At 41.5% G+C, this 72,089-nt stretch overlaps 2 protein-coding genes across 2 annotated transcripts in view; one reads left to right on the plus strand and one right to left on the minus strand.

Annotated features, from left to right (window-relative positions):
- The first annotated feature begins 5,127 nt into the window (after nucleotides 1-5,127).
- On the plus strand, nucleotides 5,128-39,155 carry LOC147145107 (rho guanine nucleotide exchange factor 26-like). Its single transcript, XM_086035331.1, has 15 exons — nucleotides 5,128-5,315; nucleotides 5,930-7,322; nucleotides 7,643-7,694; nucleotides 7,803-7,945; nucleotides 11,371-11,427; nucleotides 12,172-12,332; nucleotides 16,468-16,620; nucleotides 16,751-16,880; nucleotides 17,345-17,419; nucleotides 17,980-18,069; nucleotides 18,182-18,336; nucleotides 24,386-24,595; nucleotides 35,678-35,748; nucleotides 35,836-35,940; nucleotides 36,169-39,155. Exons 2-15 carry the CDS (start codon nucleotides 6,018-6,020, stop codon nucleotides 36,309-36,311), a joined length of 2,850 nt encoding a protein of 949 aa, XP_085891457.1. The 5' UTR covers nucleotides 5,128-5,315; nucleotides 5,930-6,017; the 3' UTR covers nucleotides 36,312-39,155.
- A 1,187-nt stretch (nucleotides 39,156-40,342) lies between these two features.
- Nucleotides 40,343-72,089, minus strand: part of dhx36 (DEAH (Asp-Glu-Ala-His) box polypeptide 36) — a 33,160-nt gene continuing 1,413 nt past the window's right edge. Inside the window, exons 3-26 of the mRNA XM_086035330.1 lie at nucleotides 71,013-71,102; nucleotides 69,168-69,450; nucleotides 69,052-69,090; nucleotides 67,626-67,796; nucleotides 67,468-67,547; nucleotides 64,108-64,182; nucleotides 63,033-63,199; nucleotides 62,864-62,945; nucleotides 62,641-62,781; nucleotides 60,534-60,639; nucleotides 57,971-58,058; nucleotides 56,333-56,388; nucleotides 56,157-56,221; nucleotides 55,662-55,805; nucleotides 55,242-55,359; nucleotides 53,578-53,676; nucleotides 48,528-48,701; nucleotides 48,343-48,429; nucleotides 48,176-48,259; nucleotides 47,947-48,046; nucleotides 47,747-47,837; nucleotides 44,585-44,705; nucleotides 41,066-41,218; nucleotides 40,343-40,847 (exon numbers count right to left, since the gene is read on the minus strand). Coding sequence (XP_085891456.1) covers nucleotides 40,602-40,847; nucleotides 41,066-41,218; nucleotides 44,585-44,705; nucleotides 47,747-47,837; nucleotides 47,947-48,046; nucleotides 48,176-48,259; nucleotides 48,343-48,429; nucleotides 48,528-48,701; nucleotides 53,578-53,676; nucleotides 55,242-55,359; nucleotides 55,662-55,805; nucleotides 56,157-56,221; nucleotides 56,333-56,388; nucleotides 57,971-58,058; nucleotides 60,534-60,639; nucleotides 62,641-62,781; nucleotides 62,864-62,945; nucleotides 63,033-63,199; nucleotides 64,108-64,182; nucleotides 67,468-67,547; nucleotides 67,626-67,796; nucleotides 69,052-69,090; nucleotides 69,168-69,450; nucleotides 71,013-71,102 — 2,860 coding nt within the window. The 3' untranslated portion in view covers nucleotides 40,343-40,601. The remainder of the gene's footprint in view (nucleotides 40,848-41,065; nucleotides 41,219-44,584; nucleotides 44,706-47,746; nucleotides 47,838-47,946; nucleotides 48,047-48,175; nucleotides 48,260-48,342; nucleotides 48,430-48,527; nucleotides 48,702-53,577; nucleotides 53,677-55,241; nucleotides 55,360-55,661; nucleotides 55,806-56,156; nucleotides 56,222-56,332; nucleotides 56,389-57,970; nucleotides 58,059-60,533; nucleotides 60,640-62,640; nucleotides 62,782-62,863; nucleotides 62,946-63,032; nucleotides 63,200-64,107; nucleotides 64,183-67,467; nucleotides 67,548-67,625; nucleotides 67,797-69,051; nucleotides 69,091-69,167; nucleotides 69,451-71,012; nucleotides 71,103-72,089) is intronic.

A 72,089-nucleotide genomic window follows, 5' to 3' on the forward strand; every position in this document is an offset into this window, starting at 1 on the left:
ACAGATGTAATCTTTGCACCAAATGAGCATCCGCCTCTTTCATTCCATCTCATCATAGCCTCATTGGACACTTAATTAGTTCGCTAATGAGATCCAGGAAAATATACGGACAAAATGTTTAAGACACTGGAAACTAAAACAATAATTAAAAAAAGTCAAAACCCAGCATTGTCTTTGTGAAGGCAGAATGTTTTATACAGGCCGCAGTCAAAAATATCACTAAAGTGCCTTGGTGTCCTCATCAAAATCACATGAAAATCATAAAAATGTAGCAGAATAATAAAACTCTAAGGACAAACATTTAATGGGTAGTAGTACCATAATTCTTTTCGTTTCCTTTCCTTTCTTGCTTTTCTACAATGGAAGCTGAAGGAGTGGATAGTTGCAGAGTTAATATTTACACATATGTTTAGTAATTGGAATCATATTGTATGTTGCCCAGTTTAACACATTGATGTAAAATTGAAATAAAAACTTTTCACATTTAAAAAAAACATATATTTCTTAAACAGAAACACGATCAGCGTACTTACTGAATAATGCTGCTAAGTGGAGTTCAACAGTGGTTACGTTTACATGGACAACATTTCTTAAATCTGATCAGAGTTTTCTATGGACACTAAAAATATTGATCCGAATAAGATTTGCCTGTTGATGCATCACACTTTCGATCGGTACAAATTATTTTAACATGCGCAAATTGATCAAATATACCGAAAGTAGTAGTAGTAGAAGAAGAAGCCGTAGCGACTTCCGTGACCCAAAAATATTTCTTCGTCCATTTCTACTTGAAAAGTTAGTGTTATTCCGCGTATTTTGCCGTTTGCACGGCTACATCGAGTTAACACTCCCTAATGGAGTTGCAAATGTACCAGTTCAATATTGCGCCCGCCACGTCTTTCACTCGCTCTGCTTCTACTAGCTTCCGGGAATAACAGAAACGCGTATACTGATGTCACAGACGTGAGGTAAACACGGTTTGTTTCGAAATTTCGGAATAAGTGTTTTCATGCGCGCTGATCGGATTAACAATCGACGTAAACCACCTCTCTCGTTCGGAATAAAATCTTGATCGTAAGGACTTGATCGGGTCAGACTATTCCGAATGGGGTGTGTACATGAAGCATTTTCATTCCGATCAGGCATTTAATCCGAACAAATGTGTCCATGTAACATAGCCAGTGTGTTCATAAAGCACTACCCAAAAATATCCCTCCTGTGTGGTGGGAGCCTGACCAATATACATTTCAATATTGGAAAATAATTTCAGGTAAATTAATTGAAAATCTTTTGTGGGGGTCAGTGGTGAAATTCACAAAAGCACCTTGCGGTGATATTGACACACAGCTCATTAGATGGTGCAGGTGTCCCTATTAAAGTGACCTGAAAGTGTATACTGTCTTTTGTGCTGTTCTGTAAATCAGACTTTCCACCTCCAGGTGACTCATGCACCGCAGGCTAAGGTTGCTGTGTGTGCGTGTGTGTCTTTTTCACAGAAGTTGACCTGGAGACTCATGTCTTAGCCTAAGAACATCCCAAAGGTAGGTCATTACTACTAATGACATCCAGCATGTCGCAAATGAGCCTGTTAAAACAGCTACTGTAGCATCACCGTGGGATAGACCTCTGCCAGTGGGGGTGGGTCTTTCATTTATCACACTGAGATGATCAATTATGCAATTCTAATGAAGATAATAACACTCATGTTATCTTTGTGTGTGCGTGTGTGTGTGAAAAGTCAGTGCAGAAACCTGAAAGGAAGTGATGACTTTCCTGTTATTTTGTGTGTGTACTTGCATGTGCTCATCTCAGTCATTTTTTTAAATCAGAGAGACAGAAAACATGTCTTACTTATAACACTTGCTTGTCGACTTCCAGTATTTTTTGTATTGTATCCAAATTCGCTGTCACAAAAACTGTACCGTAGTAACATTTTCATTCTCTTAACTGGCATACATTTGTAAAATTAAATAAAACAAAATTTGACAAGCAACATAACAGAAATGTTTGGGGAATGTTTTTAAATTTGAAAAAAAATAATGAAAAATATATTTAAGTAAAATAAGAAAAGAACAAAAATTAGGCCAGCTAAAAAAGTTCCAGCCATTTTTTCTTTCGGTTTTAACTTCCTTTAACAGGCCAATTTCACTTACAAAAGAGCTGGTGTCAGGGAATGTTTGCAAATTCAAAAACACATTTAAAAAGCTATAATAAACGGAAGGAAAAAAAATAAGGCTGGTAGAAGAGTTTTCAAAAACAGATGTTTTTTTTCAACTTTAAAAAGTGTCAATTTGACTTGCAGCATAATAGGGATAGTTAGGGGAATGTTTACAAATAATAATGGAAAAATAAAATAAAAATAAGAACATAGATAAAATGAGGCCAGCAGAAATAATTTCATCCCAATGTTACTTAAATATTTTCTAGATGTTTTTTTTTTACTTTAAAACAAGTCAATTTGTCATTGTAGGAGTTTTAAACTAATACTGTGCTATACGTTGTGCTTGTCATGATGTGGCCCTCTAGTGGCATGTTGATGAAGCTCTACAATCCCCACACAAACCTATTTCAGTAACGGAATTTCGACATCCATCTCACATTCAGATGTCTGGTTCATCGCTCCGTTCGCGCCCACCAGTGCTGCAAGGCGCCGCATACGATGACATCATTGTCCTGCATGGGTCAGAGCGCACTGAGGACACAAAGGAGGGTGCATGGTGGAGTCAATCACAAATCATCTAATCAGTAACAGCGAGATGCCCCGTAACCATGGCGACGAGCCCGAGTGCCAACAGTGTGTGCGACGGACGCCTCCGCTTCCCGCCTCCATCGTGTTGGTTCCATATGAACTTGTGTACATCGAGAGGAAGAGTGGGTTCATCAGTGCTCATACCGCCGGCACATTTGCAGTCATTAGCCGTTGTTGAGCAACATATGGCTCTTGCATGCGTAATGAGACACGGGCGGGCCTTCGTCGGCTCTCCGCTGACAGGGGACCGGGAGACACGTGGGTGGCAACGCAGGAGAGACGAGACGAGGACTCCCGACGAGTGGCAATGAGTCAAAGAAGGTCAACTTTGCCACAAATGACTGCCACAAGATGAGGAAAGCAAAGTTGAATTGTGTTCATGATGGAAATGTCCATTTTTACTTGAAAACGTTAGCGTTATTTTAACGCTTAATTTATAACGCTCTAAGATGCCACATAATGGTGCCTCTTGTCATAAATGAATGTGAATGTGTGTGGCTTTCTAAGGTTGAGCTTGGCCTGGTGAATGATATGTGCGTCAATGAATAAGAGTATAGTTAATTAGCTCACCATTCGGGTGATATTCTAAGCAATTTTACCAGAAAAAAAATACACTAACAATAAAGATCTCTTGATTTTGTTAATCATATAGACACTGAAATCTTTAAACACTCAGCAGTAACAGCCTACGGCACATCTAAGTATTCATTACAGTACATATATACACTTTTTGTGATGAAAAAATACATACAATAACAGTTACAATTATTGCTAACTATATTAAAACTATTTTTGTCATGAATAAAATACAGTAACTTTAAAAAGTCTTTATGAACTTGTATACACTTTTTAGGCATTGAAATTTTGAAAGTTCAACAGCATATTGTAACAAATTTTGTTAAATGTGTTGTGGTCAGATTTGTGTGTTGCTGAGTTGTGATGTTTCCGAGGTTCATGAATGCATCGTACGACAAGCGAGTGGAGCAGCGGAGAAAGAAGTGTGCGAGTAGTTGTACTTGGATTAATAAGAATGTGATAACTAAACTACGTCTGACGGCGTGTTCCTGAAAGACGCTACAATATGATAAATCTCGCTATTTAAGTTTGATGTTTTTGCTCCCTCGTCTAAGAAACATTCACAGTCGGATGATGCCGTGCATGTTAGACATGCTACCTGCCGCCCATATCATGTAGCAATGTCGGCACACAACTTTCGGACTCAACCACGTACCAATCCCCATCTGCGATTTTATCAGGTGACAGCAGTGTACGGGGGGGATCTTCGAGCTCTGGCTCTTTTCGGACTCTCACTGTTGTGCCGCCACTCTCCTCTCCCGCATGCAACAGTCAGTAGCGCCCAAGTGTACGATCGCGCTAATAAGTGGACCGAACCAAACATGCCATACGGAAACGTATTAATACATAAACACACACAAACACAACCCCACACACACAAGTGCACCGTTTTAAGTGTTGTCTTCGGGCAGTAGGCGGGGGACACCCTGAATTGGTTGCCAGCCAATCGCAGGGCACACAGAGACAAACAAACATCCGCACTCACAATCACACAAATGGGCAATTTAGAGTGTCCAATCAACTTACCATGCATGTTTTTGGAATGTGGGAGGAAACCGGAGTTCCCGGAGAAAACCCACGCAGGCACGGGGAGAACATGCAAACTCCACACAGGGAGGCCGGAGCCGGGATCGAACCCACGACCTCTGAACTGTGAGGCGGACGTGCTAACCAGTATGTATGTGTATATACACACAAACACCGCCACACACGCAAGTGCACCGTTTTAACTGTCAGTGCATGGATCCATCCATATATATGGACGGATGATCCATCCATGAATGGATCATCCATCCATATATATCATCCAATGGATGGGTTGTTGCAACAGCGCCAATAGTCACACGGTGGCGCACTATTGCCACAAGTCTGAGCACCAGCGCTCGTTATTGTACATTTAGAGCAGGTTCAAGTTCAGTTAAGTAACATATTTAATGGTAAGTCTTACACATTTAAATACCGCGGTTGTGTAATCACATTATACATTATTATTATTATAATTATGAGTTAATTGAATGATTAAAAATCGTTTTGCATTGTTTTCCTTTGCAGCAAAACAAATAAACAAATAAATAAATATGTAAATGAATAAATACATATTTTAGTTTTCAAAGTAAAAGCACTAAATGTGTAATCGTCAGATTGTTCTTTTAGAACTCGTTAGACGGTCGATACTGCCCACTTGGGGGTCTCTACATGAGAACCGGACGAGCGGTGTCTCCTTTCTACTCCTATCCCCGCCCCCTGGCCCAGAGAGACTTTACCCCTCTGGCCGGTCCAACCCGCCCCGCCTCAGATACGCTCTTTGCCGCGCACTGCACTGTACTCCTCTGTGTTCACTTCACATTGTTTTGCCTCCAAATCAGCTTTCACGCGCTTTTTGTGTGCGTGGGTTCCCATGCGATGTTGGATTAAGTCCTCGGAATTTAGGAGTTTTAGGAGAACATGGTCGACCTGCGGCAAGTTAACTGACTGCACGTTTCTGCTTCAGGTGAAAATGAAACTTTCAAAGAAATGACTGCATAGTATTCTGTTGCGTTTTCAATTTTCCAGGATTTACTTCTGAGGTGTTAAAAGACTGGTATTGTTCTCATTTGGTTTGGTACAAATGTGAGAAATAGGGTTTGAATATAAGTGACAGTGATCAAATGTACGCTAATGTACCTTATACTGCTAATTATAAACTTCATGTACCTGTTTCAATAAGGTTACACTCTGTTGACCTACGTATGCACATTCCTCCCTCAGTCAAAACTACACAATGTACTATTTGGCCTTGTTTTGTTGGTTGGTACACAATTGTTCTCAGTAAAGAACACAATTCTGATGCTTAAAGTCATGCAATAAGAACACAAAACCACCCAGCCGAGACTGTACCCTAAAAATGACAATGATGTACTCGTGTGTATTGAGTGACAACTGTTTACCGTTGGTATTGAGGACATTTCGCTTGACCGAAGACAGCGACAAAAGTTTCCTAACTACATGTTGCTGTCCCCTTCTAGGTGTTACTGGTTTGAGTGACAAGTTTTATCTGTTAATGAGTAAACTGTGGGAATCTGGACATGGCTGATTGAACTGCTATTCTTCTTTGTTTGGCCCAAGGGTTGAGATCGGCTCTCGGCAGGGCGGCGGTGTTTGCACTGCGGCCTTCCGGCTGTGACGCAGATAGGGGAGCGGACAAGTGTGGACCATGGATATCGGCAACGACGTGGACCTGTCCAACAACAATATCATGCCCCTGTGGAAGCGCCGTACTGACAACCACAGAAGCACGCCGGATTTGAGGAAGCCGCGGCCGCGTAGTTACCACACCAACGGCGTCATAATGACCGACTTCGCAGAGGAGGATAAGTGCGCTTTCACCTTGAGCCAGCCGGCTGAGAAACTGGTGGTTACATCTCAGGGTGGAGGCAAGAATGCAACGGTGCTGAAACACGTTTTACACAAACCTTCCAAAAAGTCCAGAGTGGTTCGAAGTATTAGTATTGGGCACATCTCCAATGGACGCTTCTCCTTGTCAAAGTTCAAGTCAGATGGCAGCAGATCGGCCTCACTGGACAACAAAGTGAGTAATGGAGAGTACAACACAGTAAATCATAGCAATGGAAGAACGGCTTGGCCTGACAAGTGTGTCCGCTCTCCTCAAGCACTCATTTCCAGTGTGTTTAGCCTGAATTTGCCAAAGGAAAAGACTCCATCATATCATAACCTACCCTCACATGAAACTGTTCAACATACCCTGAACAATAACCACCTTGAACTGTCCTTCTCATCTCCGTCAAGCCCGTATCCTCCTGCAAGAAGGACTCCTTCCCACAGCTCCACCTCGAGCATCCCCTCCCTGTCTTCCCTCACCTCCTCGGACCCCCCAACACCGCGCTCGTCCTCGCCAACCGACAGCCGGCCTCCCCTTCTCAGACAGCCGTCGCCTTCGCCCGCCATCTCCCAAGATGCAAGGCATGCTCCTTCTTCTTCCCCCTCCCCTTCCCTGTCCCCGTGTATCTCACCCGCTCCCTCTATCGTACTCAGCACCCACAGCCCCGCTGCTCTGAAGATGGGAACCCAGCAGATCATCCCTAAGGGCTTAGCCTCAGGTAGTCGACAGAGCAAGACGACTGCATCCGGGCCACAAGGCCAAGGGTTGGCAGGGCTTCTGGGTTTAGATGCTCCCAAGCGGACTTTAAAAACACTCAGCATGGTGGAAACAGGGGCCTACTTTTCTACGGGAGGGGTGCACGGGGAAGGGACTGATGGGGAAAACGAAAGCCCGGGGACTCTAAGGAGGGGGCTGAGGAGTACATCCTACCGGAGGGCTGTTGTCACCGGAGTCGATCTGGAGGCCCAGGCACTTTCCCAGGCCGCCATGAAGGGATTAGATAACGATAATAAAACTCCTCCAGCCAAACCAGGCAGTCCTTGCATTGTAAAGCCCACCAGCCCAGGGGCACCCAAGCCTGACAGCCCGACAACTCCTACTGGCACAAGAAAGAGCAAGGTAAGCTGAGCAAGTCCTATAAAGATAATGGTATCAAGATAAGCAGTCAACAACACAAATCAAGCACATGATCAGGCTATTGTGTATTCCTCAATGTGGACATGAAGTCTCAAGGTGGAAAGAGTTCCTGTACTTACTCCAGAAATCAGAACAAAGCCTTACAAGGACATCTATTATTTGATGCTTGGAAGACAATGATGTAATGCTCGTCACACTCACACACACTGTGGCTCTGAGATAGAGGTCAACAGACAGTTCAGGGACAGGTGCCAGAGTTTATGTGTATGTACAATCCCACATGTGTCGTATCCTATTTTCAGATTCCTGACAAGAAGAACATTCTGACCCCTCAACGCACCTTTGACAGCGAAGGTGAGAGCAGGCCTTCAGTATCGCGTTTCTCTCATAACCCCACCAATGTTGTCATTTTCGATCCTTTTCTCAGACACTAATCCTTTCTTCTCGAAAAATGTCTTTCAGAGGAGGAACTGTACCAGAACTATCAGGAAAAGGCATTACATAACGATTCGGATGAGGATGCTGATTCCGGAGACGCTCCAGCCGATAACGGCATCTTGTTGCAATACAGACCTATCCGGACGTCCTGGAGCCAGCTTACTGTGGTTAGACATTACAGACACTCGATATTACAGACATATGCTGGTGGTGTTAGACATTTTTGCAGACATGACATACTTCAAGTTCCAGGAGATTTAGTCACAAGTATTTAACTAACCTTAATTTAAAGGTTTCCAAAGTTGTGGACAGTTGTTTATGACATTTGAGCTGTAGGACTTGTGCTTAATGTTTCATATGGACAGTATGCATATAAAACTTGGGAGGGCTTCAGGATTTCTCTCTCTACCGGGGCTAAAGGGAGATTTGACCGATACATAAGCGGGCTGAGAAAATTAATTTATAAATGTTTCTATAATATCAAATAAAATGCCAGAGGGACTGAACTGGGTCAACACAGATTTCTCACAGGGCTATAGACCCCCCACCCCCCGCCTCCCCAGCCCCGGTGTAGCGCCATCCCTGCGCAAAACTCTGAAACACTACAAAAGATTTAGACCAGGGGTGTCCAAACTCGGTCCTCAAGGTTTCAATCTATCTCTGCTGCAACACCCCCGATTGAAAAGATCATGATTGTTATCAAGCTTCGATAGCGCTCGCTGATGAGCTGAACATTTGAATCAGGTGTATTGCAGCAGGGACAGATGGAAAATAGGCAGGAAAGCGGCCCTTGAGGACCTGAGCTGGACATCTCTGATTTACAGCAGACGATATTGTCATTCAAACGATGAAACCAGACACGTGTACATTTGAACAAAAGTACGCTGTAAATGCTCAGAAAACAAACTCATCGTTTAATATTGGAGTACAAAGCTTGGCAAGCAGAGTATGCTCAATACCAAGAGTGACCGTGTTTATGTTACGTAGTGTTGTAAAAATCTAGTAAGAAATCATACAAAAAATACCCCAAAAACACAACAAGTGGATTTTCCCACAGAGATACTACATCTAAACAATACACCTTGTTTTCCACCAAAAAATTGATTCTGATTGATATTTCAATTTTTAATACCTCATACTTGCCTAACCCCTAAGTCGACCTTTTCAACATTGACTCATAATGAATTAGTCTCAAGACTACTTAATTCTTTTCCCCTCCCTCCATTTTTGTTCCGTCTCTTTAGCCAAATAGAGTATACAGTACTTGGAATGTGCGCATTCTCAAGAATGCCGTCATATCCAGTTCAGTGAGTGTCGGTGACTGCGCTCAGCCAAGAGTGCAGGCGCACTTCTTTAAGAACAGGGAGGCAGTCAGTCAGCCAGACGTCTTTTGGGGAGCACTGCATATTCTCATGCCAGTGTGTTGGCTAGCTCCTCTTATTTTGTCAGACTGAAGCTATGCCTAAAATGCTGCCTTTAGAGGGACGTGCGGTCGCTGAAGTTGCATAATGCAGTTAGAAATCGGAATGGAGGGAATGTACTCTAGGAAATCATGAGTTGGTTTGTTTATTCCTGGGTATCCTCATCGGTTTGTTGACTTGGTGAGACGTGATAAAACATGTGAAAGGATAGATTGAAAGTGACCAGTAAGAGATTAAAGGACAACAATAACATCCTGTCCTGATCTGAAATGATGTACCGTACCGTACATCATCACCAGTCTGTTAAACTCGACTATAGGCATTTCTGCTAGACCGCAAAATCGTTTGCTTTTGGGATCAAAGTTATTTTAGCATTTGGGAGGACGCATAGGTACAATGCTGTCACTGTCCTGTTCTGACAATTCAAAACTCTAAAGGAGCCGAGAACCAGAATTACCAGTTTTCCCCATTGTATCTCCTCCCTGCATTCCATTTGACGGTGTTTCAGATAAACTGCACAGTTAAGCATTATATTTTTTGGAGTGACTGAGGTGGACGTATGTAATTGTTCATTGAGATGAGAGAATTTCTCGCACTTTTTTAAAACTCCTCTTTTGATGCCAGTGTGCAATAAGAGAGGTCTTATTGGAAGTAGCTTGACTTCTGATTGGAGATGAGGACATGTTGGTTTTTAGTTTGGACAGCAAACTCATTGGAATCAACAGCCATTAATTGAACTGATTATGGTTAAGTAGTGCAACACTTCATTTATCAACAATCAATTCCATGTAGTCAAACTTATTTTTAAGGCTTAATTTCATCGGTTATTATTTCCATACCCAGTTTTCTACTCCAAAATATGGCGACAAATTCATTTCAGAGTGATTAAGGTCTTAAAGATGAAATCAACCCAAACATATTTTTTGAAGAATATGTTCCCAGCAGGCCCACTAGTTGAAACACGGCATTCTGATTAATATTGCGTTGGTGGAATAGGAGTTATGCATCACCGCTATACTTCAGAAAACAGGCGAGCCGTGATTGGTTACCTGAGCCCTGAGTATTTGTGATGTCATTTTCAGTCGACAGAAGTGACAAAATGGCCGCCCAAGAGCTGGCTAAAAATGAGTGGATTAACTCTTATTCCACAAATGCAATATTTATCAGAATGCCTTGTTTCAATTAGTGGGCTTGGATGGAATATATTCTTGGAAAAAATTGGTTTGGGTTGACTTCCACATTAAGGGTCTACCAAAATGTTTTCAGACCATTTATAGGTAAAATAACAATATTTACTAACGTTTAAAAAAAGAACATGTTCTTCTAATTACCTTGACTAACTACATCGCATTCCTACAAATTCAAGCTAGAATGGGCAAGCTGAGTAGGCAACAGATTGTAAAAACCCTATATTCCAATGTTTACTTGAAAATGTGCTTCATCTCTACAGCATTAAATAAGAACATTTAGGCCAATTAGATTGTGTGGTGAAGCCTCAAGAGGTATTTGCTGGTTTGATGTTGGTTTGTTTGTTCCCAGTTGGGCGTTAGGCCAGATACTAGAGATGAAGCAGTCTCACTTCCTGGTGTCTTTCCAGCATGAGGAGCAGTCTTGGAGCTTGGCCATTAAGAGAGTGTTCTTGCATGTTTCATTTGAAGCAGAAGGTGTCCCAGGGCCTTGCTGTTGTAATAAATGTGTAACTCAAGTCTGAGGCGGGCTTCTAATTCAGGCTCAACTTCTTCACGACAAAGGCGCTGGCAGAATTCGTTAATTTCCCTTCACAGGTCACACCCAGTCCTTTCCAAAAGCTCACTTAGGTTTCGATCGTATTCAAACACATTTTACATTCCTCTTCTGTGCTCACAGCCAAATGATACTCAATGAACACAACGGCAGGCCATTTGTTATTTTCACGTCAGCGTGTCATCCGTCGCCATGGGCGTTCTTATGCAATGAAGGTCTCTTGTCCCGCTTTCGACAACAACTTTGTTGCTCCCCTTCCCGCAGAGTGCGGTATGTTAAGTGCTCCAGTCATTGTGCGCTGGGACAACAGACGCAATTGCTGCACACACTTGCTATAAATGCAGAGGAGAACCCCTGTGAAGCAAGTTGGAAATGTAACTCTTGATGCCAAAGGTGTGTTACTGACCGAAATGTTTTCTCCAACCAAGGTCAAGAAAAGCGGTCTGTTTGATCGGATGAGTCAGGAAGAACGCAAAAGACAAGAGGTATTGATTATATTTTACATTTATTTTGGCTCCTAATGGAATGCCACGCATCACTTTTTCAGATCTTATTCATGTAGTTCCATGGCTGTAAATCGAGTCTCTTCAAACGCTGCTAGACCAATGAAAAAGCCAATGAAAGACTACTGATTCACTGGCGGTCTTACTGTATCTTTAGTGTAAATGATTGCCTTTGATACACATTCTTCTTGAGTTCCATATTGACAAATATTGCTGGACAGAAGTCTTGAGACACACCTTAGTTAAATCATTAATCAATCTGATGTTGGATTTATTTATTTTTTTTGCTCAGTCCTCTCAATTTGGGGAAGCCCCTTTTTCCTGTTCCAAGTGCACAAAGCAAAATCGATCAAAGGATGCTTCAATGATTTTCGGTCTGGAATAACCTGTACATAACCCTGAGCTCAACCCCAGGAAATTCATTTGGGATGAACTACGACGAAGAATGCGACCTTACAAATTATGGTGGTTCAGAATTCCCTCAGACACGCGCCAAAATCGTCTCATACAAAATCTCACCACAGGTTAATCGCTCAGGCAAATTTTTCAGAGACATGCTATAATCAGGCCATTGTTGACTTTGATCGCAATGGCGGAAGACTGCTCAAATTAGGCCCGAGTATCAGTATGCTATTACATTGCTTATCAGTCAGGTGTTCCAATACTTTTGTCTATTCAGTACATCTGAAACACAGTCATGACAAATAAAGTAGTACTCCTCTTCAGGCCATCTTTGAGGTGATCTCCTCCGAGCACTCGTACCTCCACAGTCTGGAGATCCTCATCCGCATGTTCAAGAACTCGCCGGAGCTCAGCGAGGCCATGACCAAGACGGAACACCACCACCTCTTCTCCAACATTACCGACGTCTGCGAGGCCAGCAAAAAGTAAGAAATACAAACATCCACGTTACAATGTTCTAGTGATGCTCTGTGTGCTTTGCTAGTCGACTAAAATGAGATTCTAATGACAAAAGTGCAGGGTTTTTTTGGCTACCCGCGTACCTCATAAAAAGTTTGCGGTATTTTGCTGTCGGCCAATGAGCCGGATAATTCCGCATTTAATAGCACTTCAACACTTGGGAGAGCGCACTCACTTCCATGTGAGGTGTGTCTATAAACACCACGGCATTTGCCTTCTTTCTACACTCGCAGCCTGGCTTATTTTCAGCATGCAGCTTGATCATGGTCTCCGCTGGCAGACACAAAGCCGATTCTAAGAATTCTAAGAAGGGATTCAGACTAAAAGGCAGATTAAGTCAAAACTGTATTTTTATTTGTTTCGGTTGTCAGTTGTTCAATAAACCCTCCGACTGGATCTGTCCATGATGATTTAGCTAGAGACGCTAAATGACAACAGACTTCTAAGAAATCCTATAAACAGTCAAATTGGAAACATTGGTGATCTTCCCCAAGCTTCCCAATTTACACTTTAAAACCGGTCAAGAGTAAAGAGTACGCAATGAACAAAGAGCAGCACGTCCATTCAGATTCCTGGCGCCAGAATGTGTTTACTTTGGAATGTCGTTTAAATATTGATACAGTCTTACCAGGGATTCCGCGCGCCCATTCCTGACAATGATGCTACAAACATGAGAATTTATTAACATGTTTTGTCCCAAATGACATTCATTGAAAAAAAACAAAAAAAAAAACACTTGTGTGGGTGTAAGGGTGGAACATTTGTGGTAAATTCCATGGGAAGTTTACTAAGCAGAGAAACATGGTTTTCATGGGAATTAATAGCAATTAATGGGAATAAACTGAGACTATTGCCTCTGTTTTAAATACAAACATGACACATATTGTGTTTTGAGATCAGCAGGCATGCAGAAAAAATAATATTTAACATTTTTCATTTTTTACTTCAATTCATCTGTTATTAGTACTTAAATCATAAAGAGGAAGTCAACCCCAAAATTTTCTTTTCAAAAATATGTTTGATGCACCTCCACTAGTCTAAACACGGCATTCTGATTTATATTGCATTTTTGCAATATGAGTTAAGCAGCAAATTCACATTTTTAGCTATCTCGTGGGGGAGGCCATTTTGTCATTTACTGTTGACTGAAAATGGCATCACAGTTGCTCAGGTAACAACCAATCACAGCTCACCTGTTTTATGAAGCTGAGTCACGATTAGTCGTTACCTGAGCCCTGAGCAATTCTAATGTCATTTTCGACATTTTGTGATTGTCGACAGCAAGTGGCAAAATGGCCGCCCTTTGAGATGGACAAAAATGGGTGGATTTTACTGCTTAACTCATATTCCACAGATGCATTATTAATCAGAATGCCGTGTTTCGACTAGTGGGGCGGCATAAAACATATTTTGTCAAGAAAATATTTGGGTTGACTTCCACTTTAGTTAATCTGGACCTCAACATCCCTTCAGTTTCCTCAAAATCGGAGTCGTCTTAGTCTTCGTCAAAAAATTGTTGCAATTGTAAATTTATTGTCAGTTAATTTGAATTACAATAGAGCCCAGTCATTTCCCAATGGACCAAGATTATGCAACATTTAAATGAGACTCAACTAAACGTACAATTTTGCAAATTACGTAATTTTATTATTTATTATTTAATTTTTATTACGTAATATTTGAGTTTAACTGCTATGCAAAATAACATTCATTCCATTTTAGCCTGTTTTTGGTATGATTCCAAGCATCATTCAGATTGGTGGATACCTACTTTTTACCAATTTAACCGGGGTTTTTGCACCTGAAATTGGTTTAGCAGTTGTTTGGATTTCAGTATTTTCCTGTGGGGCTTTTAATCGTATGTCAGTGTGAAAATGGGAGCCCTTGAAAGACCATTTGTGGTAACTTTGTCATGGTTGACCTTGTCCAGATGAGCGCATGCATGCATGCATGCAGGCTTCAAACAGCATCAACAACTGTTCTTGGCTGTGTTTTGTTCACAGATTCTGTGACCTGGCCTTTGCTCAGCGAGAACCCTTATATGCATCCTAATTTTATGAATTTGAATTAATACATTTGCTTAAAATGTTCCTTTTACCATGGATTTGGTATACATTGTGCCAATTGCCTCATTGCATATCCACGGGCAAATTCCTTTCATTCTGTTGAGACTTGCCGTGACCCCTTGTGTATTTCACTCCACACTCGCCTCATTCTGCCATACCCTCCACACCGGCGCACTGGGCAGCTAAGATATACAAATGGCCCGTAGCACCCGTCAAACAAGAGACAGAGATGCTGGAATTCGGGGTTACTATGTGACAGAAAGTTGCATAAACTTGCATCACGCTTACAGGCATCCTGTGACGTTGGCAGTGAGTGATGTGAAGGCTAGTGGGGAGGTTTTGAGCATTTTACATGCAGGTGCGTTCGTGATTGTATTTCAGTAACCGCCTCAGGTTATGAGACAGCTCATTTACTTGCATTCCTTACATTATCATCATATCATCATAAAGTGTGTCACAATTTAGCGTATTTCGCCAAATAGTGTAATTGGAGTTATATAATATATTATGTACAGTGAAACTGGAGTTTAAAAAAAAAAAGAAATAAGAATGGCTTTTACAGAGAAACGCAGAGAAATCATGTCACCAGAATGACAACGGAGGGAAAATATGCCATCTTCACATGAATTTAAATAAGATTGTCTTTAAAACAGTGCAGGGAATTTGTTCATCTAAGAGACTGGTTACATGCTCCAATAGGCGCTGCTGTTTTGGCTAGCAACAAAGTTGAATTGGGCTAAGCAGCTAAATGTCCTTATGCTGCATTAGAAGTAGGTGTCAATTCAGCCTTAGCAGCCACAGTTTGGATAAGCACGTTATCTTTAGTTCTCCTGTATTGTAATTGCTTTTACACTGTTTGTACATATCCCAAACTCAAATGGCGTCAATGTAAACGTAGCCTTTGTTGCGTCATCCTTCACATTCCCTCATGACAACAACATGAAGCCACAGGGGTAGGGGCAGTGAGTCTTGCCCCCTGTGGGAGCTCACATCCTTGACCTGTTAGAGCCCAGAATAGATGTTTAGGATAACTCATGAAGCTTTTGATCCTGTGTGCACAGGAGAGCTCCTAAAATGCATTGTCTCCTCTTGATGGACACATAGTGTGGAGTGGCACGGTCGAGCGCCACATGAGGATCTTTTTTTGCAAAAGTTCGCTGCTGGTCAAGGTCGGCGTTTGTTGCCTTCCTGTTTGCAATCTTCACATGACACGCTAAGGCCCTTTTTTGTTGCCTGCTGTTAAACAGACCATCTGCTGCACCACAGGAAGGGGAAAAAGCCTCTGTTGTTGCGTTAAATGTTGGACCGTGTCTCTATTTTAAGAGGTGTGGAGTTCCTCTTCTGTGATCTTACAAGAGAAAGGTGTTGGGGATGTTTCCTGCCTTTTCAAACTCCTGCATCTGTCATGTCCTGCATGTTCCCCTGACGCCTCTGGCTAATGCCCCTCTTCCACTGGGTAGCACCGGCAACGGCAGATACTACCAAAGTCCCAAACATACTGATCCAATTTCGCATGGGTAAACACCTGCTGCTGTGCCTTTATTTTGTACGCTGCAATATTACACTCCGCAGTCTCCGCTTTGCTACAGGGCTCCGTTTTCTTGCGTCGCCTCAAACAACTCCATCCACCTGTTCTAAATTCTATAGCCCGTTGTCATTCGGATCCCGAGTGACCTGGGGTCCATCCCAGCCGGGGCACATAATTGCAGGACAGATAAAGATAAACGACCCAACATCATCAACAATAATAGTGGGCTCATTGTGTTGCACAATACGGCTTTTACAACAAAATCTTCCAAAAGTCTTCCAAAATGGAGGTGGATATGCAGAAGGGCAACTGAGCTTTGCATCCCCCATCATTGTTGTCGATTTATTGGCCTTTAGATTACACACAAGCACCATCCCGCCCGCGGGTACTACCCCCAAAGGCTGAAAATTTGCAAGATGACTTCATCACCCCCAGCTCCCCGCCCTCTAAACTTTACAGTTCATGTAAAAAGAGACTAATGGGAACGTGACTGTGTCCTGTCTTGAGGTTCTTCAAACAATTGGAGGAGAAACACCAGCACAACGTTGTGATCGACAGTATCAGCGCCATCGTTTGCAAGCACGCAGAGTCCAACTTTGATCCTTACGTGACGTATTGCTCCAACGAGGTCTACCAGCAGCGAACCCTGCAGAGGCTGTTGTGAGTAACCGCGCGCACACACACACGTATTATCTTATCTCCTGTGGCTCTCATCCAGAATGTACTACTCTCACACTTTGACCTTGGCAGTTTACTAATGCTACTTTTTCTACTCCTCCTCATGGTGCAGATCCAAGAATCCAGTTTTTAAGGAGGTGCTGAGCAGGATCGAGGGCCACCCAGACTGCAGGAACCTCCCCATGATCTCCTTCCTCATCCTGCCCATGCAGAGGGTCACGCGCTTGCCCTTGCTCATGGACGTGAGTGTGCCTGAGCTTTGGACTTAGGAGACTTGAGCTCTTATGTAACTTGTTAAATTGTTGTTACACAGCAAACAGCGCCTCGGGGCGTGTGCTTTGAGTCACAAACCACAAACTTTCAGTTCAGGTGACCTTACGTCATGGCCTGATCTACCTTATCGATGACTGTGTTTATTTTTCAGTGTCCGTTATTCTCCCTCTTCCTTTCTCGTGCGCTACGTTCACGCCCTTTGCTTCAAAATGTTGCGAGTGTTTCCCAAGAGTCTTTGGGGTTTAGTCCACATGGAGGCCTCTCGATCCTGAGAAAGTTTGGTTTCACTTCGCTTTCTTCCCACAGCTGCTCTTGAGTTTCGACACGCTATCAAGCTGATAAGGCGTTTTGTGCTTTTATAGGCACAATGAAGTGATCCTGTTTTGTTTTTTTTCTTTTATGTTTTTGCATGTGCGTGCCCTGCCTCCTGCAGACAATTTGCCAGAAGACCCCAAAAGACTCGTTGCAGTATGAAGAATGTAAGAAGGCTTTACATGCCGTCAGCAAGGTCAGTGAGTGAACAGTGGGCAACATCCGCATTATTGTCATATCACTAACACTGTTTATGAAAACCACAGAGCGGAGACTTCCATGAAAGCTGTACAATTTTTATTTAGATCAGTACCAAATTGTACAGCTTTACCCTCCTCATTACATGTATGCCTGAATTCAGACACCATTACTCTTTGAGAACGTCTTTTAACTTCATACTTCTTATATACACGACTTATATACTTCATATATAATAATAAAAAAAAGTTTAAATAAATAATTAAATGGCATAATTAAATAATAAAAAAATGAAAAAAAAAGACATTCAGGGCTAAATTTTTTAAAAATAATTTAAAATACTGAATAGATTAATTCTGTTAAGGAAATTTGGTCTAATATATTGCCTAGTGATAAAACATCGATTTTAGTATTACACTTTTGTAGATACTCAAATGTGCTACATCTTCACAAAAATCTGTTAATTTATTTTTGTAGTGTTTGTAGATTGAAACAATGATGAAAAAAATAACCTTCTCTTAATAATATATTTTTTAACATCCGTGTCTGTACATGCAGGTGGTAAGGAAATGCAACGAGGGTGCGCGCACCATGGAGAGAACTGAGATGATGTACACCATTAACTCCCAGCTGGACTTTAAGATCAAGGTAGCGTAGGCGCATATTTATCATGACCTAATATTAAATAATTATAATAAAAATATGTATACAGACGTTTTTAGACTCTTTTACCGATTCGAGGTCCTGTCTCAACCCGCAGCCTTTCCCACTGGTTTCATCATCCCGGTGGATGGTGAAGCGAGGCGAGCTGACGGCCTTCGTGGAGGACAACGGCATCTTCCTCAAGCGGACTTCGCGGCAACAGGTCTACTTCTTCCTCTTCAACGATGTCCTCATCGTCACCCGGAAGAAGAGGTAAGTGCAGTTCGGCGTTGGCACTGTTGAACATAACTCACCTACTTTGACACGTTGAGGGCGGCAAGTTGAAACCATTTGGTTCGCACCACCTTGTCAACTTACATTGTGTAAGTATATGAACAGCTTCAGAGGAAGTCCATCCAATTATTCTTTTTTAGCGATTGTTCAAAGTAGGGTCGGATGTGAGCTGACTTTTGGCGAGAGGTGGGGTACACTCTGGACTGGTTGCCACCCAAATCGCAGGGTACATACACATTCATGCCTAAAGACAGTTTAGAGCAGGAGTGGGCAAGCATTTCTTCTTGAGGCCATATGTGATTGAGACAAACAAATGGGCCAAGTAAAATGTCGATTTCACAGCAATAAAAATAACAGGACGCTTGATAATGTCAACCTATAATCGGGATGGATCAAAGAGTGAAGAAAGCCACATGTGGCCATACTTTGCCTAACACTATATTTACAGTTTCCAGTGGCCACGGCAGCCCCGTTTCTGGAACAAAACTGGCGTGAGATCACACTGGGGGGAGGGGACAGGATGGGCAAACATGACAGGCTGTGATATCCCAGTGAGGTTTTGAAAGTGTCAAAAAATTTGGCCCGGTAGTCACGGTGCGGATAAGAAACCTGGTTGGCCAAAGTAAAACAACATGAACACGACTAAACCCAACAGCATGTGATAGGTTGGGGTGTAACAAATAAACGATTTGAATCGAGAAATTGGATTTGATAAACTGAAGCGAATCGTTACGTTTAAAGAAATCTTGGATTCTTGAATCGTATTGCACCCCATGTATCGAGACGCGTATCGAATCGCCTTTATGAGTGATGCACACCAGGTATAAATTGATTTAACGTTGCTACAGCCATATCAAACTGAATTGTAATCCCACTGAATTGAACCGAATCAAATTGTTACATTTTAAAATTGTTACATCCTTGAATCGTCTTGAACCTCCTCTATTGAGAAACATATAACCCAACCGTCTTTTGTGGGGTGCACACCGCGAGTGATAGGGCATATCCAAATTTGGAGGTGGTTCCTTTTCATTTGTGTCACCTTCTGCTGCGCTGGGCGTGTGGTCATTTCACAGTTCTCACAGAAAGGTCGCCACACAGTCTAGGAGCATCCATCACATATAAAACAGAACACTTGCCACCTACAACTCTTCGAAAGCAAGTGTGTTTGATTTGCATACAATGCTCGGCTTGGCATACCCGTTTCTAATGCTTCATGTTGAATGCGTGTGCGCGAGAGAAAGAGGAAGCACGGACATTTTTTTTTATCAATGTGAGCACACTGTGCAGTGTGTATGTGAATAATGAGCCCTTTTGCATTTCTTTTAGAACAAGAGATGGATTGGTGAATTAGTTGTTGACAAAAAACGAATATCAAACATTTATGGCGCAGCAATGCCGCTGTGCCACCCTGTCACACTCGCTCACTCCAACTCTGGAGTCACAAACATGCTCCAAAGCTGCTTAGCGGTCATGCTTCAACTGTAGAAAGCCTTAACAGAAATTGAGAAATGTTCGGGACTCAATCAGAATGTGCCAGGCCAGGGAGGAGCTGACTGGCATCTGTGCTAAACCGCGGGCCAAAATATGCCTTTGAGTCTCCTGGACTCCGCAGCCCCTTGCCACCTCGGCGAGTGAGATAGTGGGATATGGGCTTTAAGGCTAAATACTTCCTAGAAATGCTGTGCTTTTCATTAGCGTGTGTAGCGTGGCTGTGTGTTTTTTTACCTCCCAAAACGTCCTTCCTAAATCACGCTCGCTAATTTGCTCTCTGGAATCGATTGTCACTGGACTGGTGCGCTCAGAATTCCTAAGAATCATAGAGAAGGGCGGGGGAAAAAAGAAACATTCCATATGATGTTTTTCTGGGAATGGAACCTGGATGAAGCAGACCGCTTTGGTGTGTGCAGTCCAGCTCGCGTTTGGAAGAGGACGGCTTTTGGGAAATGGGAGTGTAAATGAGAGAAGCTGTTATAATATTGGTTTGTTCTGCAGTGTCACGCTACTTGGCCGTATGCTGTCCATCAAAACAAAAACACAGCCGAGGTATAATGAGGGTGAAAAGTGGGCTGTAATTGTTGAATCTTGGGATACATTGACGGAAGCACGTCACACAGATGCATTAAGACACATTGAGGAGCTGTTTTAAATTATTGGGGCGGTGTGCATAAAATGGGAAGCACGGTGCACTAGTGGCTAGCATGTCTCACTCACATGAGATAACATGAGAAAATCTCAAAGTAGTTTAGGTTAGATTGCTAGGTATGCTTCGCTCTTTGTAGAGAAGAATCATTTCCGATCAGTCTCTTCAACCTTTTGAGGTCGTGCTCAACTCATGAATTTATCGATTCCTCAGCCAAAATGGCGGAATAACGGCTCAGGTTGATTATTTGTTGAAGTGAACAGATTCCTGGATCCAAAGTGGGAATATGTGGTGGAAAGCAGGCCCTGTGTCAAATTTGGCTGTCATGCAGCAGGGAAGCGTTGAGTTGCTGTGTTACTATGCAGGAACACTTACATAACGCCGAAGGATCCACAGCAGCTGGCTTCGCTCTCATCTCCACTTCCCGCAACTCTTTTTTTTAATTTTTGTTTTTTAACCTGGCATCTTTTAAACAATCACTATTGTCATGGTGCGTTCTTTGTGTTCTTTTGTGGGTGAGCCCGTAATAATCCCAAGAATATGCCCTACTTTATTCTCTGTGTTAGCCTCAACACACTTGAATTTGATCCATTTTGAAACAAAAGTATTTAAAGCAACCACACAGCACTGAGTTTAGCATGGCATGCTATCTTAATGCTAACATATACAATTGACCCCCGTAACTGGTAGGGCCGGGCATATAATCAATATCATGCAATGATAAAAACAAAACAAAAAAGTAAAGCCAAAAAATGTAAAAAACACTAATACTCAATGTATCTTTGTGAGTCATTTACAGTAATAGTGTTGTGGAAAATGTTAACATTCACATCATCACTGTTCAACGACAAACATGCTGATAAATTTGGATCTGGAAATCAAAACAAAAAATATCTACGTAATAATTAATACAAGATGCAGAGACAATGACAATATGTTACTTTAAAATTGTGACACTAAAAAAGGCTTGCCCCTGAAATGACTTACTGTATATTTCCATTATTTCCTACAGGAGCAATGTTTTCAAAATCCGAACAAAGTTGAGGTGCAACAGCATGCCGGAAGGAATTATGTTCAATCTCAGAGGTTGTACTGTATTGGATTAGCGCCACTTAAATCGTTTAAGACCACTTTTTCCACCCACTCACGCGGGGACAACTCACCAAACAACCATGCAGGTTCTGCTCGTGTTCCAATCCCATCCACCCCCGCCATGCGAATGAATGGCATTCCAGACATGTTACCTGCAGGGCTACCAGTCATGGAAACTGACAAGGAAGAAACACTGCAGTTATGTGTAATATTTAGGGATGAGCAAGTCGTCGCGGAAATGCTCCTCTGCAGCCCACTTGAGATCAAAGTGACACTGTGAGATATGATTCAAAGTAAATGGACCAGCCTGGACACCTTGGTGCTTACTGTTCAGGGACTGTGTGCAGTGCTTGTACAAACTGTTACACACTTTTCGTTAAAGGCCGTTGAAGTCTGTTAGTGTTTAAGTTGGACACTGATTAGCTTTTTCTAGCTTCTTTCCCATAATTTTTTTGTAACTTCTTCTTCCGCTCCATATTGGATACGTAACAGTGCATTGCTACTAAGTGAATTATTAAAGAATGAAACACAAATGTGCAGAGTGAAGGAAATCATCATTATCTTCATACATTTTTTCCTCTTTATTTAGCTTTTATTTACCCTTTTCACAAAAGTGTGAAAATAAATTTCACTTATTACTCAACAGGACAACAAACAATCTGTAATTGCTGTAACCTGTTTAAAATCTTATGTTTTACCGCGAAAATACACGATTTACATAGACGGAAGAAAACGGGCTTCCGACTATGCTTAGTCCGACTATTCTTTTAAGTTTCCCGTCTATCGTTTATCGCCTACAAAATGGGCATCACGACGTCCATGCGTCGCTGTTTAATGCGTCGGTCATTTAAATGCGTGAGTAACTCTGTCCACTCACGTGCAATCCGACTTTTGACCTTAACCTGAATATTGGCTGCATGTAAACATAGTTATTGTTCTCCTCTTTGTAGAAGTCCTACTTGTTTGGCGTGGTTGATTTGCGAACAATGGGTGGGGTAGAAGTGTGGGGGTGTTCTTCGACAGGTGGCGTTGGTTGAGCAACACTTAAAGCTTGTTGAGACCCTCCAGACCGTGACTGGATTCCCTGACCGACCGCAAGCTCCACAGTCCAACAGTTCATATTTTTGAAGTGATGGTGCAAAAACAGAAGCATTTGGACACTTACGCCCTCCCGTTTGTTTTGGAGTGTGCGCCCTAATGGACACGTTGGCTCACGTAACACCGCTTCCCCCCGCTGCCGTTCCACTCGCGAGTTGATAAAACCCACATGGGCTCGCCTTAAGCTCCTGTTCTTGGGCGCGCTACGTAAACACGCTTCGAATGTAAGGTTGCACAATTGGCTCCAGATGTTTCCGACCGAGCGTATGCGCTCGCCGTCAAAAGCTTACACTCAGGGACAGGTACTCGTGGGAAATACAGGCTAAAGAAAAAGGTTACGTTTTTATTTTAACTGCTGTAAATTGTGTCATAAAATCTAGCTGCAGATTTATGAGCCTGTCTAGATGACCATTATTAACTTCACCCTCTTTAGCATCGGAGGGGTTTAAAACATTACGGGATGAAGAAACCTGAGCTTAATTTAATGTTTGGGTGAGAGGGGGTTGAATAAAATAAGATGGAATTTCCGCCCTTTTTTCGTGTCGCTATTCTGGGCACCGACGCGGAAAAAGTGGACATGGCAATTTTTCTGCCTTAAGCCGTACTATCAGAGCCGTAACAGATGAAGGACGATGACTGTGTTTTTTGGGGATACCGCACTTCACATCATTAACCTGTCTATCTAGTCTATCTCTATGATGGAACATGGGTGTAAAGTTTAACACCGATAATCACTTGTACTGCCCAGTTTTTGATGTCCAACAAGTATTTTAAACAGTAATCATATGCATTTTCACAGTTCACAAAACTCAAATTCTCCTTTTCACGTCTTTGGTGCTCTTGAAATTATACATCTCTACCAATAGACAAGCTTTGACTCATGACGCAGTCCACACATATGGGCAGAACGTGCCGTTGCCTTGAAATGCCATCAATGGGAATCCAAACGAGTAGTGCCGTTGACGTCAATTGCCGTCAATTATGTTTTTTTTATGGGAATAGGCAGGGAAACTCTTGGCCAACTGGTTTGATCATTAAGATGGGGAAGTAAAAAAAAAAACAGGTTGTCAGATGGGGGATTGTCATATTAACTCTACGACAAAGAGTGTCACAAAAGAGAGAAAAGATGACAGGGATGATTTAAATTTAGGAGCAGAAGCCACACACATGCATGCATGCATGCACACACACCACTACATACTACTACTACTACTACTAAATAGCATGCAAATAATTTGTGACGTTTGTCAAATGTAAAATTTTAACCCTGGTGATTCATTGTAAATACATTATTCTGCCAAAGGCACCTTTTTCATTGTTGTTGTTGATATTTTATAGACGAAAAGGACTGTTGAGATGATTGAGGCATCATGAAAGCAACAATTATTAGCATCAAAGTCACAGTTGTGAATAAAATATATCTTTTCACAAAAAGCTTATTTTCTATGGGAGGGTTTTTTTGGTCCAAAATAGGTGATTTGGGTTTTACTACTGATTAACAAAAAATGGAATAAGGTAGAAAAAACTTGTTTTGTGTGACGAAAAACGAGTTTCTGTGGTAACATTGTCACAAACAACATTCTGAGCCTTGAATGATCTCTCAGATTGCTCTAGATTGGCTGGCACGCAAGAAGTTCCCTTTTGTTAAAATGTCTGACATTGAAAGAGTTAACAGTGTTCTTTTGTCATCCCCAGTGAGGAGAGCTACTCCGTGATCGACTACGCCCTGAGGGACGAGATCTGGGTGGGCTCCTGCCAGCCCGAGGAGGTCAACCTGTCGCCTGTCCGTGGCACGGCCGGCATGCTGAGCTCACGGCAAGCCGGCGCCAACCACCTCTTTCGACTGCGTTTCCTGAGCAACCACTCCGGTGAAAAGGTGCCCATGATCTTGGGGACGGAGTTAATGTGAGTATACTTCTTATTAAATTCGAATAGTTTCTGCGTCTTCTCCTGTTCTCTCCTCTTGCTCAGTGTGTTGCATGATTAGCTTCTCCTCATTCTCCTCTAGTGATAATGATACTTGTCAGAAGTGTAGTCTATTCGCCAGAGGTGGGCTATCCTCAGTGCTTTAGTGCGTCTCTGAGTTCTCGTCTGTAGTAAAGGCCCGTCGGGTGGTCAGAGTCAGCCAACCGGCATCGAGAACTCACTTTACCGGTACCACGTCACACTAGGGGTGGGCGATATGGCAAAAATATAATATCTCGATTTTTAAAAAATAAAATCGCGATCACGATTTTATCATGATCATTTTTTACATCATTTTTGAAGACATATTTCTGACCATTTTCCTCATGTTAAACATATAAAATATATTTAAAATGTGTATAAAACTCTAAAGGAAAAAAAAAGGACATTTTAAGTCAACTAAACTTTCTGAACAGGTTTTAGTTCGAATAGTGACAATTTTTATCAAAATGTGCAGTGAATGTAAACATAAAAGGTAACATCGTGTAAACATAAAAAAACAGCTCGTAACGCAGGTCTAGTACTTTGAAGAGTCTTTTAAACACCTCGTTTTCCACTGTTTTAATGGGAATCATGTCTTCAAGTCACTTCCTCAGTTACTTCTTTACACTGCTTGCTTGTTTTTTCATATGGAGTGCTCTTGTTAAATTTCTGTGTTACCGTGGGTTGTGTTAGTTTGGAGCTAGCGGCCGTCTCTGGCTACCATGTGTTTGATCTCCGTTTGCTTTGGCTGTCGGCGCTGACGTTCGAACCGAGTCTCTGCAAACTTTGCAAATAACTGGTTTGCGCTTTCTCCCCCGAGGAAAAGCCAAACCAAATCGACACTGTGGATGTGGAGTTTCTTTTCGGGACCAACTCTGCTTCGTGGTGACTTTCCGCTATAGCTTTCCGCTATACAAACAAATAGGGAGGCGGGGAGTGTCACATATGGTGCACTGTGCGTGCTGTGATTGGTTGGTCGGGTATACGCGTCAGCGACTTTGCGCTGCCATAGAGCTGAACTGTTTAGAATCTGCCATGGAGACGATCAAACGATCTTTCGGCTTTATGAGATCGCGAACACGTTAAACCGCTTAACAATCTAATATCGTCATACCGCCCACCCCTACGTCACACGCAGGTGCCGCCTTCCTGACACGCAGCCAAATAAAGGAAAAGGATTAAATAAAACATTGTTGTACACCTTTCCGTCCCACAGATGCGATGACGTGCCCCATATTGTTTTCATTTCACAGATTATTACGCTGTGCGTTTGTCTGTTGTTTTTATTTGGTATTTTTCTCTATTTGAGGGCGTGTCTGCCTGTGCTGCGCCTGCGTGTGACGTGAAAATTATGTTCTCGCTGCTGATTGGCTGTCGCCAACGATGGATGTGGAGTGGGACCCCGTGGGTCGGCCGAAAACACAGACAGGCACTTAGTGACGGGTAGATGATGCCCACCTGCTACTCGCCTCCATGGACAAGTTTCAGTCAAAAATATCCACCAATCGCTCCGGCAACCCAAAATTCCGACATGACGAGCAAAAGTTACTGTGATGTTTTAAACGCCGATAATTGTCCTAAAAACCCGACTTAATTAGCGCAAATGGAAGATTATTGGTAAGAAGAGCAATGTAGGAAGTATTTAACAGTATGTTTTTTGTGAATGTGTTAAGGAGGATTTTAGTGGCATTTGAAGTGCTCATTCCATATTTTATGTTTTTTTTTTTTTTTTTTTAGAAAATTCCACAAAGATCACGGCCACTTGTCACATTCCTACTAGCACAAGTTGATGTTACAGTTTTACTTGAGAGTTATTGCAGACTTTATAATTGAAGGCGTCTGCGATTATGTCTATCTCCTTTATTTCCTATGGGGGAAAAATAGGTTTGTGTTCAACCTGAGCGGTTACACTTGTATTTATTTACATGTTCACAGAGAGCATCCAATTTTTTTTCAATCATGTCTGAAAGCATGTTTCTGTTGAAACTAATCCAACTAACAACTTTTTCGCTTCCGTCTCTTTTGGCCCATTTCGGGTACACAGGGATATTTTGTTACACTTCCATTGTCAAGTCATGACACATCACCTTTTACTGCCTTCTGCTAATGGGGCCTCGGAAATAAAGTTTATTAGTCCACTCAGTCATTTTGTCTTCGCTCGTACTGTGAGGCCAGCCAGCTGCACCAGTAAATTGTTTTGTTGATGGTCCTTCCAACCCAGTGGTTTAAATATGCTAAAAGGCACACACTGTTTAAACCATTCCATTACTGCATACATCTGACCAAGAAGTACTTTTATTTGCATTACAGTTTTATCTCCGTTAGGAAAGACTTTGCCCGAATCACCGGTTCCATCTCTCTTTTGTACAGTAAATAGAGTGAAGAGGGGTTGTTTGGAGGGATTACATAACGAACACATAAACAAAGGGGATCTGTCATATATTTGGCTTCATACGCAGTTTATTTGTTCCAGCCCACGTTTGAGAATGAACAGTTGCACTTGGTGTGCGCACACTGCAGTCTATTTCTCACGAGAATTTTGTAGGACTCCCTACTAAAAGTGTTTAGTTTAGTACATTTTTGTTGAATGTCTGGCCTAGCAGTTTGAGATGCAGGCATTGAAATAATGGAGATTGATTTTATTCAATCTTAAAACATTTATTAACTGTAGACGAAACATAAGTAATATTTTATTTAAAATGTATACCTGTCATCCAGGTGTTAAATGATGCTCAAAACGGTCAGTGTTCTCAATGTTAATAATATAGTCAATCTTAACTCATTCACTGTCAGACATTTTCAGACTCTCTTTTACCCTAAAGTTTGAAAAGAAATGAAAAAATATATATAAATAAAATCCTGGGATTGAATGGCTGGCCTGTGAAAAGACATGTAAATTTGTCAATGGCAGTGAATGAGTTAACTTTGATGATGAGTCAGGGACACAGTTTGTGCTTGAGAGTTGAGTCTCTTGTCTATGAAAAAGGGTATACAGTATACTTTTTATATATACAGAGAAGCTTAGATTGCTGGTGTTGGCTTTTATCTATTTGACAAAGTGACCGAAGAGGTGCTTATACAGTAATTGTGTGGGGCCCACAGAAGAGAGGGCATTGTGATGAGCATGACAAGTGTTGGCCATGTCTACACGAGGGGTTACTGCCCGCTCCGTGCACTGTGCGGTGTGATGGAAAACTCCCTCATCCTTTGATGACTTGGAGTTTGGCGGCCTTGGCTGAGATGTCACAGTGTGTGTGTGCACTGTAGTACTCTGGCAAGTGTCCATTCTTACAGTGGTTGCATAGCAGCATCCCATTGTCCAACGGGCTATTTCCCACGATCGCTACCCCCATTCACATATGCACGCACGGTTCACCCCCCTCAGCCCGTCTTGATCATCCCGTGCCATCTTTTGTTTTTGGTCAGAAAATAGCTTCCACTTCCGATGTCCATTCTTCCCGAGTTAGTGACTAAACCCCCACATGACACATGGAAGTGGTCACCATTTAGTCAGTCAAATTAAATTGGAATGAACTATTGAAGATCATCGAGGTCCTTAGACCTAAGTAGGTTGATTGCTAATTTGTGACTATGTTTTATGAGTCCCCTCTGGCACTTGTGGCATAGTAACTACACAAAACTGGGTAGAGCGATATAGATGGATGGATGGATTGGTAGGTGTTTGGATAGCTGGATTTTTAGTAGGTAGGTAGGTTGTTCGGTGGCTCTGGGGGTGGGCTGAATGCTTGGATGGCTGGTAGATAGAGAAATACAGTGGATAGAAAAAGTTGACACTCCTGTTCAAATGTGAGATGTTTGTGATATAGATACTTTTTTTAAAAAATGAAACCAAGATATATAATTTCAAAAAGTTCATTTCACACATGTATTCGGGAGATTTTGTTATGTACTGATGAAACTAATGTTGAACATTTCCAATAGGTATTTTTGGCGCAAACATAACACAGCTAATCACCAAAAGTAAGCATAGTGACAGTGATCCATGGCGGTGACAGCATGCTTTGGGGTGTTTTTCTTTAGCTGGAACTGGGGCTTGAGACGAGGTTGAGGCAATTATGAACAGATGGAAATAGCAGTCAGTGTTGGCACAGAATTTGCTTCAGGGTTCTTCTAGGCAAGCGGAAAAAAAAAGTCCAGAAAAGCCTGCTGAAGCATCTGAACTTTATTTTAGGTTAATTAGAGTCAATTTGATTATGGCGGGTGTGTGCTGATTACAGATTAACATGAGTTTGAATGTGATTGGTTAATTCTGAACACATCTCCATTGACAGGTTAAAGGCCACATTATTTGTGGAAAAAGTTTTGAAATGATTAATATTGGTCTCATTCTTTCATATCACAAAAAGTGTGCCATTTGAACAGGGGTGTGTAGACTTTTTATTCCTATTTGTGCACTAGTGTGAATGGTTTTGTGACCTGGACTGCTTATTGCATAATTAAGAAGCGTGTTACCAGAAGTTTCCTTGAGGGAAATTACAGTACATGTATTCACCTGTAGTTAAGAGCAGCTTTATAATAGAGATTTAATTGGTTGTTATTGTGGTTGGTAATTAGTAAGTAATTGTGTCATCATGATTCATCGAATTGGTGGTATGGCCATCACAAAAGGTTTAACTGTACTGTACATGGAATGCAGAAAGTAATATTATCATGCTTTAACTCTAAAAAAAAAAAAAGGTCAAAATAAATTCAGAGGGTGAATGCAGTGTGTACACTTGTGGAAGTAATACATTTTAATTTTGTATTTTATTTTATTATACTAATTATAATCCCTCAACGGCACATTCAGTTTACATTCTGCCGTATACATGAACGGTATTCAAGTCCGCATAACACCCCAAAACATAACACTGTCAGCAGAATTTGACCTTTTGCGGAGAGACCCCAATGGATTTCTCCTCCATCGCCTCAACTGCTCGGCCATAACAGTGTTTGCATCCAACTGCCGTATAAAATTCAAGGCAGAATATTTGATAAAGCTCCAAACAACTACAGGCCAATGTGACATTTCACACATTCTGAGAAAAGGTGTGTCTGTGTTTTACTGTGATTTTTTTTTTTTTTTTTTTTGTGGGCTGCTCTTCTCACCTGACAGCAGGACCTGACTCTGAGAGGGCAATGCCTCTCACAGTGGTCATATATTGTCTTATACAGTGGTCCCCAACCATTGGTCCCACGCCTCACATCGAGACCGAAAAAAAAAATATTTCATTGATCATCAAGAAAGAACTCATTTTGAAATTCAGGGCCACCCGTGATGATATGTTAAAATAAATAAATAAGACCCAAAGATAGCAAAAAAACTTCCAGGAAAAAGAAAGTTGGATTAAAGAGACAATATCGGCAGTCCTACTTGACACGTTTATCGCTACAGGTGATTCTCACTTACCAAGCCTGCATATTACATGGCCACGATCGCACAAATGAGAAACCCTTACAAATTAAGGAAAAAAAAGCACAGAAAACTTTGCTTCAATTTCCCACATCCTATCTTTGGGATGCAGGATTTTCCGCAATGACGCAAACCAAAACAAAATTACAGAGTGGACTGGACAGAAATACCGGAACACACTTTGGGTGTCATTGTCTCCTATTACTCCAAGATGGGACCAACTCATTGAGGAGAACCACATTTGTTTTTATTTGTCCATAAAAACGACCATTGGCACAAAAAAAACCTAACGGACTGCTGTTGAGACTGAGTGACAATCATTGAGCGTGAGTCCCCCATTGTAGGGGGGATTGGATTCGCCATTGTTGTCCGCTCTCTGTGCTCTTTTGTTTTGGTGTCGTGCACACGTTAGCGTGACCCCCATTCTCCGGTCAGTGAATAACTCGCAGTCTCCAGGCTGGTACAGAGACGGACACACAAAAGCATGAAGCAAAATAACACAGTTGTTAGTCAGGCGCGCACCTCCAACACACAAGTGTAGCACTTGCGCAACAGGCTGCATCGGAGGAAAGCGTCGTGCGCTACCGTTGCGCCCTTCTTGTTTTTCACGACCATATGATTCCACTTAGGAGATTATGTTTTTCATTTGTGATTTTTCCACTTGTTGCGAGGGAGCACGAGCCAAGGAAGGACCTGTTTCATTGACAATATAAATTCATCTGTACTTCTATGCCAGTGAACAGTCACAAACAAGAACTGAGTGGTTCTTCTGGTGAACTACATGCACAAAAGCTTTTTATGTTTCTAAAATAAGGTGACAGGACCATACTTAAAAATTGAAAATTCAGCCCGTGGAGACGGTTTCACTTTGCAACATGTATTTTGGTAGGCAAGTCTATCATGAGTGGATCAACAAAAAAGTCTCAAGAAGAAGAGAAAGCCTGCGATTTTGGCCATTTCAGAGCAACTTTGACCTCATGTCTTCTAGAGGTAGACTTATCCTAGAGACCCAGTTTGAAACACTAGGATTGATTTTAAAATTCTGCTGCGGTCTATACGTCACTGAATGGCGTGGGTCCTGAATACATTAAAGAAATGCTGATTGAATATGAACCCAGTGGAGCTCTGGGATCTCCAGACATGGCTCAATTAGTGGAGGCCAGAGTTTAAAGCAAATATGGTGAAGCTACATTTAACTGTTATGCTGCACACAAATGGAACAAGTTCTTTTACTAATTTAGGCAATCTACTGTTGCTTTCTCTGCTGTGCTTCTGCATTTCGTTAGCTGTTGTGTTTGTAAATGCTTGTGGTTGTTGTCTTTGCTAATGTGAAGCACATTGAGTTGCCTTATGCGTGAAATGTGATAGCTAAAAGCTACCTTGCCTAGACAGACAGATTGGTGACACTGAATTGTTTGAGTTTTCATCATTGCGTGTGGGCAGAACATGGCTGTGGATGTTTATTAATCGCCATTAAGCATAACATTTTGTCACTTGGTAGGAAAACAATCTTAACTTGTCTTATTTATGTTACTTAGCAAGCTGATCTCTGGTGTAAGGAATTAAATGGAACTCTACCATTTTCTGATGATTACATGATCTTTGGTGGTAGTGGGTTGTTCAGCCAGTCACTATATGTACCTGCTATTTTGATGGATGAACAAAAATACATTATTTGTAGTACATCATTTTCAGACCAATTGGGTGAATTTGAATAATCCCCTAGAGCAGGGGTCCCCAACCACCGGGCCACGGACTGGTACCGGTACCAAGTGCCCACGCCCTCCCCCGGGCACCCACCCGCCCCCCGCCGCTGACGGTCTCCGTCACGCAACGCAAATACTAAATGCATTGTAATATTCTTTGAGTTTATGTTTTCCGAGTGGTCCCTGAAGTGCACACGAATGTTAACAAGCTAGCATCTCCGTCGTGTAACGCTATAGCTAATATCTCTAGAAAATGAGTACAATCAACGTATTTGGCCCCACTCGGTGAATAGTTACGGGGCCGGGCCGCGAACGGTACAGACTTGCATGAACCGGTCCGTGGCAGAAATAAGGTTGGGGGCCACTGCCCCAGAGCACATCTGACGATCTTTCTCGGCACACTGGTTGGGAATCACTGCCATACACAAAACACAAATATTTAGAAAAAAACAAATATTCAGAAAGCGACTATTTAGAACGGTTCAGCCTTTGGCAGAGGCCTGCACCAGTTTGGAGTTTTTGATTCATTTTAGCACTTTGGTTCAAACATCAAGAAGAAGCCTTGCTGATGGGAAATCATCCCTGTGCTCCGACATGGGAGTTTCGCTTAACGCCGAGAGACAAGTCGTGTTTCTGTCGAGCCAAGGAAAACGTGTTTTCACCCTTGCTTTGGGTTGTGGAACTGTTCTGAGGGTTAGGCAAACATGCTGATAGGAGGGAACAGCAAGGAGGAAGGAAGGATCGAAGAAGACTGTCATCGCTCTTTATCTAGCCGGGAAAGAGGCTGCGGTGTTAGAAGATCCAGCGACAGTGGATTTATGAGGCATCACATTCTCTCGTCCTTTAGCCACTCCTTCACCTAACCAGCCTAGCACCTGTCTGCATGCAAACACACGCACATACATTCTCCTTGGGTATGCGCATTCCGCAGATAACCATTGCAGCATGCACTGACCCAACACATTTGTTCAGCTGTGTCCTGATGGCACATGTGCACGTGTCACGATCACGATATTAAAAAAGCAGCTGTCTTTCCCTACTGCTTATCTACATCTAGTCACATTTACGACACTTGTGTTGATTCTTCGTGGATGTCCTGTATGTGAGGTGATGTTGCGCTCGAAGTTGATGGTGAATGAGTCACAAAGTCACCATCTCGTGATGAGAACCTGAGTGGTGGGGGGACAGCGATGATGTTAAAACAAAGTCGACACAGATGGCCACATTAGAGACATAAGATCACAAGTTTTGTGTCACCTACACTAACAGGGGCATTTATGACGATCTCAGTCTAAGATAAATGTTGTGAAAGTTCAATACACATATTTAAACTGAAATCACACTCAAATTTTTCTCTTTCCTTCCTGGGGCATGAAAAAGATTGTTAAACACAGTACACAAGTACAGGCAATAAAGAAGTCACTTTTAGAGATATATTGCTGCCTCTTGTGACTGGTTCATTTAAACTCACTGATCGGCCATCCCAAGTCTAATTTCTACGACATCCTATGACCAGTCAAGTGGGCAATGTGAGACACAACGTGTCCTAGATAGGATCAAAAGGTCAAATGCACAATTGAAAACCAATAATCCTGGCTGACTCACAGGGCTTGCAAGTTTTACTTCCATCAGCATGTTCCTTCATGTTCTATGAGTCAGCCCCAGAAAACACTCACGCTCATTTATCCCTCTAAATGCCTTCACTCTCGGGATCCTCACCGCCAGCTCAGTGGTAACAGGTGAAAACCAGAGATAAAGTTACGTGGAAACTGACCTGCGTGGCTCCACCCAGCCCGTGCGAGTGCGTGGGTTTTCTTCCCACGGTTCAGACACGAACGACAGAGGAAAAGCTCAAGTCTCTCTGTGGCCTCCTGAGACTTTTGTCTTTTGTGCTGCTTCTATTCAACTTGTCAACCTGACAGCACACCTCTGTTGTGTCCAAACCTGCTGAGCCGCTCAAATCCACTCAGTGAGGGCCATTCTGTTGAAACTCTCAATGCTCGACATGCACACTCACTGCACACTTTATTAGATACACCTGCGCCATTTAAAACGTATGTAAAATCTGCTTTTATTACGATAATACTCAGTTTGGGGATAACTGGCAGAGGTGTTCATTTAAAGCGGAAATCAACACAAACATATATTTTTCAAGAATATGTTCCCAGCAGGCCCACTAGTTGAAATGCGGCATTCTGATTAATATTGTGTTTGTGGAATATGAGTTAAGCAGCAAAATCCACCCCTTTTTAGCAATCTCATTGTGTCATTTCTGTCGACTGAAAATGACATCACAACTACTCAGGGCTCAGGTAACTACCAATCACGGCTCAGCTTCAGAAAACAGGTCAGCCGTGATTGGCTGTTAGCTGAGCCCTGAGCAACTGTGATGTCATTTTCAGTTGACAGAAGTGACAAAATGGCCGCCGCCAGAGATGGCTAGAAACGGATCGATAAACTCTTATTCCACAAACGTAGTAATAAACAGAATGCCTTGTTTCAACTAGTGGGCTTGCATAGAAAATATTCTTGAAAAAAATATGTTTGGGTTGACTTCTGCTTTAACAATTTTATTATTGTGTGTACATCCTGGTAACATTTTCAAAAATATTAGAAACACCCTAGAAAATAAGATGCAGCACTATTATAATAAGGACTGATCATGTTCTCTTGTGAGTAAGTCACAGATACACGGGCGGAATGTAGATAGAGTCAACAATTTATATTCACCTGAGTATCTTTCTAAATTTGCGATTTCATTTTTAGTTCTGTTATTTCCCTTTTACAGTACTTTGCAGTTGTGTTACTTAATACTAATATTCATTTATTTCTTACAGATGGATCTGAAATGATTGATTGACAACTAATCGATTATCAAATTAATCAATAATCATTTCTGGAGCCAGTTTAATTTAAAACTGTCCAAATCCTTGGAATTTCCGTCTCTCAGCAGTAAATATTCTCCAATTTCTGTAGTCCTCCACATAAACAGACTTATTTTTACTTTTGAATAAAAGAAAGAAAGAAATTAATTTAATTTTGGCATTTTTTTTAACATGTTACGACCGAACCACTGAAAAAAAAAAAAATTTCTTCAGGTGGTTGCACAAAATGAAATCATCTGGATGAGATACATTTAAATCAATGTATAGTCTACTTAAAAAATTGTCTGGATTCAGATGATTATATTTCATGCAACCACTTGAAGAAATAAACTTGAGTAAACAATGCACACCATTTTTTTCAGTGTAGTAACTGAATCTTGATTCATCTATGCTTTGTGCATTTTCTGCAATATGAAATAGTGCTCTGTTTTGCAATAAAAAGATGGCCATTTTTTTGTCCGACACATCGATTGAGAAAATTTACATAAATATATTTTTATTCATTTGTAGGCATGCAGTTAGGAAAAAATTACATAACACAATTGCAAAATATGTAGATGATTTAAAATATGTAATTTGCGATTCGTTATTTAATTTTTATATTTGACATGTATTTAACTCATTCACTGCCATTGACAAGTTTGTCTTTTGCCATTCCAGCAAATGCCAGGAATTTATATTGTTTGAAACATTTTGAAGAAAATATTAGGGTAAAAAGGGGTCTGAAAATGTCAGACAGTGAATGAGTTAAAACTTCATTTTTACACATGCGGAGCCCGGGTGATGATGGCATTCCTGTCTTTGAATCTTTTGGACTTCGAAATAAACAAAACTAATAAATATAAAAATTCTTCCACGGGACTTACTGGTGATTTTTTTTTTTTATAATACATTTTTTACAATATTTGAATGACTTTTTTGTCATGATTAAACAATGCAAGTAGTAACATTGACCCATGAAACAAACATAACAGCATGGTAAAAGTCGGTCCGCCCAGTTGCCAGTGGATACAAAGTGCTTTTTGTGTGCTTTTAGGAATGAGCGTGCTCGGTGGATCAGCGCCCTGGGCCACAATGTCAACAAAGACAAGAGTCACGACAGGACCAGTAAGACAATTGCGCCCCCGTCTGGCTACTAAATAAAACGCTGGTGGTTAAATGCGGTGTGAAAAGGAGTGTGTGTTGCTGTTGTAGACGCCATGCAGGTGGAGGTGATCAGAACGTATACGGCCAAGCAGCCGGATGAGTTGTCACTGCAGGTGGCTGACGTGGTGCTTGTCTCACAGATGGTAGAAGATGGTAAGAAGCTATTTTCATTTGTGTGTCTGATATGATATACAATGAGACATCACCCCCCCCCCCCCCCGCCTTTGATAAACTGTACATGGAAAGCAAGGTATGCTGTGTTTGAAAAAAAAAAAAAAAAAAAAAAAAAAGGTAATAAAAAAAAATAATAATCAAATGCACAGATATTGATCCTTTGATGCCCACTGAACTTGAGGTTTCTCTCTCGTATCTTTGCGTCAGGCTGGTACGAGGGTGAGCGCCTACGTGACGGCGAGCGTGGCTGGTTCCTGGCAGAATGCGCCGAGCCCATCACGTGTCAGGCCACCATCGAGCGCAACATGCAGAGGATGGACCGTCTGCAGGGCCTGGAGACCAACGTGTGACGCGGACGCTGATGTCTTCGGGGGCCGTAGGGGACTTTTGCCTGAGCCGTTCTTCACGTCAGTCCTTGGCGACTTGTTTTGCAGGGAAGACAAGATGGCTGACATCTTAATAACTCATAGCTCCTTGAGAAGGTGGTATCAACTCAATACCTTCAAGATCTCTTATAAAAAAGAAAAAAAGAAAAAAAACAACTTATCGGGACAGCAGGCCATTGTACTTATAGACATGAAGAGTGAAGACAATCCTGTTAAATAACCCTAAAATGGCCGCTTCAAAGCAAAATGCCTGCCGTGCTGTGTCTTCTTGGGACTTTATTTGCGGGTCTACTCACGATAGACATACCGGCCAACTTTCATATTGTTAAATGCAAATACCCTGGGGGGTTTGAATTAGTTCGTCCTCGGATTGTGACTGAGAAAATGTTTGAGATTGGGGCTCCTTTCCAACTTACAATTGAACAACCACATTTTCTCAAATAGTGCCCCCCTCTCTAACAGACTTCCCAGGTGAGTAAGAAAAAAGAAATGCCTGTCACAAGATGGTGGCAAAGTACTACTTTTGTCTAAGTTAAGCTTCTATCCTCACTTCATTATGGCACCCGAAGGCATAATATGGTGGCAAACTATTTTTGTCAAAATACCTCAACTTCATCATAGTTCCTTGACACCAAGATGCCACAAGATGGCAGCAAAACACTACTTTTGTGTAAATGAAGCTCTTCTCATTCCAACATAACTCCTCGGTACCAAGATATGACGAGATGGTGGCAAAACAAGATTTTTATCTAACTGAAGCTCCTCAACTTACTTCACTGTAGTTCTTTGCAGCCTGGTCATCTTGGAAGAGGAATTCTTCCATCTGCGGCCCCTTCTCAAGGTTTCTCATTTTTCCCCAGATGTTTTTCCTTACCCTCCTGAGGTTAAGATCAGGGGATGTCATTAATATTTGTCAACTGTTGGCATGTAAAGCCCTTTGAGACTTTTCTGTGATTAAGGGCTTTGTAAATAAATTTGACTCAACTTGACTTCTTTGGCACCAAGATCTCACAAGATGGCGGTAAAGTACTAATTTTGGCTAAATGTATCTCCTCAACTTACTTCATCGTAGTTCCTTGGCACCAAGATGCCACAACGTGGCGGTAAAACATTACTTTTGTCGAAACTAAGTTCCTCAATTTACTCCATTGCAGTTCCTTGGCACCAAGATGCCGCTGAGTCTTTCAGCTATTAGTCTTTCAGCTAATAGGATAGGTTCCAGAAAAATCCACTAAAAGGTACATAACAAAATGCTGAATAGAGAATATGCGGCGGTGTTAATGTAAAAATGTCTAACATTAATATTATGCCATACGCCAAAAATAACTCCCACATCTGCAGTAAAGTAAGTAATTGATTTGAGGATGTGTCCCATTACTTTTGTCCATATAGGCCATTTGGCGGAGAGGTGACATTGAAGATTGCTATTGTGCAGGTAAGGTGGAAAATGCAATTTGTCAAAAGCTGAAGGCACCAATTAAAGCAACACTGTGTCATGTCAGTTTTTGTTGATTATGGCGGCGCCATGTGGACAAAAGCGGTAGTGTTTTGACAAAAATCAACCACATTTCCCATGCTTGCCAGCACGTAGTGTCGTGAAATCCTGAGCCGTCCTTATAGGGTGGAAGTGAGAATGCCGTAATGCAATTCAGGACATTTGTAATTTTTTTTTGTGTGCCAGGGTTGATCCCATCCTCCTCAAAGTTGCTTTGTGCCAGTAAAAAACGATACAGACCCCCTCAGGGCATGAAGTCCCATTCAACTACTGTACTTGTAAATCAATGTTTCATCAAAAGAGTTGTGAAATTTTTTATTAAGGTCGATTTCTTGCCGAGTGCTGCTTTAAAATAAGACACTTGTCACAAAATGCATACACACAAATGTCAACATAATTAACACACTCACACCTTTGTGACGCATGAACTCGTGTGATGTGTCTCTCGCGACTTAAGGTGCTAACAAGACCATCTGCCACAGTCGTGGGGGTCTGGCCCTGGAAAACGTCCTTTGCACCCACACTCCACTAAGATTTCTACTAAGGAGCATGAATTGCAGTATCTTGTAAATCAGCTGTGTACTATGTGTAATGTGTACTATGTGTAAATATGTAAAGACGTCTCAGATTTTTGCAAAACAATACAGTGTAGAAACTTGTTTATTCACCATCAAAATTTCTTTGCCATGCTATTCAATGACAAAGTGTGTCTAAACTTTTGACTTGTACTGTAAATACTGTAAAATAAAGTTGTTACAGCTCCTTATACTGGGTGTTTTAGATGCGACAGGTGTACCCAATGAAGTGACGGGTGGTCGTATGTATGTCACATAAAGCATAAAAGCTTCATTTTTGACCTACTGAGGATACGACTTTGATCATTAGGCAGACACACAACTTCTTGGCTTTGTGTAATACAGTCACGTGTTCCTGTTCCATCATGAGTTTGTGTTTTATGACCACTCTGGGGACAATTTTTCAAAAAGCGAGGAATTCAATTCCTGGCAATACAAAGACTGAACGGAGTCATTATCACATTGTGTTCTGAATGACGAGAAAGGAGCCCAGTGGAAGGCAATCGCAAGGGCAGTCGTGCGCAAGACCTGGTGACCATTAAGCATTGCAAAAGAAGTGATTTATTGACATGTAGGAAATGTGTGTGCTTCCAAGCTGCAGATATTTGCTGAGGTTGTCTTGCCTTACCTGGACAATCCTACATGAGAAAAGACTATGAGCAAGCTGGAGGGTGTGCAGTCATACAATTTGATCTGTGCAGCTTATCTTAGATGTGGTCAATTGTTCATTTATTATTGTACATTTTTGACAAAAGGAATGCAAGTAATGTAAAAAGTGAGTTTTGCCAACTTCATTTCACATTATGACTAAAGCAAATATATTGATTTGTACCATTTCTGGGAAAATTGATACAACATAAAAAAAACATTGCTGAAAAGTAAAACATCCCAAGCTCGTTTGCTATCAGGAGTAATGAAGCAAATCCCATTTTTATGTGAACAAAAAAAATTTCAAGGCCATACAGCCCAACCCTTGTTCCCGTACAGTATATTGTTGCTGTCGGGCATATACGCCGTTTCTCTGAATTTGGACTATTACATTTTGTCTCACAAATCAATATTATTGGTTTGTCCTTAGCTCAAACATTTTTACGCATTATAAGCAGAGCTGGGCAGTACAGTACAGAAGTAAGCACACGCAGTTGATGAAGTACTAGTGGCACGTTTGAAGCATGTTTGAAGCGTGTCCACAGCGGGTTTGAATAGTAAATCAGCCAGCTAATGATGTTTAAATAAACCTCTGCCGTTAGCATCTCTCCCGCAGCGGCGTCAATCACGGACGCTTTTTTTAATGGGTCGGAGGGGGCGGGGCGGCGGGGGTTGATCATTTTTATGAATAAGGGCGGGGGGGACGGGGGGTTCGAGGCCGGACCGGCAAAAAAGGGTTAAGTGCCCAGCTCTGATTATAAGCCAATTTAAAATGTTGACAATAGCTTAAGAACAAATCTATTAACCCTCTCAAACACTCAACAATCTGAGAAATGTCATAAAACTCCACATTTTCACTCACCCTACGGGAGCCCTGCAGCATTGTCACCTTATGATTGAAGGTCGATGCTTTTATTTTTTTTTTAGACAATAACTAGTGAAAATAGGTTGTGGCGGGGTCTGTGTGGACAGCTCTGTGACCCACCATTTTAAAAAATTGACAACACAACATATAGCATGTTAGAGATTGAGCATGATTCTTTAATTGTGTTGACTTTGGTGTGCAACGGTATAAAATAGCAAAAGGCAGTAAAATACCAAATTCAACGATGCAGTATTTGGTCATTCAAACAAGATAGCATTTTCTGGATTTCCTGAAAAGCAGTGATTTCAAAGATGTAGATTTTGTGCCTGACAGCAATGATGTGTGGATGTTATGGTAGTGTGTTATGCATTTTAAAATCCCAGGGAGGATCCTATTAAAGTTGGGCAAAAACTGAAGAAGACAGTTTTATTTCACAATGTCATAACATTTACACACGACATGAATGGCTTTGAAAATTCTGTACATGTTTGAGGTGACTATTGAGAAGATGCAGGCTGTTACATGACGTGCTTAGACAAAGGTGATGCAGGTGACCGTTCAGGTCGAATACGAAAAATCTGTTTTCACTTTCTACAGTCCAACAAGTTTGGTGGTTTTGTGATAAATAGGCCGACTGACCTGCAATTCTTTCAGTCAGGTCTCATCCCAAGCTAGTTGTCGTCATCATCGCCGTCATCATTGAAGTAAATATGTTGTCCTCTGGGGGCCCACGTCCTGTCGTGGCCTCTGGCGCCACCCCCAGCATCCGACGCCGTTGTGGTCGTCTCCTGCGTGGTGATGAGGTCGATGATGGCCGTGATGACGGCGCAGTCTTTGGATTGATGGTTCTGCCAGTCCACGGGGGCCGGCCTGCGGATCTTAACCTCCAGCAGAGAATCCAGCTCTCGCTTTAGACTCTGGGGGAAGGATGATACAGTAAGAATGAAAGCTGCAAGAAGCGATAAACAAGCCCTGGAATACATTTCAATGAAGCAGTATTGGGGTAAAACATCCAAAGTAATGCAACATATATTACAGGGCTTTAAAAAAAATGCATGTTGGGCTCAATTAAAAAACAGAGACCAGCAAATCCCAATCATTATCGTATGTAATTGTATGTACTCTTCTCTCTTACCTTGACGAGGTGAGCAGTGCGCGCCGGCGACCTGAAGACGATCCACTGGTCCACTGCAATGGTCTCCTGGTCGTCGTCCTTCTGGATGGTGATGTCGCCTCCAAAGAAGAGCAGGGAGAAGGGCGACACTTCGGTGCAGTCGTACAGGAAGATCTGAGGAGCCACAGAAAGTGTGACACAGCCTGACTGGGCCTCTGACAGCGGCCCATTAGAGACTGATGAAAAGTGTCAGCCCGTGTAAGGAGAAATGTCACCTTGTCATCCCTGCTTATGAAGAAAGAAACGCTGGAAAAGGCACTCAGGCAGCAAAGTGAAGACGTATGATGCGAGCGGGTCAAGATAAACGCTTTGGATTCAGAAGAAGAAAAAGTACAGCGCGCGTAGGCCACTATTTGCCATGATGAATAACTACTATCCAAGTAAAGCTTTTAATTAACTGGACTGTATAGGCAGTTTCTAGGTCACATTTTAACATTTTTAATAGGGGAAGTCAATCTTGTTTGGAAAATGCATTTCAGCAAAATCCTGACTAAAACAACCAGATGCGATGTTTGTATACACTTGTATATACATATCTGCTATGCTTGAATCACACGCACGGATAACTTATCAAAAACAAAACATTTTTGAAAGGGTGAGGCAGCTCTTTTCATTCAACCTATCCTCTTATTCACCAGAAAAGGCTTCTGTTTATCGCAGCTTGTTGGAACACACTAAAATGCCACAAGATGACAGCAAAGCCCTGTCTTGTATTTAGATGAGGTTAGTGGGTAGGGGCGTTAGTGGTCAGGATTTGGCCGGGTGCCAAATTGGTCCAAAATAATCCAACTTGTTGAATATCGCCGATTTGAGGTGTTTTTGACTGGCTGGGATCAGGCTGAGCACACCAAACACGGCAGGATTATTATTAACCATTACGAGAGTTGGGCCCAAAATCGGGCTGATTTTCCTGCCGTGTGAACCGGGCTTTAGGTGTTTGGGTCTACGGCAGGGCTGGGCAATTCCAGTCCTCGAGGGCTGGTGTCCTGCCTGTTTTTCATCACTCCCGGCTGCAACACACCTGATTCAGCCCGTGACATACAAAAACATGTAGGATACCGGAATTGCCCAACCCTGGTCTAGGAGTTCAGGTTTGGGGGGGGATTTGTGATCAGAGTTTAAGATTAAGGTTAGAGTCGGGGCTAGGCTTTCAGGGTAAGGGCAAGGATAAAGATTAGGGGCTAAGGGTCGAGTTAGGGCTTTATTACTGGAGTTTGGTTCAAGATTGGGTTTACTTATGTGCATATTTAACAAAAGGTAATGACTTTTAAAATACAAGGTGCAATCTATCACAAAAATGCCAGAACATTGCAGACGTACTGCTTGGCACAGGTAATAAATAAATCCTAAAGAGGCTGCTTAAGAGGCAGTCTGCATTCAAGGAGCACATTTCATCCTGGAAGCTCCAATCATGACAAATCCAATAAAATCACAAAAGAGGCAGAAGAAAGTGGAGACGACCGCCTCGGCCCCATGGGTAGAAACATGACAGCCCGCCAGGGACAAACACGTCACCGCACTGTAACGTCATCGCCAACCTTCTCGGTCTCTGCGAGTGTGTGTATACACACACACATATATATGGATATATTTGTGTGTGTGTGTGTGTGCGTGTGCGTGTGCGTGTGGTCTTTCAAGCATAAGAGCGTTTGAAAGGCAGTTGAAAGGGAGCGTTTTAATCAAATATTCATTCGGGCTAAAACTGCCAACCTTTATTTACTCGCCCATCTGAGACGGTGCCAAAAGCAGCGGCGCGTAAGAAACTAGGGCGCACAATAGAAAAAACATTGATATTGCGATTTTGGGCCATGCGGTATGCATATCACAAAGACAAGGAATACGTTTCTTATGGAATTGTATGTTTTTATCTGAATTTGACTAGTCAGACGCAAACTTAAAGCGGAAATTCAAACCCCCCAAAACATTTTTATGTTCTTCGCAACCCCACTAGTCTAAACACGGCACTCTATTGGTATTGTGTTCGTGGAATATGTGTGAAGTAGTCAAATCCACCCATTTCCTCCATCTCTGGGGGCGGCCATTTTGTCACTTCTGATCGAATGAAAATGACATCACGGTTGCTCAGGGCTCAGGTAACAACCAATCACGACTCACCTGTTTTCTAAAGCTGAGCCAGTTGGATAAATGTTAGGTCTACTGTGTAAAAAGAGGCTCCAGAGTCATAAAAATTTAGTTATTCCCCAATATCAGAGCAGGGGTGTTAAATTTAACACGTGACATCTCCCGCCCAGTTGTGGTGAAAGCAATTGTCGCTTTCTGATAACTGTTTTATCAACAAACCACAAATCAACACACCCCTCTCCAAATTTTTGTGATGTAAAAATATGAGACCAAGATAAATAATTTGCAAACTCATTCCACTATTTATGTGACATACTTTATAACAGGTACAGCTCAATTGGAAAAACAATTCAAGAGGGGAATTAAAACCAAAAAAAAAAATGAAACAATCTGCATTTAATTGTGCACACCCTTTTATTAAAGGGATGTGGCTATGTTCAGAATTAGCCAATCACATTCTACTTCATGTTAACCGATTTAGGCAGGGGGCACATAACCGCATTTCTAGCACTAGAGCCAGGAGCGCTGTTGCGCCTTCTTCCCTTTACAGCTGGGAGAGCGTATACATCATTTCTTTTTTTTTTTTAAAGATATATATGTATGATGATGGAATCGACGGTTTTGAAACAGAATAGAGGATGGTAATTACCTCTTGATTTTTTAAATTATAAATAGTCCTTCTCTTGCACTGACACGTTATTTTTATTTTTGATTGAAATAATTAATGGGAACTCAGTCCTGTGTGAAAGCCACACATCGAAGCTCTCAAATTCGTTTGGAATTATGCTTCAGTCTGCTATAAGGTCTGAATGATCAATTATATTGTAGGTGTTGAATTTCCAGGAAAACTTCAGGTTTTCAAGGGTAATTCTAAAGTTGCCCTTCAGTTTTGGAGAAATGTTTCGTCAGGTGCTTTAGGCCTTAATGGGTTAAAGGGTCTCTGATTGTCCCCAAATAACATTCAGTTGTTCTAGTTGACTTTTCCTAAACATCTTTTTCTTTTTAATTTTTTAGGTGATTCTCATTTAAATAGTAGCAGGTGTGTGCTGATTCCTATTTAACAAGCATCTGCATATGACTGCTTAATTCTGAACTCAGCCACATCCCAGTTATTATTCCACAATTATTTTTACTTTCGATCTCAAAAATATTAAAAAAAAAACATTGAATTGAGTTGGAGAAATTAATTAACCTAATAATGATAAAAATCATTTATCCTGGTTTCAATTTTTTTAATATCACAAAATAGGTAATTTCAACAGGGGTGTGTCTATTTATATCATATCTATATCTGAAGGCAGGATGCAGTATCACTGTGTGAAAATGTAGTTGCGGCAAAATCCCGCCTTCGCTGGATTCTGTATACAAAAAGCAAAGGTGGATAAAAGTGCTCCTTACACTGCTGGTTCTCATTTTGAGGTGGTAGATGAGCCATGTGTAGTTGAAGTTGGTCTCCTCATAGTTGACGGACTTGGGGTGGATGCACACCTTCCCGTCATGCTGCGTGTACACTTTCACCCTGCATGAGATCACATAGTCTGTGTGTGTTATGAAAAATATAAGAACACTGCAAATCAGTAAATTATTATGTCATCTGAGGTGAAACTGAAGGTATATTTAATATAGGGGTGAGTTATATTCATTCAAAAAAAAAAAAAAAAAATGTCCTCACGGAAAAAAAATGTTCACCACTGCCTTGCTATAAACCAGGCAATCTTCCAATCCAATTAGGAAAAAACATAGTAAAAAATAAAAAAATAAAGAAAATAATATACTGTCCTTCTGATGTCTAACTATTTTGATTATTTAAACAATGAAAAAATATATAAACTTTGGGGGATGTACGATAATTTTCTGGCGTTCTGGAGATAATGCTAATGGAAATGCATAGTTGTGCTTATAAATTTAGATAGGCAGAATTTGTGAGATGTAATACTTTAAATAAAATGTGAGTGATCAAGCAAAACGTTTAATGTAATGTGATTCAAATTTAAGTAGACGGCACTTCACAATAGCAAAATAATTAGGCAAGGCAAGTTTATTTGTTTAGCACATTTCATGCACAAGACAATTAAAAAGTGCTTTACATAAAAAATCAAAAGCATTACACACACACATATATATATATATATATATATATATACATACATACATACATACACACACACACACACACATATATATATTGTAACGGTACACTTGGGTGTATTAATACGTTTCGGTATGGCATGTTAGGTTCGGTCCACTTGCGTTCGGTTCGGTCCATTTATTAGCGCGAGCTTACACATGTCTTAATAATTTACAAAATTAAGAGATCTTTATTGTTAGTGTATTTTTTATTCTGGTGTAATTTCTTCACCCGAATGGTTCGCTTTTATTTATTTTTTCTAAAAAATATACCATTTACTTGTCATCTTTTCAAAATAAACATTTTTTTTTTTAATCTGTTTTTTGTACCGAAAATATAATAAAAGTGTCTGCATTTGGTAAGAGTTTAATCTCCACTGGCAGTTTGTTCCAATTTTTTGCAGCATAACAGCTGAATGCTACCTCCCCATGTTTAGTCTGGAGTCTCTGGACTCTGGTCTGGACTAGCTGACCTGAGTCCTTGGATCTGAGGGCCCTGCGGGGTTTATATTCTTTGAACATATCATAGATGTAGTCCTGATTAAAACTCTAGCAGCAGCGTTCTGGATGAGCTGCAGCTGTTTAACCCATTAAGGGCTAAAGCGCCTGTCTCAACAGCTCCCCAAAACCTAAGGTCACCTTTGGAATTACCCTTGAAAACCTGAAGATTTCCAAGAAATTCAACGCTTACAAAATGATTAATATATCATCCCCTGTATCAGACAGAAACATAATTCCAAAAGAATTAAAGATCTTAGACATATGGCTTTCACACAGGCAGAATTTATTACTATTTACTGTTTCAATCGAAGATGTAAAAATAATGTGTCAGTGCATATCACGTTCGACTGGTTTCACTGGTCGTGCGCGTCGTCTATATATCACTGCCGTTACTTATCAGAGCTCCAGGCCATCGACGGCGTCCGCCATTAGCCGACCTACGGCTCGAAAAAATTTCACGACAACCTCCGCGGTCTCGCGACACCCTGACGTGTATATTCTGATGCATTAAATTGGCTAAGAGACAGAGAATTGGATTAAAAAAAGACACCGCCGTATCTGCTCTCCCGGCTTTAAACGTAGAATGAGCAACACCGCTCCCAGCTGTAGTGGTAGAAACACGGTTATGCACTCCCGTCCTTAATGGGTTAATGCTCTTTTTGGAAAGTTCTGTTAAAAGGCCACTACAGTAATCCAGTCTACGAGAGATGAACGCATGGATGAGTTTCTCCTGGTCTTTCTGGGAGAGAAAATTTAATTCTGTTGATGTTTTTCAAATGGTAAAACCCTGATTTGGTGACAGCTTTTATGTGGCTGTTGAAAGTCAGATCTGAGTTTAATATCACTCTAAAAGGATACAGACTTGGCCGGTAGTTTTAAGAGCCCGAGTCTAAAGATGTGAAGAAGATGCATTACATAAAACGTTCACAAAAAAATTGTGAAATTATGCCCATTCAGTCATGAGTGATTCTCCCAAAAATTGCCAATACTGCACCAATTCTCTACCAGGGTATGTAAACGTATGAGCACAACTTCATAGATATTGATGCTCATTGTGAGAGCAAACAAACAGAACAAATATAAAACCGTACCAAAATAAATTAATAAATGATGCCATTAATGACAAATAATTAAAATAAAATGAGCTGCCATTAGGTCCACCTCAAATGATTATTTTGCTAGTTGACTAGTTGCCGATCATAATCGATTAGTCAACTAATCGGATCATATGTACTTTAAATCGCAGCAGATTGCAGAAATTGAAAAAATTAAATATTAGGAGGACCATATTTTTAGCACTCTAACAGAGTATATTGTAACGAACTGGTTTGTGTATGTTTTATTGTTTTGTATTGCAGCTGATGGGTTGTGGCAAACTTGCTGCATATTTGGTCGTCAACATAGTCCTAACTAGTCCAGTAATCTTGTCAGCCCTATTCGCCATCAAAATTAGTGGGCCCAAAATGCTAAAAATAATGAAATGCCAACATTTGTAACAAGTATGAAATAAAATACATCTATACAAATAACACGACTATTAATTTTTTTACCTATTTACTTTTTTATTTGTTTATCTTTACTTAAATGTTATTTTTCTTGTGCTGGTACAGTCCACTTGCACTGGATCATTTTTCTGTTGTATTTTTTTGGGGGGAGCTTTTAGCTCCTGCCAGCGTGGCTCAGAGGGAAGCACACGTGATGAGCGTTTCAGACGGCCTCGTTCCAAACGGCACGGCATGAGCCTGACAAAACCCTCGCATTGACAGCAGGGAACAATCTGCTCTTGGCCCGACTGTCTGTTTTGCTCATGAAATAAGAATTTACTGAAGGCTGCATAAAACATAAGTGAAAGTGTTAACGTGTCTCAACTTTGAAAGCGCTGGCAATATCAACAGAGTCTGAATGGAGATTACTATGATTGATTTTGCTCACCCAGGCCTCTTTTTGCTGTGCGATGGTCGAATCATGGCTACTTTAGGATACAGGCCGGCTACAATCACTGCTTTGATCAGCTTCTCGTTATCTGTGGGAGGATAGAAGATGTCCCATTGATGTAAAACTGAATACACTGAACTGAATACTTACTTATTATTTATTATTATTAGACAGCCCCTCCTATCTACAGTATCCACCTGAGTTGACATTAGAGTTGGGGTCTTTAGGGTCCTTGCTGCTGACGAAGCCTGTGTGCATGAGATGTTCAGCAAACTGGCCCTTCATGTTGTGCAACATCTAAATGATGAAGAAAGGAACGAAGACACAGATGAAATGTACACACAGGCTAACAAAGTCCACATACAAGCGCTACATTTTCAAAAGGGTGTAGCCATTCGTGAGATTTATTTTCTTTACTGAGATCACCTGGAGTGTGTTGGCAGACAGGAAGTTGTCCCAGCAGAACTCCCGCTCGCACCGGCCGCCACGCTGTTTAGCTTCCTGCCAGCCCTGACCAATTGTTTGATGACAAATGAAGACTGAGTAATTTATGGATGACACACTCCAAAAGGAGTTGTGATCGGCTTTACTACCTTGAAGGCATTGACCACAGTGAGGTGATCGCTTTTGGAGTTCCTGGACAGCACTTTCCTCCTCTTGTCTGCCATCTCCTCTTTGCCCTAAGCAGCAGCAAGTCACGGGATGGTGTGAGGCATTGATGTGACCGCGTGTACTGTCCCTGCTGCAGCTGCTTTCATGTGTGAGGGTTGCGACCTACCAGGGGTATAAAGAAAGGGTCTTTGAAGCTGAGGGAGGCAGCCATGGTGAGTACGGGGTCAAGGCAGCCTAGCAGGGCTCCGAACAGGATGAGCTTTCCAATGTGAGGTTCCACGGGCAGGCGAGCCAGGTGGAAACCCAGCGCAGTCAGGTTCTCCGAATGGTCCAAGGCGTTCTGGCACACACAAAGAGATTAAACTCGATGAGGTGTTAAGAGCTTTCATAACCTGCGCATATACTTGTTTTCAAAGGAGACATATACATTTTTCCCCAAATTTAAAAGAGTTCCCCAGTGTTACCCTGGCCCTTTCTACTGCTTGGCCAACGCTAAGTACTGCTTGGTTGCCACGACAATCAGGGGCGAGGTTAGGACTGTGTCGCTGAGCGTGAGGAAAAACAGCGAGGATCCAATAAGGCCGTAAAGGACTTAAAGGGGAAGTCAACCCCAAAATTTTCTTTACAATAATATGTTCGAAGCAGTTTAAACGTGATATTATCATTAAAGGGACGGTGGGACCGGGATGGCCAAGTTCATTTTATATATTCTTTGATCAGGAAAATGAAAAGAGTTGCCATTTTCTATTTTATCCATTCATTTTGGAGAAATTAGGTTTATATATTCTTTGATCAGGAAAATGAAAAGAGTTGCCATTTTCTATTTTATCCATTCATTTTGGAGAAATTAGGAAATAACTAACTCCATGAGTAACGCCTCTTATTAATTAGGCCAATGGCCACACGCCCCCTACCGTTCTATCGTTGTTCGGTCGGAGTCACTGGAGGAACCAATTGCAAACTCTCCATTGGAAATCATTGTACTTTCATTGCTTATAACGTCCAAAAACAGTGATCAACTGGCACCCAAATTTATGTGGACATCCCTACTAATGACCAGTTCAACCTATCAAAAGGATTAACCTCTCCGTGGCTGATTTATATGAGAATGAGGAAATGTGGAAATGAGCAGATCTTCTTAGATTTATGCGAGTGCACACTGCTTCTTTGCTTAAAAAAAAAAAAAAAACACTGCTGCTTTGCTGATCACGGTTCGGACGAGCGAGGCATTTAACACCAGTCAGGATATTTACAGAGACTGAAGTGGGAATAAGGAGATGTGCACATTTATTTGGATGAGGAATGGCCCCAGTTTTTCGACCTACAACACACCCTCCAATTTGGAACATAACAGCTGAAATGGCACGTTCCAATGCGACCACACTCGGCGGCTATGCAGTCAGCCTCGCTGGAACTTTTTGTTTGCTGAACATTGCCGCTTGTTCGATGAGGGCTTGCCTCACTCTCACGCCGCTTTACTCCGGCAGAAGGTGGCGGCTGCAAGCGGTGTCGGACAACGCACGCGACTGCTTGGGAGGCAACCCCGCGACATGACGGAGGCTCATGTTCACCTCCACACGCTGGTCGAGCAGTAAGGAGCTAATGTTGTTGTGCTAACGCCTTTTGTTTTAACGGCTTGAAGCTAGTTGTTGCTATTAGCCGTCCCGTTATCCTACCTTTAGCTGGGGAGGGAAGGGGGTATAAAGATCCAATCTGCCTGCCCTGCTGCTCGGTGCAAGCCGCCGTCTCCCTCCTGGGAGTTGACACGAGTTTAGCGACGGCTAAATGTCCGGAATATAACCAGTCGGGGTTCGTGTGCGCACTCATGCTCTTGCCCGCTTCAGCTTGTGAAAGTGGAGGAGCAATCGCCACGGTATTTTTGTTTTTGTGGAGGTGATCACGATGAGATCACGTTTTATGTCAATAAATCCAAACTATTGTGCAGAACACTTTTATACTTTCATAGGTTGAAGTGGACAAGAGTAGCAATGTGCATTTGCATTTTGGTGGTGATCGGCCACAGTTTTAGACAACAGAATTGCGACAAAGCAAGCAATATTACCACACTTGCCTCCCTCCCGTGACGTAGACCGCTGAAACCGAAAACATAAGCCACGCCCAAAAGGGGGCGAGGCAATTTGTCATAAATCTAATCACAAAACAAGACCTTAAATGAGTCTTTTGGGGGGGGCACTTTAGTAGTGATGTCATTTTTACATGCAAACCTATTATTTAAGTGCCAATGTTAAGCTCACCCAAGTGTCACTTTAATGGTGTGTTTGTCGAATACGAATTAAGCTCAAAATCCACCTGATTTTATCCATCTCAGTAGGCGGCCATTTTGTCCAATCACAGCTCACCTATTTCTGAAGATGAGCAGTGATTGGTTGTTACCTGAGCCCCGAGCAACTGTGGTGTCATTTTCAGTTGACAGCAAGTGACAGAATGGCCGCCCCCTGAGTTGGTGTAAAATAGGTGGATTTTGCTTCTTCACTCATATTCCACAAATGCAATTGTAATCAAAATGATGTGTTTAGAGTAATGAAGTCACATAAAACATATTCCAAAGAATTTTTCGGGGTTCCCTCCCCCTTTAACCCATTAAGGCAGGGGTGCTCAATCCCGGTCGTCAAGAGCCCCTATGCAGCCTGTTTTCCATCTCTCCCTACCTGAACACGCTTGATACAAATGATTCCAATCGTTATCAGGCTTGTGCAAAGCTTGGTGATGAGCTGATCATTTAAATCAGGTGTGTTGCAGGGAGAGAGAGATGGAAAACAGGCTGGATAGGGGCTCTTGAGGACCGGGATTGAGCACCCCCTGCATTAAGGCCTAAGGCACCTGGCTAGACATTTCTCTAAAGCCTAAGGGCAACTTTGGAATCACCCTCTAAAACCTGAAGTTTTCCTGGAAATTCAACACCTACAAAATAATTAATCTCAGCCCCTGTAGCAGATAGAACCACCATTCCAAAAAAATTTGAGATCTTAGACGTGACTTTCACACATGCCTGTGTTTATTATTTGCTGTTTCAATTAAAGAGTCAATCAATCAAAATTGGAGAGAAGCACCATTTTTATTTTTTTTACAAATCAAGTGGTTATTACCGTCCTTTTTTCTGTTACAAAGCCAATGATATCGTCATTGTCTAAAAACACGTCTTAACCATAGATCACGTTCGACTGGTTCAAAGTACACAAGCGTGTCATCTTTTTCACTGCCGTCACTTATTTCAGAGCTCCCACGATCATCTGCAATAACCATTATGGCTCGAAAAAATTCCGGACATCACCGAATGGTCGCGACGCCATGACGTGTATATTCTGACGCATTTCATTGGCTAAGAGACCGAGAATCGGATTAAAAAAAGAAAATGACGTATAAATGCCACAGCGCTCCTGGCTTTAGTGGTATGAACGCGGTTATGCGCTTCCGGCCCTAATGGGTTAAACAGATGTGTTTGTTTACTGCAAAAACCAATAGAGCACACTGAAATTGGAATATCTTACTTAAAGGGGAAGTCAACGCAAACATATTTTTTCAAGAATATGTTCTATGCAGGCCCACTAGTTGAAATAAGGCATTCTGTTAAATACTGCCTTTGTGGAATAAGAGTTAATCCACCCGTTTTTAGCCACCTCCGGGATGGCCATTTTGTCACTTGTGTCAACTGAAAATGACATCGCAGTGTCTCAGTGCTCAGGTAATGACGAATTTCTGAAGCTGAGCCATGACTGGTCATTATCTGAGACACTGTGATGTCATTTTCAGTCAACAGAAGTGACAAAATGGCCTTCCCGGAGGTGGCTAAAAACGGGTGGATTAACTCTTATTCCACAAAGGCAGTATTTGTCTCAACTCGTGGGCCTATACTTCCCTTTAAGTTGTGCTTACTTGTAGAGGTTTTTAAATATCCATCCATCCATTATCCAAACCGCATATATTTTCACCAAAATGTGTTTTTAACCACAAAATTAAAGTGACACTTGGATGAGTTTAACATTGGCACTTATATAAAAGGTTTGCATGTAAAAATAACATCAGTACTAAAATGCTCGCCCCAAAAGACTCTAGTGATTTAAGGGCCTTTTTTGTGATTAGATTTACGGCAAATTGCCCCGCCCCTTTTTGGGGCTGGGCTTATTATTTTTTCGGTCTATGTCACGGGAGGGAAGCAAACGTGGTAATATTGCTCGCTTTGTCAGTTCTGTTGTCTAAAATTGCCACCAAAATGCAAATGCACATTACTACTCTTGTCCACTTCAACCTGTGAAAGTATAAAAGTGTTCTGCACAATAGTTTGCATTTATTGACATAAAACGTGATGTCGTCACGATCACCTCCACAAAATCAAAAATACCGTGGCAATCGCTTCTCACTTACACAGTCTGAAGCGGACAAGAGCATGAATGCGCACACAAACCCCGATTGCTTATATTTCTGACATTTAGCGACGCTAAACTTGTGTCAACTCTCAGGAGGGAGACGCAACTGGCAGCGGGCAAGCAATCGGGCAAGCAGGGATCTTTATTTACATCATTCCCACTTCAATCTCTGTAAATATCCCGACTAGTGTTAAATGCCTCGCCCGTCCTAAATGTGATCAGCAAAGTAGCAGTGAACTTTTTTTTCTTTTTTTTTTTAGCGAAGAGGCAGTGTGCGGTCGTCCCAGCCTAAATATATGTAGCTCTGCTCACTTCCACATTTCCTCATTCTCATATAAATCAGCCACGGAGAGGTTAATCCTTTTGACGTGTTGAAGTGGTTATTAGTCGCGATGTCCACACAAAACTTGGTGCCAATAGATTGCCGTTTTTGGACGTTATAAGCAATAAAAGCACAATGATTTCCAATGGAGAGTTTGTAATCGGTCCCTCCAGTGACTCTGACCGAACAAGGATAGAACGGCAGGGGGCGCAGCCATTCTCCTATTTCCTAATTTCTCCAAAATGAATGGATAAAATAGAAAATGATAACTCTTCATTTTCCTGATCAAAAAATGTGATCAAAAACTTGTTAGAGTAAACATGGCCATCCCAACCATCCCTTTAATTTTCTGCTTTTTATAGAAAGATTACATAATTTCAGCTGCAACAGTTCCTGGTCGAAAGATGGAAATAAACTATGTTTTTTTCGACTATGGCCATGGTAAACTTGAACGGTTTCTGCCTATGTTTCAAAGATTCCCCTTTCTTTCATCCTTTGCCTTTTCTTACCAGGTCTTTGAGGTTCTTGATGGCCAGATTCACGGCCTTTTCAGTGGGAGGGTCCAGAGCTTTCTGAAGGAAGTGAGCGATACTCCCAAGCTTTAATATCTAGACAGAGAGTACAAAACCCGTCACAGACCAATACATCTACAGACACAAATAGAAGAACACTCACTGGTTATATTTTTCCTGATCGGCGTGCAAACGGATGCATTAAGTCCACCACTCACCTGCTGGATTCAGTGTGAAAATGTATTCAAATGCCTCGAAGCTGAACCTCAGGAGCAACGTTAAAAACACACTCAATAAATCCACCAGTGCAAACACTCGACGGGAGTGACCTTTGCCTTTGTGTTCCATTAGTATGCGCTGAGGCAGAGACTGAGTGGATTGGGAGGCTTTACGAAGTGGATGGTAGCAATAAATGGCAATCCACTGCTGAAGAGGCAACAGCCTCGCCTCCTCCAGAGGGCGTCGTGTGACAGTAAGTCCATTGTGCTAAGTGCAGTTATTAGGCTAAAAGGAAAATCTCTGCATTGACAGGCTCTCCAAAAACTCTAAAGCCGTTTCAACCAATCAGACGCCTGAAGAAAGTTATTTATGCAAAAGCCACAAAAACAACGTTACTGGATCAACTGTATCAACCCAATCCATGTTGGTGCCGTTAACACAGCGGCATAGGGGAAAAGCCGGAAAAACACCAGATTTCACAGGCAGCGTGGATGGGATTCTGATACTGCCTCTGAAGGCAAAGATATTTGTATAATGACTTTGTACCCCGATTGCGTGTCTGTAATGTTTGCATCTGTTTGACTCTTCCTTTAACATCCATCCCAGTGATACAGAAAAGATGCAAAAGAAATGTGAGAATTTAATTTTTTTTTTACTTTACAGACAGCATCTCCCTGCCGTTTATACAGAACAGCAACCAGGAAAAAAATTCCAAGTGAAAGGGGCTTCTGTTAGCGATTCTGAAAGTTAAATTTGGAGTACCAACTTTCTGTGTCAGATCAGTGACCATCAAAAAAGGAAGCTAAATCTCGTCTTTAACAGACAGTGCGAAAGGGGACTTCCTGAAACTACCTTTGAAGGTGGAATATTTGTGAAAAGACTCCATTCCATATTTGTGACTTATATAGAACAGCCACCTGGAAAAAAAGGGGCTCAACCTCTGCCTTCAACATAACACATGTTGGCTAGTATGAAATTCACACCCCTGTCCCACCATCCCGCCACTCACGTGTTACACAGGCATCATGTCATGTTCTTCGCTTTCTTTCATTCATACAGGAAAGCAACACAGAAAAATACCAGCTTTGACAGGAAGTGCAAAATGTGCTTCTGAAACTACATGCGCAGGCAGAACATCTCGGCCACTCCAATTCGGTGTCCATGTTTATAGAAAACCAGAGCCACAGAAAGAAGTCGGAAAATTCTCATTTCAACAGGCGGCTTGAAACAGGCTAGGGATTTTAAAAGATGCTTACTTGTGGACATAAGAACCGAAGGACAGAGGGGGAAAAATATTGAATTTGAAATGTGTTAATATGGACATGGCCTCAATGTGTCACGCTGCTGAAAAATGTGCCTTTCAAACAACCCAGCGCATACGAGAAGATTTGTGCTTTGAGCAGTCCGCTTGTGATTGGACCGCACGTTACGAGCAAACAGACCTTGATCTGCAGGCACAGCTCCTCCAGAGGAGTCCTCATGATTTCTGGTAATTGGTAGGCATCCAAAAGGCTGGCTCGGAGACCATTGTACAGATGGTAGCACTTCCCAGGGCACACTCTACGCGTTTGCGTGCAGAACAAAGAGGAGAGGGAAAATAAAAGTTATGACAGGGAAGAAGAAAAAAGCTTAATTGCGAATCAACGGCATGAAACTGCCCTCAACAAGCAGCTCGTGCTAATTGGGCCCGGCTCCACTCTCGTGTTAGAAAGAGCCAAAGGAAGCTGGAAGCATTCTCATTTTGTGACTTTTGAACCACAAATGGGGATGATAAAAGGAAAATTGGCATAGCGTGTAATCATAGTGGCCCTAATGTCCATGAAATGGCCCCGATGAGTAAACAAAGGCAAATACATACGCACCTCCCAGCGCGCCCTTTCCTCTGCTTGGCATTGGCCAGGCTCACCCACTCGGCCGTCATGGTGCTGATGTTGTTGTTGGTGTCAAAGTTGGTTTCCTTGATTTTGCCTCCGTCGATCACAAAGACCACATCATCTATGGTGATGCTGAGAGATGTGGGAGAGGCGAGGGGAGTGAAAATGGGAATGGAATCAGACAAAAAAAACCCACTTCAAAGCAAGCGCCTCGAAAATCCTTAGTTTTGACTCATGCTCATGAAGAAAATAAAATGGAGCCCTGGGGGGGATTTAGTGCCTTTTTTAGAGAAGTGATGGAGAGCACGGACACTCTCTTTAACTTGTGCGTGAGCACATGAATGAATTTACAGTTAATCAGCCCCATTCATGCCACTATCACAGTTCTTAATCATTAATCACTGCTTTGCAGACACACAAGTTAAATTGGTAAAAGCCTTGAGCAAAAATACGCTTTGTCCTGGCGAGCCACTTTTCACCTACCTCGTCTCGGCTATATTGGTAGCAATCACAATCTTTCGCACGCCAGGTGGAGGACGTTTGAACACCTGGGAGGAGAGGATGATGAGTTTGAGATTGGATTCCAACGAAATCAAGGAGAAAAAAAAACCTGAAGTTTGTCTGAGTGGTCAAGAGAGACAGCGACGGCAAATACTGACCAGCGTCTGATTAACCGTTGGCATGAGTGAGTGCAGCGGGATGATAACAAAACGATCTGAAACAGGAAGCACAAACAAGCAGGTTGTTACTGGCAGAATACAAGTTCCTGCTGTGCAGAACTGCTGCTAGATGATAGAGCAGGGGTCTCAAAGTTGATTTATGTGGGGGCCGCTGGAGATAGAGGCGAAGGTGGGTCTGGCCCGCATCAAGTATTCCACTTAAAGTGGTTCAAGTATTCCAAAAAAAAGTACAACTAATCCAATCTTCTCCATCTTTGACAGTTAACAGTTCAGAACATGATGAACAGATGAGAGAAAGGATCGAGTCACCAATCTTGTTCATGTTCTGAATAACCATTAAAGAGGAAGGCAACCCAAACATAGTTTTTTCAAGAATATGTTCTATGGAGGCCAACTAGTCTAAACACAGCATTGAATATAGCAAAATCCACACGTTTTTAGCCATCTCAGGGGGTGGCCATTTTGTCACTTCTGTCGACAGAAAATGACATCGACGTTGCTCAGGGCTCGCATAACGACCAATCACAGCTCACCTGTTTTCTGAAGCTGAGCCGTCTGACGTAGCATCAGCAATGCTTCAATGAGCATGAGGTTTAACAACCATTACTCAGTGAGCGCACGTCTTTTTGTTGAAAGAATTTGTCGCTATCACGGACACTAGCGCCGCCTCACATGAAATTATTTGAATCCGAGAAGCCACAAAGGCTGTGTGAACGTACAGCAAAAACTTGCCAACGTCCTCTTCAGCGAATTCTGCCTGAAAGGAACAGCATACAAGCCGCCACCATATCTCTGAGCCACCATTTTGAGAGAAAGGCAGTATGAAAAGGTCTTAAGATGAGCTATCTTTGGTCTAATGGTTGAAATTTTGATGCTTGAACTGGAAAGAATCACAACATTTATTCAATTTATTGTGTTTGTCAGAGGCTAATGCTACGTTCGCACCAAACGCGGATGAAGTGTTCCGCTTCGCTTCATTCGCTCGCGTTTGATCGCGGGAAATTTGAAACCTGAATGCTGCAGCTGCTCATTCGTGCACAGAGGAGAGGGGAGGGGCTTCGCTTGGTAGTAGAGACTAGAGCATTTTTCAACATCGCAATTAAGTGGCCGACACACTATGCTAATGCTAACAATATTGCTGTCTTGGTAAAGTTCAAGTACTGTTTAAAAAAAAAAAAAAAGCCGCCGAGTGAACAGGATGCTGTGTGGCTGTGTTTGACGTAGTATGCCCGATGCTGATTGGCTGCCGCGAGACAAAATGGCAAAAAAGTTCATTTGTATTATACGCGACAGATGGGGCGAATGCGCGGATTTTTGGTGCTTCGCTCCGCGTCCTACCGCTCCAAACGCATCATTCGCGCTGCCCCGCATGCAACAGCGCCCGCCCGCGCAAACTACATTGACTCCAATTGAAACACGCCGCCAGAAACGCTCCCAACGCAGTTGGTGTGAACGCAGCATAAGGGGTGGTTGCCATCGCAATACAAGAGATAATTTTTTTACATCCTTTTTCAAGGATGTTCCAATTAGGACATATAGTTCCTTTAATGTTGACGTCATATGAAAGGTAATTGAATATGAAAACATGTTGTGTGTGTAGTGTGTGCGTATATCTACCAGATCTGAACATCTGTTGCGCCATCAGCAAGTCATTGAGGCTGCTGATGTTGTCCCAGCCTGGCAGGAAGACCAAAATGGCTCCTTCCTATTGGACGAAACAATGATGTATCACATAGGAGTAACTAAACTAAGATGAAGTGAAGAAACTGTCAATATCCCACTTGGGCTTAGTGTTTTCTAAAAAACACTTATTTACTCCCAGTTTTTTATCCAGCACACTTTGTTATCACACAGGTTGACATTTGCTGCCAAATTCATTGCAACAGCGTGTTGGGAGACAACATGAGCATGTCTATTTTTATTTTGTGATTGATGGTTTTTCATCATTTCAAAGCATCACTTTTAGATGAGGGAAAATAAATACACGAGGGATGATATTAAATTGGTTGAAAATAACTCTGCAATTTATCTTTTCATCAGACACGAACAGCACCCTTGCCCGCAAGCATCGCTGTATTTAAATCACAGCAAATTTTTAGTATTAGTCTAAAGAGTCTTTTATTAACACACAAAGGAATTAGAACAGTCATTTCTGTCATGTTGACTTACTATTTCCCCCAAGTGTCCATTAATGCCTGCACATCATTGGCTGGAGTGTCTAATTATGACGCGCTGCAGTCATAATCAACTACTCAAACTGCACAGTTGTCCACTTCCTCTAATCACGATTTTTTCACAGCCAATCAGTCACTTTCCTTTTTGGCCATCTGACATACATTGCGATCAATCAGCTGCTCAGCTAGCCGGGCGTCGCCATGACTGATGGACATCACGTCTTCTTATGGGAGAGATAATTAATCTGTCTCTCTACGTTAAAGTGCTTCATAGTCCTGCCGTTTAATTGAATTGCATGGTCAAAACAACCCCACTGTATCCCATGGCATATCCAGTTGCTTATGATATTCAGTTCTTGGTTCTCCTCCTCTTTTCTTTTGATAATATACACCTGACCTTTGACCTTGACCGTTTCCTCTGGCCATTTACGATAAAGATATACTTTTACCATCGGTGCCCAAGAATGAACTAACCAAAACAGCAGCACAATGTAAACAGTCTCTCAGACGAGTTTGGAATCTCATGGCATGTTATAAACAAGTTCTCTGAACAGTATCAAAGTTGATCTTATGTTATGTGGAGACACTCACTGGGAGATGTAGTCACCCCAAAATGTTTTGTGCGTCCATGTTTATGTGGAGGACTTATTTTTGCCTCATTTTTATTTTGCTTGAAAAAACACTTATTCTTCAAATACAAATAGAAAAAAATTGCCAATAACACTGTTCAACATTAAAAAATGAATTTACTACAAATAAAGGCCTCTCTCCAATAGATGCTTTCCCAAAATTCCCACATGCAGTTGTAAATAATCACCACATATACATGTGTTGTACAAGATTACTACCTACTACCTTTTAGCATGCAAATGTTATATGCATGAATGGTAATACTACAACAGCTGTTACAAAAGTTTGTAGTCCCTCCATTATCGTTAGCTTCCGTGTATCAGCTGATTATGATTGGGGTGCGCCTTATGTTAGCCAGGTTGCCCAGCTGTTTGCCTGTGCATGTATGGCTGATTTAAAACAACAAAACAAACAAAGTCTTTGCACAACTCCCAAAGAATTTGCACGACTACAGTAACAAAGGATGTTAGAACGTGGAGCTGGAGATAGATAACAATAATATGCAATGAACATGCAGTGGGAGAGCATCTGTGCGATCGCTCATTAGCGCTGATTCGCTGCCCAGTAGTCGTGCCATTTTCTCTGATCTTATGTCACTGTGAGCTTGGATGCTAAGCCTGCTGTTCCTCCCACCTGCTCTACCTCGACACATACGTTCAGCATAATGACGCTCAATTTGGATATTTTTTGCATGACCTGCTTATATTGTGCAAGTGTACCTACTGAAATATTATTATTATTAACCTAAAACCTGAAGCCCCTCGTCAGACATCTCTCTAAAACCTACGGAACCTTTGGAGTCGCCCTCGAAAACCAGACATTTTCACGGAAATTCAACACCTACAAAATAATCATCATTCCCCGCAGCAGATAAATATAATTCCAAAAGAATTTGAGAGCTTAGACATGTGGCTTTCACACAGGCCTGAGTTTATTCATCTTTACTGTTTCAATCAAAGATGCAAGTGAAGCACTATTTTTTTAATTAAAAAAAAAAAAATCGAGTGGTAATTACCATGCTACAAAGACGTTGAAATCGTCATTGTCTATGAAGAGATATCTTAACCATATATCAGATTTGGCTGGTTTTGCAGCTTTAAAGTCCGCAAGCGCGTCGTCTATGTCACTCCCGTGATTTATATCAGACCTCCCGCGTTCGACTGTGTCACCATTACCGTGCAGACGACTGACGACACCGTCACATCTATATTCTGATGCATTTCATTGGCCAAGAGACAGAGAATTGGATTTAGAAAATGAAAATGACATATACGCTCTCTTGGCTTTAAAGGGAGAAACACGCAACAGCGCTCCCAGCTTTAGTGGTAGAAACGCGCTTGTGCGTTATCGGCTTTAATGGGTTAAGGCAAACTTACCTCTTCGTTAAGCACAATATGGCGGATGAGCGCCAAGATGAGGTCCAAGTCAATTTTGTCATCGCCATCCAGCATCTCAAGAGCAGCAATTGTGCTCTCAGAGTATCTGGGGGGAAACAAGTGACATGCATGTAATATTATTACAAACCCGTGTGACAACTTAAGCATGATGGACACGTGTTTAGCATGTCTGCTTCACAGACCTGAAGTTCAGGACTGGAAATTTGGCGACAGCCTTCCTGTGTGGGTTTGCATTGGTTTTCTTTAGTTTCTTTTCAACATTCCATAAACGTGCATGAGAGGTTAACTGAAGATTTAAATCCATAAATGTGAATGTGAGTGTAAAGGGCTGTCTGTCTATATGCGCCTTGCAGATGGCTGGCAACAAGTCCAGTGCAAACACCACCTCTTGTCTAAAGTCAGCTCGACAAGGCTCCAGCTCACTCATGCAACCCCAATGAAGACGAGTGCTATTGAAAGTAGATGGATGGACAGTGTGAAAACGCCACACCTGGCTCTTTATCACACTATTTAGAGGAAAGCACTGCTGTGAATATAAAAAATATAAAAAAAGGCGAATAACTGACCCCGACAAAATGTTCATAACTACCTGCTGCAAGATTGTATGAACTGTACATAATGTGAAGTCAAATGGAGAGGATCATATGATTGGTATGATGTCTCCATCTGACTATTTTAGAGAGGCATGGTATAAATTTGGGTGATCCTGTCAGAAAACGCAGGCCCGTGTTCCACTTGACACGTCTATTTAGTGTGGTCGGCAACAACACAAAGAATAACCTAGCAACATCATCCAATCCATTTGTTAACAATATGCCTAAAAATTACAATTCACTGTATTAAGAAATGAATCAGCCAAACAATACATACAATACACATTCACACGTTTCATCACTAGAATAGTTAGCATATGAGCCAAAATAACTAACTAGTGTTCATCAACGTGACATCACTCACGAGAACATATCTAGGCTATTATGCACAGCAGTTACCTGACACGAACTTAAATTATTAAACTCACCTTTTAACATTTACATACAACAACAAACGTGGTGAAACACGGGCAATCTGCCACTACTGAGTTTGCTGGCACGAACAAACTACGACTTGTGTCGAAGGAGGAAAGAGAAAAAAAAAAAAAGTCACTCATTATCAACACTGAGCGCTCGAATAGCGTTCAATGCCTGCTCACAGTGTGGGACATCTCAGCACTACGTCGAAACTCAATCAATATAGCAAATGCCAATAATTACCAATAATAAAACAACATGAGATTTCTAACATGAAATATTTATAATAAAGTGTGTTTTACGCGAAATAACTTTTCACCACAATCCGATTCTGAAAGCCACGAAAAGTGGCGTGAAGCCTTCAGTCAGCATGTCGAACAGCCATGGGGTGGCAAACATTGATGCAAAGAAATATATTACAGAAATAGTGTAACGAAATGGGTTATCTGTGTTGTGGTCGAATTTGTGTCTTGCCAAGTTGTTTTGTTTCCGAGGTTAATGAATGCATCGTGCAGCTCGCGGGATGGGAGGGCATGCGAGCGAGAGTAGCGGAGAACGAACAGGAGAGCCGTTGCTCTTTTTTGACTGAACGGTTGTCGTACTGTATTGGCGTCGGCTGCGGCCCTTATTAGCCGGTTGGACTAATAAAAACGTGATAATTAAACTACGTCTGACAGCTTGTTCTTTACAGTTGCTACAATATATTTTAAAGCGTGACGTCTTCGGCAGGCGCGAAGGACCCGATCAGATCTGCTACCCACACCGGCTTGCTGCGGGCCGGATCTAATAATAAACCAATATCATACCAGGGGCCGTAGAAAACCTTCTCGCGGGACGGATGTGGCCCGCGGGTCTTGACTTTGACATAAGTGCCTTACAGCATTAAAGAAGGAGCACAAAAAGCATGAAGAGGTAAGCTTTAGCAAGATGCTGAGAATAGGTTCCACATTAAAAAAAATGTGAACAGGTGAATGCGTGAGTAGCAAATAGGCGAGGGTTGACTTGACTCGCCTTCAAATCTACAAACAACAAGAGAACAAAAGCTACTCATCCTAATTTAGCGTTCTCCAACCTACTTGGCCTGGAGTGTACGAGCATAACAAGGCCAGCTCTCCTTGTATTCGGCCTCCTTCTCCTCCTTCTCGGGTCTGGAGTGGCGCCCCTGCCAGAAGCCTCTTTTCCAGGCAGGTCGACGGTCCTGGTTCTTGGGACGATACCTGGTGAAAAAAACAACACACAAGTTCAACGGTTAAATGTAACGGCTACGTGTAACGGCTACATATAAATTTCATATTCTACCTCGTCATCTCCACAACATCCTCAAGGAGGAACTCCTCCACTGGGAATGTCAAGCCCGGGATGTGGATCATGGGGCAATTGTCTAAAGGATGTGACACAGAACGATTGCAATTATAAGTTCAAAATATAAGTGCTGAAAAATGAGGCTTGTCAATCAGGAAGCAAATACCAAAGTACTTGGAGAATTTCTCTGCATTGAGAGTGGCACTCATCAGGATGACCTTAAGGTCATGTCGCACATCGAGTAGGTCCTTGACGATGGTGAGCAACACGTCTGAGTGCAGGCTTCTCTCGTGGATCTCATCCAGAACCAAGTGACTGATACTTGATAACTGCCTGACAACAATAACAAAGCACACGTTTTACTTGAAAATGTAGGTGGGTTTTTTTTAAGATTATATATTTCTATCTTTATTATTTACGTTTTTAAAGGTGTTATATACATAGTCATTATTATCAGAAATTACATTTATATGTTATGTATTTATTTATTATTATCTTTGTTATATTATTATTATTTTTTGTTTGTTTTATATTCAATGTTGATTTATGTACATCGCTGTGTTTCACCGGTGGTTGTTGTTTTTAAGATGCTCTATGAATAAAGTTGACATCAAAAGGTTACTTAAAATGTGGCCTGTAGAGATAAAGGTGTTCAGGATGGCGACAGATAACAGGTGTACATTAACCAGCGTTAAATTAGGTGAGAAAATAATGGTTCATCCATTTGGTGATTAAGGTCAGGCTTTTAGAAGGTGCACCCCTTGCAAATTAACTAGCTGGAGCCAGCATCTTGTACAATTTTTGCCTTGGGATTCAAACTGATGCCATCTGCAGTTGGTACTATAAGTGCTCATCTGTGATTCATTTATTGGGTTCTCTGGAATGAAAATAGTTATGCATCAGTACTGTAGCAACCTCTGGGCCCACTGCTGTGCAAACACGAGGCATAATAGTTGCAGCGTTTTGTCAGGCTGCCCATAGTCCTAAAATGACTCACACAGGTCAAGTCGTGCCAAATTTGGGATGAGCAGCAATGAGATAACAAAAGTTGGCACTCTCGCTTCCGACCGAGGATGCGAGGAAGAGCAGGCGGGGGTGACCTAACTGTGTTTGTGTGTATTTTCTCTGCCTAAGAGGATGGGGGTCTGTACTGCACAAATCAATGAAGTCAAGTGACACAGAGGGAAGAACGGGCAGTGGAATTAGTCAAATTAAGAAACACTGCAAGGAGGGGCACTCACGGGTCAGAGCGAAGCCACTGAAGAATAATGCCTGTGGTACAGTACAGGACCGAACCTTGTCTCCTTGGTAACTGGCTGGGGAAAGACAAAAAAAAATGAAAAAAGAATTTTCCAAATGAGTTTCTTTTAAAGCTTTACAGACATCTGAGTCGAAAATAAAGTTTGGCATTTTGCAAAAACAGCTTTGTTCTTTAAATGTGTAGAAAAGTCCACGACAGGAGACTTATTGTATTATTTTCCCCATATTTTCACAGTTTGTGTTCATTATCTTTAACTATCTTTGTTACTTTAATCTCCTCTATCATTCTCCCTTTCATATCACATAAAAGCTGTCTCTAGCACGACTCCAATTGATGGAAGTTTCATTTTGTACACCTATCTAATTGCAATAGTCAGCCACAGGATTAGTGATACCGGCACAAAATAATGAAATCCAAAACTTGAGTGCATCACACTGAGACACATTTCTAAAACTTTGATTCATTGCTATTTGTACCGGTCCAGGGCAATTTTGGTACATAAGCTTTATGAATATAGTTACATACAAAACGTAATACAGTATTAACTTAACCCAATTAATGTAGAAAAGCGCTACACAAGTGACAGCCCATAAACACCTCCAGATGGAAACGTGGCGTAGAAGTAAAGAAGTTCCCTGTCTTTGACGTGCTAGCGCCAGTGTTAGTCAAGTCCCGGCATTGCACTCAAGTCAAAATCAGGCAAATAAAATATGAATGGAATATGGCAATAATGACTCATCTAAAAAGATAAAGTAGTCCCTAGGACGGTTGATCAACACTGCAAGAGAGTAAAGAAAAAAAACATGCCTAGAGACAAAAGGGGAGGGAGCAAAGTCTAAGTCCAGTATGTTAAGACAGGGAAAAAAGACAATAATCAAGTTCCAGAAATTCTATGAACATACTAAATAGAAGTGTAATATCGTCGGCCAAATAGGATAATTGCTTAAATCATTTTGGGCTATGATATCTAAATAACTTAACACTCCTTCTACAGCTGTATCATCCTTCCTTTTCCTCTGTCCTTGACCAATCACAACACTTATGGGAATACAAAAAAGACCCTCTGCCAAAGTCATTCATTAGACTTAAGCAGTTTTGATGCTGCAAACAAAATTAATAATTCCAGACATGTATCCAATTTATCGTTTTAAGTAAGATTTTAGAAAAAAAAATCCTCCAGTTAAACAACTGTTTAAAGACAAATAATATGAATGATATTCATATGAGAAATATGAATCTGGTTTTAGGATGAACCACAGTACAGAGATTTTAAATGATATCAGGTACATTACAGATGTGAAAAAACTCAACAGTCTTGGTGCTACTGGATCTAGGCACTGCTTTTGATACAGTAGATCACCAAATTTTATTGCATAGACTTAAAAACCTAGTGGGCATCTCTGGTACTGTTTTTAATTGGTTTTATTCCTATCTCACAGACTGATGTTTCTTTGCAAGTATGGATACTTGTTCCTCCAAAACCCATGAAATTAAATATGGGGTTCCCCAAGGTTCAATTTTAGGCCCAATCCCTTTTAATCTTTATATGCTTCCCCTTGGGGACGTCATCAGGAGACACGGCATCAGCTTCCACAGCTACGCTGATGACACACAGCTGTGTCTCCTGATGACAAAGGACCCATTGATACCCTTTTAAATTGCATTTTAGATATTAAGTCATGGATGGCAGATAATTTCCTACAGCTCAATCAGGACAAAACTGAGGTTTTAGTTATCGGCCCTGAGGTCAGAGGGAGAAACTTTTACCAAAACTACATGATTTTAAACCCTCAGAATGTGTGAAGAACCTGGGTGTCATTTTTTACTCTGAGCTCAGTTTTATTCCTCATATTAAAATGTAACTAAGATTGGTTTGCATCACCTTAAGAATATTGTCAGAGTCCGCCCGTTTCTCTCTCAGGCTAACACAAAGGTGCTGATGCATGCTTTTATTTCCTGTCCTTTAGATTATTGTAATGACCTGCTCTCTGGCCTCCCTAAAAAGAAGATTTCCACCTTACAGTTACTCCAGAACTCGGCCACACGGGTGCTGACAAGGACCAGAGGGCAGGAGCACATTATACCAGTTTTAAAATCGCAGCATTGGCTCCCCGTCTCTTTCACGATTGATTTGAAGGTGATTTTATTAGTTTTTAAATGCCTTAACGGTCTTGGGCCATATTACTTATCTGACCTGCTTTTATCATATCAACCCTCACAAATCCTAAGGTCCTCTGGCACCGGCCTTTTAATTATTCCTAGGGTGAGAACCAAAACACACGGTGAGGCTGCATTCAGCCATTTAGGTCCACGGCTATGGAATAGCCTGCCAGAGGACATCAGGTCCGCAGAGACTGTTGATATATTAAAGGGGAGGCTCAAAACATACCTTTTTAGTTTGACTTTTAAATAATTGATCTTTTTCTTTTGATTGATGACTATTTTGACCTTATTTTACTTATTGTGGTTCTTAGATTATATTATGGTTTTGTAAGTGTTTTCTAAATATTGTGTTTTTTCTTATTTTCCAAAAACATTGAAAAAATGACTTAAGCAATTAACTAGTGAGTGCACGTTATGTATGAGAAATTGTCAGTTGGCTCCCACGCTATTCTTCTGAATACAGAGGTACACAGATATTAACAATCGTATCTAATTTGAGTATTTTTCCTCCAATCAAAGACTGCAAAGGCCTTATGGTCAGTGGTCGCTAAAACATTACCGCAAGTGATTAACTTGAAGTGTGTGGTGTTTAAAGTGTTGTTCCCCTACCCAGATTGCTCAGAAAAAGGTCATGTACAGATTTGTAAATATCACAGACCTGTTCAACATTTATGTTTGCAAATTATGAAATGCCTGCTAGGACAGTTGAATTGTATTTTTTAAAGAGGCACTTTAAATGGTGGCAGCTGTACCCTGACTCCCATTTAACATGAGGTTGAATATGAATTCTGAACACAGCCACATCTCCACTAATAAGAGGGTGCGCACTTGTCTCAGTGGCTTTTTTTTATTTACCCTCTCTATAAGATTTCAGGTTGTTTTTAATCTGAGTTGCATTGGTTGTAGGCCATTTTAATAGTGGAAAGGAATTGAAAAGACTTATCTAGGTCTAATTTTGCACATCATAAAAATGTGTCATTTGAACAGGGGTGTGTAAACTTGTTATATCCTGATTGGCCATCTCAAGTGCACCACACACTTTAGGAGCAGTAAAAACACTCGGCTTTCCTTGTCATTTTTTAGGTCTCTCTCTCAAAAAAAGAAATCTGTTCAGATCTTGAAAATCGGTATGTAGGTACAGTACTCAGGTGCCATGCTTAATCAATAATGCACTTACCTCTGCAAACGAATTTGGTAACCACACGAATTTCCACTGCCAACTTTTTCCGCCCTCTCAGCTGCCACTCGCTCTGCAACCTGTGTGCGGTGCAAACGGGCAAATTAAGCAGAAAGTCGAGCCGAGCTATTGCATGAGCGACATGGGAGGCGGCGTACCGAGATGGCGCTGATGCGTCGAGGCTGCGTGCAAACCACGCGGCACATCGAGCCCATGCCGCGCTTGATGTGGTCATCCAGGATGAACTGAGTCACCTGGGTGGTTTTTCCGCAGCCCGTTTCACCGCTAATCACCAGCACTTGGTTGGAGTTGATTAGCCGGACCAGCTCCTGATGGCACAACGTGATCAGATGGAGGAGAAAGGAAACACATGGGATCAACGTTTATACAGTGGAGATTCGAGCTGTCATCCGGGCGATATTTCGTTTTGACTTGCAAGCACAAACATGAGCATAAATCACTTGACAATAAGCAGCAGTTTGGCAAATATTGAACAATTCTTCAAAAATGAGGCTGCTGTTTAATGCCACTTCTAGTTTGTTTACTGCCAAACTAAACATAAATCAAAGAGAATTACACAATGCGTATCTAACCGCATAGCCTTGCTCTAGGAAAGCCTGCTTAGCCTAATGCAAAATGCAATTATCGTGGTTATAAAGGCAATGGATATCTGAAACAAAAGATGGAGCAACACGTAGACCCAATACAACAATACTCACGGACATATATTCTGTATCCTTTACAAAACAATTACAAATATTCCAGCATCTTAATAAGTCACTTACAGTAGTAGTAGCCTTACAGCAGCAGTAGAAGTATTTTCCTTTAAGGCCAAACTGATTTAGGATGGATTTTTTGAGGCTGGTGCTGATTCTGATAGTTGGCAGAATAATACTCCAATAACTGATTATTCATGACAAATTAAAAGAAATATTCACCGTATAAAAAAAAAAGTTTGGTCCCTTAACGCTTACAACAATAAAGATATGACTTACAGGCAACATTTGACTGTTTTATACTTTGACCTTCAATATTTAACTTAAAAACAGGCGATTTTTGGGGAGCTTTTTTTGGTTCTGGATGGAATTTATGAATGTATCTTTCATTGTAATTTGTTACTGTGTAAAAAAAAAAAACAACAACAACAAAAAAAACACAAGGGATTTTAAAAGGGCTCATATTGGCAGATTAATCGAGTGGGCCATACTATTCTTCCTTGTCTCTGCATGACTGTACGATACTGCCTATGGTGGCCAAAGCAGAGAAGCACAATGAATTGGATTGCAGCATTAATCATGAAGCACAGTAGCAGAGCCAGAGCGGAGGCAAGGGGGCGAACGCCCCAGGGCCCACAGGCTCAAGGGACCCATGATCTGTCCCAGTTTTGTAGGATGTGTTCATGTATAATCGTAAATTTGTATAATATAATGATAAAATGCGCCGTGTGGGACCCCAACCTTTTTACTGCCACTGACCGGTTCATAAAAGTCTATACCGCTCGCGGCCCGGCCCCGCAACGACGTAACTATTCACCGCCAATGGCGGTGGGGGGTATAGGAAGTGAATTAAAAATGAGAGATGAACCTCTTTCTTCCCATACGATGGCAACTTTTCTCTGAACATCTATGGAAAAGGACAAAGACACATTATTAAGCATTGAATAGCAATGCGAGGAACACCAAACTCTCACTAAAACTCACCAGCATTTCTGTGTACTTCGGATGTGATTTCTTACTCTGCAAATCTCTCTTCAATGACTCATCCAGCGAAACATCTCTGGCTATGTCCTGGAGCAAGAACTCCAGATCTTTGTCTTTCCTCCTCCGTTTCTCCCTGTCTTCGTCCTCCTCCAGTTGCTGCTGCCCCACTTCAACATAATCATCGTTGGCGTTGACGTCATCATCATCATCGTCATCTTCATCATCATCATCATCATCCCAAGTGTCAGGGATCTCATTTTTAACAACTGCCTGAGAGACTGAACTAATGGGAAAAATGGGAAAGTAAAATAAGTTGCCTTGGAGAGTCATCAATCATTTGTAATTAGCAAGTCAAGTCAGTTGGCATCTGGTTTGCTTGAATGCCACATCAGTGGTCTCTGCTTCACACCAATTTTTTCCTCACCAATTTAAAACTTTCCCAAGTGTCATAAAATGTGTGTGAGAAGACAAGCATAGGGGAACAACTTGGAGGAAGCCCTGAATCATACAACTGTGACAGACTACTTAGTCCACTTTGTTGCCCTTTCTGTGACATTCTTTCATTAAATTACCCCAACAATCAGGAATTACAGCACTTTCTTTTTAGCCTCAGACTCTACATTATTCTTCGTTTCTTATCAACAGCATGTACTCCTTTTATTTGGTTCCCCTAGTTGTTAGACTAAGACCCACACAACTAATATACCTTAAAGGGAAAGTCAACGCTAACATTTTTTTTTCAAATACAGTAATATGTTCTATGCAAGCCCAGTAGTTGAAACATGGCATTCTGATAAATATTGCATTTGTGGAATAAGTGCTAATCCACTCATTTTTAGCCATTTCTGGGGGCGGCTATTTTGTCTTCTGTCGACTGAAAATGACATCACAACTGCTCACAACGACCAATCACGGCTCAGATTCAGAAAACAGGTCAGCCGTGATTGATCATTGTGAGCAGTTGTGATGTCATTTTCAGTCGACAGAAGACAAAATGGCCGCCCCCAGAGATGGCTAAAAATGAGTGCATTTAGCTGCTTAACTTATATTCCACAAACGCAAAATTAATCAGAATGCCGTGTTTCAACTAGTGGGCCTGCTGGGAACATATTCATGAAAAAAATATGTTTAGGTTGACTTCCGCTTTAAGCTACATTTAAATCCAATGCGTGGAAAGACTGTTAGAAAAACATGTGGTTTTATGTTAAAATATCAGTAATGACAAGTTGTGTATATTTGAGTGAATTCTATGAAATGTTCAAGAAAAGTTCTTGTTTTGCATTCCCGTACCCAACAATTTGGATTATAATAATATTTATCACAACTGCAAGACCTATTGGCACTATCAAGTATCGTTACTCGGTATCTGCGAGTACGCAAATGTAAGAACGTGCATTCGGTCTAAAAAAAAGCGATATTGACGATTAATAATTACAATCCCCCCCATAAATACTGTCCATCAAGACAATATATGGAAAGTATCAAATATGTGAGAATGTGCCGCTTCTCAAAATCTAATGCACGGTGCTTAAAACTGCAGCTCTCAAAAATGTTACTTGAAAGGAACTGAGTAGAAAAAGATTGGAAAAAGACAAATCCATCAATTAATAGAACTGAATAGACTGTATAGGAATTTGGCAATGAGTCTGATTTGGCAATGCATCAATCATACGTGACCGCACAGGGAACATATGCATCCAACTGTAAGTCACTCTTGACAATACATTACATTTACAAAAGTAAACATTCTTGCGCAACTCCACCTAAACACAAATCTCTAATAAACACTTGGTACTATCTGCAGTTGCGTAAATAAATGCCGCCCTGAGGGAATGCAGTGGGTACCGTCTTTTGAGTGTTGTGTCAATGTCTTCCTCTTCCTCCTCAAATTTGATCTTCTGTTTTTCTTCTTCAGTCATGTCTCCATCAAAGTAGCTGCACAAAGCACATTGGTCACAGTCACGCCTGCGTCAACAACACAATTTAAAACAGACATCTATAGCCAAGTTTGTATGTTCATCGTGGTCTTTTTAATTTCCCCATGCGAGATAAACACTAATATCACATTCCCTCAACTTTGTACTGTACTGTCAACATCTTGCACACCGATCACCATGCACCAAAGTCCAAACCTTTAGACAGCCCTGATATTGTCTTTCTGTTTTTTTTTTACTTTAATATTTATCATAGTGTTATCAAGTGTTAAGTAATTTCATAAAATGCCAAATGAAATCCAAGCAAAGTAATTAAATATCATACAACAAATATAGTATGAAAAACAATCATTTTTATTTCAAATATTTGACAAAGTAATAATTTTCCTGAAGTGAGATCCTAGCAAGCGACAAAGTGTGACGTCATTTTAAGACAACAATGGTGGAGCGCAACATGTTAAGTGTATAAAGCAAGACAGAAATCGACTCAGAAAATTATATTTCAAACTTATCTGAGGGGATATAGGTGTTTGAAGAGTTGGAGGAAGAGAAGGTTGATGGAATGATGATTGTTGGACCATATGAGCCAGATGTTAAGGATGCCGAAAATGTTGTCCCCGAACGACTGGACATGGAGTGGAGATGAGACCCATCGAGATTGGAAGAATAGTAAACTATATACGCTACGGTTATTATCTTAGCATTATTGTTTGAAATTCGATGCTGTGCCGTGCTGTAAATTACACACGGTGAGATTACATACCTGCTCGATTTATTCTGCTAGCACTGGGAGCATAAGTCATAAAGGGTTGCTATCCTACATTGTCAAAATAGCTTTATTTCTTGTCATATTTTGATAGTGCTAGTAGGCAAAAATTAGGTATATTTAATGAATCATAAAATGCAAGTGAATTTACAGTAATATTAACTTGTGATTTGGCAGTTTTCCAAGAGGACGTGGCATGTTCATTCATCAAAAAAGTCAACG

This window comes from Filicampus tigris, chromosome 7 (genome assembly GCF_054856515.1).
Source record: "Filicampus tigris isolate MCC_2025a chromosome 7, RoL_Ftig_1.0, whole genome shotgun sequence".
NCBI lineage: Eukaryota > Metazoa > Chordata > Actinopteri > Syngnathiformes > Syngnathidae > Filicampus > Filicampus tigris.

Coding starts and splice junctions, on each gene's coding strand:
- LOC147145107 (XM_086035331.1), top strand. CDS start 6,018: ATGGATATCGGCAACGACGTGGACCTGTCCAACAACAATATCATGCCC. Junction 7,323..7,642: donor CTGGCACAAGAAAGAGCAAG/GTAAGCTGAGCA, acceptor TCCTATTTTCAG/ATTCCTGACAAGAAGAACAT. Junction 35,749..35,835: donor CAAGAGTCACGACAGGACCA/GTAAGACAATTG, acceptor TTGCTGTTGTAG/ACGCCATGCAGGTGGAGGTG.